Below are 72,089 nucleotides of genomic sequence, written 5' to 3'. Positions count from 1 at the left end.
ATATTTATATGTTTATCACATAGTCTGAGTTGTTAAATGAGTTTGCTTATCATTAGGTTTTTCCAACCCATATGAAAATCAAACCCTGGGTGATTTCCCCCCCCCAGTTGGACACAAAATCCAAACCAGTTTTAAATCCAACCAATGCAGATGATTTTAGGCCTATGTGATGGACTTACATTTTCAGGATTGCCACGTTTTGTATGCAATTTGTATTGGAGACTAGCCAGGTTTACTGTATTTAAATGTTTCACTGACACATACTAAACACAATTTCTGTTTACATACAGTGCATTCAGAAAGTAATCAGACCCCTTGACTTTTACCATATTTTGTTACGTTACAGCCTTATTCTAAAATTGATTAAATTGTTTTTTTCCTAATCAATCTACCCCATAATGACAAAGCAAAAACAGTTTTATAGACATTTTTGCAAATGTATAAAATAAAATAAAACTGAAATAACACATTTACATAGTATTCAGACCCTTTACTCAGTATTTTGTTGAAGCACCTTTGGCAGTGATTACAGCCTCGAGTCTTCTTGGGTATGACGCTATAAGCTTGGCACACCTGTATTTGGGGAGTTTCTCCCATTCTTCTCTGCAGATCCTCTCAAGCGCTGTAAGGTTGTATGGGGAGCGTCGCTGCATAGCTATTTTCAGGTCTCTCCAGAGATGTTAGATTGGATTCAAGTCCGGGCTCTGGCTCGGTCACTCAAGGACATTCAGATACTTGTCCCGAAGCCACTCCTGCGTTGTCTTGGCTGTGTGCTTAGGGTCGGTGTCCTGTTGGAAGGTGAACCTTTGCCCTAGTCTGAGGTCCTGAGCGCTCTGGAGCAGGTTTTCATCAAGAATCTCTCTGTACTTTGCTCCGTTCATCTTTCCCTTGATCCTGACAAGTCTCCCAGTCCCTACCGCTGAAAATCCCCACATCCCCACAGCATGATTCTGCCACCACCATGCTTCACCGTAGGGATGGTGCCAGGTTTCCTTCAGACGTGACGCTTGGCATTCAGGCCAAAGAGTTCAATCTTGGTTTCATCAGACCAGAGAATCTTGTTTCTCATGGTCTGAGAGTCCTTTAGGTGCCTTTTGGCAAACTCCAAGAGGGCTGTCATGTGCCTTTTACTGAGGAGTGGCTTCCATCTGGTCACTACCATAAAGACCTGACTGTTGGAGTGCTGCGGAGATGGTTGTCCTTCTGGAAGGTTCTCCTATCACCACAGAGAAACTCTGGAGCTCTGTCAGAGTGATCATCGGGTTCTTGGTCACCTCCCTGACCAAGGACCTTCTCCCCCGATTGCTCAGTTTGGCCAGGCGGCCAGCTCTAGGAAGAGTATTGGTGGTTCCAAACTTCTTCCATTTAAGGATGATGGACGCCACTGTGTTCTTGGGGACCTTCAATGCTGCAGACATTTTTTGGTACCCTTCCCCAGATCTGTGCCTCGACACAATCCTGTCTCGGAGCTCTACGGACAATTCCTATGACCTGACGTGCACTGTCAACTGTGGGACCTTATATAGACAGGTGTGTGCCTTTCCAAATCATGTCCAATCAATTGAATTTACCACAGGTGGACTCCAATCAAGTTGTAGAAACATCTCAAGGGTGATCAATGGAAACAGGAAGCACCTGAGCTCAATTTCCAGTCTCATAGCAAAAGGTCTGAATACCTATGTAAATAAGGTATTTGTTTTTTATTTTTAATATATTTGCACCCAAAAATGTTCACCTGTTTTTGCTTTGCCATTATGGGGTATTGTGTGTAGATTGATGAGGGAAAAAATAATTGAATCCATTTTAGAATAAGGATTTGATGTAACAAAATTTGGAAAAAGTCAAGGGGTCTGAATACTTTCCGAATGCACTGTAGCTGTGTACAGGTTCATAAAATGGGACAGCTTAAAGAAGCTTCTAGAGATACACACCTGAAAGACGCTTCAGTCTGAGAAGAAACATTTTGAAGTAAATATTAATTTTGTCATATTTATCTGGTAACTACTGGCATATAAAGGTAGTACACCACATTTTGAAATACTGACAAAAGAGAAAGAGCAAAGATCTGGTTTAGTTTACTTTATTTATTGACCCTGTAACCTGCAAAGCACAACCAATTCAATGATGCAAAAAATATTTTATGAGATAGCAACCTGATTTAACACCATAGGAATGTGTAGCGCACAACTGGCCCAGCGTCGTCCGGGTTAGGGGAGGGTTTGGCTGGACGGGGTGTCCTTGTCTCATCGCGCTCTAGCGACTGCTTGTGGCGGGCCGGGCGCCTGCAAGCTGACTTCGGTCGCCAGTTGGAAGGTGTTTCCTTCGACACATTGGTGCGGCTGGCTTCCCGGGTTAAGCGAGCAGTGTGTCAAGAAGCAGTGCGGCTTGGCAGGGTCGTGTTTCGTAGGACGCATTGGGTCTCGACCTTCGCCTCTCCTGAGTTCGTATGGGAGTTGCAGAGATGGGACAAGACTGTAACTACCAATTGAGGAGAAAAAGATAAATAAATAAGGCTTATCAGTGATTCTAGGAAACAATCTAAATTTAGCATGAAATAAAGTAATTCTTCCTCCTTCCTGACTAGCATAAGTGGATAAGAAACCACTAAAATGGGGAAGTGCTCTCCCTCTTGGGCAGTGAGACGTTGACTCATTGGATGAATAGCAGTTTATCCTCCTGAGATCAAGCAATTCATTTTTGTACTCTCTAGTTGGCCCCGTGTAGCTCAGTTGGTAGAGCATGGCGTTTGCAACGCCAGGGTTGTGGGTTCGATTTCCATGGGGGTCCTGTATGAAAAAAAATAATAAAATAAATAAATAACATGTCTCACTGACTATAAGTTGCTCTGGATAAGAGCGTCTGCTAAATGACTAAAATGTAAAATGTCTAGTGGACATCAGTTATTGCTCCGTATCTCTGAGGCCATACAAGCCACTGTATTAAGTCCTGATGTCCCTTTGAGAGGACATTCTGGGCTTTTCAGTGATATCACGTGTGGGGGTGTGACCTTGACAACTTTATCTTCTTGGTTCTATAAAAAATGGCTGCCGTCAAAATTAGCAAAGAAGTGTGTGTAATTATCATTTTTGTGAGTTTGATATTCAAATTGGTTCTTGTAAGTGAATATCTCAGGAATAGTTAAGTGAGTTGTCAGGGATGTGTAATAATGTTTTCACATTAAATAAGAGCTAAATAAGAGCTTATCAAGAAATGTCCTCTGTGGTGGACACCCGGATGCCTCAACTATGTTTTTCACCTACTGTACCCATTGACTGTAATGTTAAATGTTTTTTCACCTACTGTACCCACTGACTAATGTCATTTTTTTCATAGTTACGTCCTAATGACCACTACAGAGGACAATTTTGCACTTACAATAAAATATAAATAACAATATTTTTTCAACAACAAAAAAAATATTGGTAAGGTTTTTTTTCCACCCCAAACACTTAAGCAAAAATAAATAAAAGTCATCCCAAAACATTTTTGCCCGCATCTCAGGAAATATACAGTACGTGTTTAGGTCTTATTTCAGTTCACTGGGATCATTTAGGTCTGATTATATAAATGTACATGCAGACCAAGACACCAAGAGCAGAGCAGGTGGTAATCTGAAGGGCCAAGAATGATGAATGATGAATTATATTAAAACAGAGAGTTGATACAAGCTTCCTATTACTAATACCCAGTGAGAGTGCTGGGACATTGGAGAAAAAAAGTGTTATGCGTATACCTGAACCTCAGAAAACACAGAGGCAATGGAGGTGAATGTAGATATGAGCCCTGTTGACTTCCTATCGCTGGACTATGTTGAGCACACGTCAGATCTCCTACTACTTAGCTCTGAGGCAGTAGGGTCAATCCTGAGCAGAGGGGAAGCATGGGCTTGTCTGGGTCTCAAACCTTATCACATCCATAAGGACATTCTCTGCATAGCTTTCCTTAAAGCCAAGATGCTCCGTTGATAGGTTCTCTGGGAAAAGTGACAAGACTTACCACACAGTGGTTGTGACCTGTGGTTGGGGGTAAAGGCCTTACGGTACATATTCAGTTCTTTCAGCAGTGACGGGTGACAGGGAACAATGTACAGCCTCAAAGTACTGAGAGCCAGGCCTAAATGGCACTTGAGGGTGGTGCCATGGTCACGTCATATTATGGCCCCAAAAAGCCCATTTTATACCATATACACCCCATTCAACAAAATGGTTAGCTCCTACAGACAGTGAGTCACGGTGGCCGTGGCTTGCTATATAAAGCAGGCAGACAGGCATCGAGGCATTCAGTTACTGTTCGATTGAACGTTAGAATGGGCAAAATGAGTGACCTAAACAACTTTGAGCGTGGTATGATCATCGGAGCCAGGCGCACCAGTTCCAGTGGGATTCACCCTAATCGCAGGGGTTCCAGGATTATCTCCATCAACATAGATATCTTCTTAAGAGACTGACGGTCTGGGTTTGGTAGCGCTCCAGTCCTCCCTGTCATAATAAGCAACAGAGGACATGGAAATTGTATTATATCCCAGAGAAATATAAGTGCAGTCAATGGAAGCAACCTAATCTATGTTCCTTTAACTGTTTGCACTGAAACGGTTTGCCTTAGGAAGAAGCCCACTGTGGGCAACCCACTTAGTACCATTGACTCAAATGTAAATGTCTGACATGTCTACCTCAGACCAGCTTCTAAGAATAGCACTAAAAACAAACACCAACCCAGAAAAGGACAAGAAATGGCCCATATTATCATATGTAGACTGAGAAACAAGGTTAATGAAATTGACAACTTATTAACATCAGAAAAAAAGTATATTCTGGCCATCTCTGAAACACACTTAGATAATCCTTTAATGATGCAGTAGTAGCTATATATGGTTATAGAATATATAGGAAAGATAGAAATGCAAAATGGTGGAGGTGTTGCTATGTATGTCCAGTCATATTCCTGTTGCGCTGAGAGAGGATCTCATGTCAGATAATGTGGAAGTAAAATGGCTACAGGTTCATCTGCCTCACCTAAAGCCTATTCTCGTAGGAAGTTGCTATAGACCACTGAGTGCTAAAAGTCTGTATTTGGACTATATGTGTGAAATGTTGGATAATGTATGTGATATCAACAGAGAGGTATATTTTCTGGGTGACCTAAATATTGACTGGTTGTCATCAAGCTGCCCACTCAAACAGAAGCTCCAAGCCTCCCGAGTGGTGCAGCGGTCTAAGGCACTGCATTGCAGTGCTTGAGGCGTCAGTACAGCCCCGGGTTCGATCCCAGGCTGTGTCACAGTTGGCTGTGACCGGGAGAACCATGAGGCGGGGCACAACTGGCCCAGCATCGTCCGGGTTAGGGGAGTGTTTGGCCGGCCGAGATTTCCTTGTCGCTCTAGCAACTCCTTGTGGTGGGCCGGGCGCCTGCAAGCTGACTTCGGTTGCCAGTTGGACGGTGTTTCCTCTGACACATTGGTGCGGCTGGCTTCCCGGGTTAAGCGAGCAGTGTGTCAAGAAGCAGTGCGGCTTGGCAGGGTCGTGTTTCAGAGGACGGATGGCTCTCGACCTTCGCCTCTTCCCGAGTCCGTAGGGGGATGGGTCAAAACTGTAACTACCAATTGGATATCAGAAAAAGGGGTAATAAAAAATAAAAAATAAAAAAAGAAGCTCCAAGCTGAAACCGATGCCTGGAATCTGGTTCAGGTTATTAGTCAACCTACCTGGGTATTTACAAACAAACTACATCATCCACGTGTATTGATCACATCTTTACTAATGCTGCATAAATCTGCTCTAAAGCAGTGTCCACACCCACTGGATGTAGTAATCATAATATAATAGCCATATCTAGAAAAACCAAAGTTCCAAAGAATGGACCTAAAATTGTGTATAAACGATAATATAAGAGGTTTTGCAAAGATTCCTATGTCGAAGATATTTCTTGGTCTGATGTGTGTTATTTATGAAACTGCTTCTTCCGGTTACTGATAGGCATGCGCCCATCAAGAAACTGACTGTTAGAACTGCCAAATCCCCATGGATAGATGATGAATTGAAAAACTGTATGGCTGAGAGGAATGAGGCAAAGGGAATAGCAAATAAGTCTGACAACATAGCAGACTGGCAAACATACAGTAAATTGAGAAATCATGTAACAAAACTAAACAAAAAATAAGAAGAAACTATACTGTGGATAGTGAATGATAGTAAAAAGTTCTGGAGTACTTTAAATGAAATTCTAGGCAAAAAAGCAAATATGGCTCCATCCTTCATCGAGACAGATGGCTTGTTAATAACAAAACCCTTTGATATTGCCAACCAGTTTAATAACTTTCTTGTTGACAAGATTAGCAAATTTAGGCATGACATGCAAACAACAAATGCTGAGCCTTCATATTCATGCATAATTAACCAAATAATGAAAGACAAGCACTGTAGTTTTAAGTTCCGTAAAGTGTGTATGGAAGAAGTGGGAAAAGCCTAGAAGATGGTGTGTTCCCTCAGACATGGAGGGAGGCAAAGATAATTCCGCTACCCAAGAATAGCAGAGCACACTTTAATAGTTCAAACAGCCGACCAATCAGCCTGTTACAAGTGCTTAGCAACATTTTGGCAAAAATGGTGTTTGATCAAATACAAAGTTATTTTACAGAAAACAAATTAACAAACAGACTTTCAGCATGCTTATAGGGAAGAGCACTCAACATACTCGACACTGACACAAATTACTGATGATTGGCTGAAAGAAATTGATAGAAAGAAGATTGTGGGATCTGTTTGTTAGACTTCAGTGCAGCTTTTAATGTAATTTATCATAACCTATTGCTGAAAAAATGTAAGTGTTATGGATTTGCATCCTCTGCCTTATTATGGATTGAGAGTTTCCTATCTAATAGAACACAGAGGGTTTTCGTTAATGGAAGCCTCTCTAATACAAATTCATTTTAGTGTGGGGTACTGCAGGGCAGCCGGCTAGGGCCATTATTGTTTTTTATTTTAACTAATGACCTTCCACTGACCTTGAATAAAGCCAGTATACATGTTGGCTGCAACAGTAAAATAAATAACTGACACCCTTAACATAGAGCTCCAGTCTCTTTCAGAATGACTAAATAGCAATAGGCTGGTGCTAAATATCTCAAAAACTAAAAGCTAAACCTTATTTAGATCTATTATTGAAGAATGCGGTTATTGAGCAAGTTGAGGAGACTAAACTGCTGGGTGTAATCCTAGATAGCAAGCTGTCATGGTCAAACCATATAGACTCAATGAAAGCTAAAATAGGTCTGTCCATGATGGGGCGTTGCTCTGCCTTCTTGACAACTCAGTCGACCAGACAGGTCCGAATTTTGTCGTAACTGGACTACTGCCCAGCTGTGTGGTCATGTGCGGCAAAGAAGGACATAGGTAAATTGCAGTTGGTGGTCCAGTGTCTGTGTTCTTTTGCCCATCTTAATATTTTATTTTTATTGGCCAGTCTGAGATATGGCTTTTTCTTTGCAACTCTGCCTAGGTCAGCATCCCGGAGTCGCCTCTTCATTGTTGACGTTGAGACTGGTGTTTTGCGAGTACTATTTAATTGAGCTGCCAGTTGAGGACCTGTGAGGCGTCTGTTTCTCAAACTAGACACTAATGTATTTGTCGTCTTGCTCAGTTGTGCACCGGGGCATGCCACTCCTCTTTCTATTCTGGTTAGAGCCAATTGGTGCTGTTCTATGAGTAGTACACGGCTTGTACGAGATCTTCAGTTTCTTGGCAATTTCTCGCATGGAATAGCCTTAATTTCATGAACAAGAATAGACTGACGAGTTTCAGAAGAAAGTTATTTGTTTCTGGCCATTTTGAGCCTGTAATCGAACCCACAAAAGGAGGCCCATTTTATTGCTTCTTTAATCAGCACAACAGTTTTCAGCTGTGCTAACATAATTGCAAAAGGGTTTTCTAATTATCAATTAGCCTTTTAAAATTATAAACTTGGATTAGCAAACACAACGTGCCATTGGAACACAGGACTGATGGTTGCTGATAATGGGCCTCTGTACGCCTATGTAGATATTCCATTCAAAATCAGCCGTTTCCAGCTACAATAGCCATTTACAACATTAACAATGTCTACACTGTATTTCTGATGAATTTGATGTTATTTTAAGATATATATATACATACACATGTAAATATATACACATGTAAATATATACACACATATATATATATATATATATATATATACACACACACACACACACACACACACACACACATATATACATACACATGTATATACATATATACAGTGAGTGAAAAAAGTATTTGATCCCCTGCTGATTTTGTACGTTTGCCCACGGACAAAGAAATGATCAGTCTATAATTTTAATGGTAGGTTTATTTGAACAGTGAGAGACAGAATAACAACAAAAAATCCAGAAAAACGCATGTCAAAAATGTTATAAATTGATTTGCATTTTAATGAGGGAAATAAGTATTTGACCCCCTCTCAATCAGAAAGATTTCTGGCTCCCAGGTGTCTTTTATACAGGTAACGAGCTGAGATTAGGAGCACACTCTAATCTCAGCTTGTTACCTGTATAAAAGACACCTGTCCATACAAAAGTATCTATATCCACAGTAAAACAAGTCCTATATCGACATAACCTGAAAGGCCGCTCAGCAAGGAAGAAGCCACTGCTCCAAAACCGCCATAGAAAAGCCAGACTACAGTTTGCAACTGCACATGGGGACAAAGATCGTACTTTTTGGAGAAATGTCCTCTGGTCTGATGAAACAAAAATAGAACTGTTTGGCCATAATGACCATCGTTATGTTTGAAGGAAAAAGGGGTATGCTTGCTAGCCGAAGAACACCATCCCAATCGTGAAGCATGGGGGTGGCAGCATCATGCTGTAGGGGTGCTTTGCTGCAGGAGGGACTGGTGCACCTCACAAAATAGATGGCATCATGAGGAAGGAATATTATGTGGATATATTGAAGCAACATCTCAAGACATCAGTCAGGAAGTTAAAGCTTGGTCGCAAATCGGTCTTCCAAATGGACAATGACCCCCAGCATACTTACAAAGTTGTGGCAAAATGGCTTAAGGACAACAAAGTCAAGGTATTGGAGTGGCCATCACAAAGCCCTGACCTCAATCCTATAGAACATTTGTGGGCAGAACTGAAAAAGCGTGTGCGAGCCAGGAGGCCTACAAACCTCAATCAGTTACACCAGCTCTGTCAGGAGGAATGGGCCAAAATTCACCCAACTTATTGTGGGAAGCTTGTGGAAGACTGCCTGAAACGTTAAGTTAAACAATTTAAAGGCAATGCTACCAAATACAAATTGAGTGTATGCAAACTTCTGACCCACTGGGAAGGTGATGAAAGAAATAAAAGCTTAAATTAAAAATTATCTTTACTATTATTTTGACATTTCACATTCTTAAAATAAAGTGGTGATCCTAACTGACCTAAGACAGGGAATTATTACTAGGATTAAATGTCAGGAATTGTGAAAAACAGAGTTTAAATGTATTTGGCTAAGGTGTTTGTAAACTTCCGACTTCAACTGTATATACACATACAGTGAGGGAAAAAAGTATTTGATCCCCTGCTGATTTTGTAAGTTTGCCCACGGACAAAGAAATGATCAGTCTATAATTTTAATGGTAGGTTTATTTGAACAGTGAGAGACAGAATAACAACAAAAAATCCAGAAAAACGCATGTCAAAAATGTTATAAATTGATTTGCATTTTATTGAGGGAAATACGTAATTGACCCCCTCTCAATCAGAAAGATTTCTGGCTCCCAGGTGTCTTTTATACAGGTAACGAGCTGAGATTAGGAGCACAAAGGGAGTGCTCCTAATCTCAGTTTGTTACCTGTATAAAAACACCTGTCCACAGAAGCAATCAATCAATCCGATTCCAAACTCTCCACCATGGCCAAGACTAAAGAGCTCTCCAAGGATGTCAGGGACAAGATTGTAGACCTACACAAGGCTGGAATGGGCTACAAGACCATCGCCAAGCAGCTTGGTGAGAAGGTGACAACAGTTGGTGCGATTATTCGCAAATGGAAGAAACACAAAATAACTGTCAATCTCCCTCGGCCAGGGGCTCCATGCGAGATCTCACCTCGTGGAGTTGCAATGATCATGAGAACGGTGAGGAATCAGCCCAGAACTACACAGGAGGATCTTGTCAATGATCTCAAGGCAGGTGGGACCATAGTCACCAAGAAAATAATTGGTAACACACTATGCCTTGAAGGACTGAAATCCTGCAGCGCCCGCAAGGTCCCCCTGCTCAAGAAAGCACATATACAGGCCCGTCTGAAGTTTGCCAATGAACATCTGAATGATTCAGAGGAGAACTGGGTGAAAGTGTTGTGGTCAGATGAGACCAAAATCGAGCTCTTTGGCATCAACTCAACTCGCCGTGTTTGGAGGAGGAGGAATGCTGCCTATGACCCCAAGAACACCATCCCCCCGTCAAACATGGAGGTGGAAACATTATGCTTTGGGGGTGTTTTTCTGCTAAGGGGACAGGACAACTTCACTGCATCAAAGGGACGATGGACAGGGCCATGTACCGTCAAATCTTGGGTGAGAACCTCCTTCCCTCAGCCAGGGCATTGAAAATGGATCGTGGATGGGTATTCCAGCATGACAATGACCATAAACACACGGCCAAGGCAACAAAGGAGTGGCTCAAGAAGAAGCACATTAAGGTCCTGGAGTGGCCTAGCCAGTCTCCAGACCTTAATCCCATAGAAAATCTGTGGAGGGAGCTGAAGGTTCGAGTTGCCAAACGTCAGCCTGGAAACCTTAATGACTTGGAGAAGATCTGCAAAGAGGAGTGGGACAAAATCCCTCCTGAGATGTGTGCAAACCTGGTGGCCAACTACAAGAAACGTCTGACCTCTGTGATTGCCAACAAGGGTTTTGCCACCAAGTACTAAGTCATGTTTTGCAGAGGGGTCAAATACTTATTTCCCTCATTAAAATGCAAATCAATTTATAACATTTTTGACATGCATTTTTCTGGATTTTTTTGTTGTTATTCTGTCTCTCACTGTTCAAATAAACCTACCATTAAAATTATAGACTGATCATGTCTTTGTCAGTGGGCAAACGTACAAAATCAGGTACAAAATCAGCAGGGGATCAAATACTTTTTTCCCTCACAGTAACATCTGACAAAAATATCTCATAACACTGAAGCAGCAACCTTTGTGAAGACCAATACTTGTGTCATTCTCAAAACGTTTTACCACGACTGTAGATCTAGAATGTATTTAATCAGTTAAATCACATTGAGGATATTTAAACAGCATTTTTGGGGTATCTGTGAAGTTTGATAATATGTATGACAGTGACTGGACCAGAGAGGACACATACATCATCTCACAGAATAATGTCGCTCTTCGGAAACTAACATGGGGCAGCAGGTAGAGTAGTGGTTAAGAGCGTTGGGCCAGTAACCAAAAGGTCACTGGTTTGAATCCCCAAGCCGACTAGTTGAAAAAATCTGTCGTTCTGGAAAAGAGCGTCTGCTAAAATGTAAATGTACATACAATAATTTGCTCACACTTAATAGGTTATAGTAAGTTGCACAGACACCATGCATTTACAATATATTATTATGTAGGCCTACATGTACATAATTGCACATGTACAGCAACTATACAATAAACTAATTTGTCCAGTTTCTTTTCATTAAAACGTCCTTTTTGTTTTATGTAGCTTATCTGCAGATACAGACTACATGAATACATTAACTTCACCAAAGTAATTACAAGGTAACTAACTAAATGGCATACAGGAAGTAACACCAGTAATGCAGTGGAAAAAGTCCCTTCATGGTAGGCTGAGGCCTATAACAGAGATGTGATTGAACACATGCAGAGGACTGCTTTGGCATGTATTGGAGGTGACTCCCTCTTAGAACAGGCCTCAGGACTGCCGCTCTCAAACCAGTCCGATGTCATTCCTGCATCAGGCACAGCATACAGCTCACAGAGCACAGCGCCCTGGGCCAAACGGCTCACTGCCTATTTTTTTATTAACACCCAATGATGGGAATGCCTGCTCTCTCTCTCTCTCTCTCTCTAGCTTTACCCACAACCAGCATTCAACAGGTTGCTGATGCATCTTAAATAACTATACAGGTTAATATGTTTCCGATCCACCACTTTTACTGAGAGGGTAGCCAGAATCCTAGCCGCTGGACATAGGGGTGCTGAGGGTGCTGCATCACCCCCTGAATTTAATAATTGCGCACTGGGCCTTTACTAGTCCTGTATTAGCAGATCCATATAGACGTCTGTAGCGGCTAAATAAAATCTCTATAGCCGTCTGCGAAAAAATTGCTGCACCCCCAACCCCAAACTACTTCCCGCGGGTATGGCCGGAATGATATTACACTGACTGACAAATTGTTTCTGCAAATAGGAATCATACAGGCAATGACAATGTTAATTAAGATGGGCTATTACTCAAAGTCAAGACACCTACGTATTTACTCAAGTCATTTAGGTCTGGCACCACAACCACAACATTTAAAACCAACCGATTCCGAGAAAACACTAAGTGGTTCTAAAAGGATTGGAGGACATCTTATCCTGTTCCGTAAGGGAGGAGGATTGGGGGGGACCTGTTAATCCTGTTCCTTAAGGGAGGGGGGGGGGACATGTTACTCATGTTTCATAAGGGAGGGGGGGACATGTTACTCCTGTTTCATAAGGGGGGGGGGGACATGTTACTCCTGTTTCATAAGGGAGGGGGGGACATGTTACTCCTGTTTCATAAGGGGGGGGGGGACATGTTACTCCTGTTTCATAAGGGAGGGGGGGCATGTTACTCCTGTTACATAAGAGGGGGGGGGGGGGGGACATGTTACTCCTGTTTCATAAGGGAGGGGGGACATGTTACTCCTGTTTCATAAGGGAGGGGGGGACATGTTACTCCTGTTTCATAAGGGAGGGGGACATGTTACTCCTGCTCCATTAGAAATCATTAGCATTTTAAGGCAAAAATGTACATACATTGACACATTTCAGTTAATTACAGTGCAGTAGAAATAAGTTAATCAATGCACTGAGACAATGTTAATTGCTAACCATAACGTTTTTAGGGGAAATAGCATAACCGTTGGCTACTATGAAGTAATTTCACACAGTTTGAGTGAACACTAATCAAAAGGCTGGTTTAATTACAGAAGTTGCTTGCTTGACTCTGAAAAATCCTCTTTGCCTGTGACCACCTCTACCGGTTTTTCCTGAAGACGTGCCCAAGGCTTATCAGCTCAAGTTAGAAAAATGTAAATGTCATGAATTAAAAAGGGTTCAGCGCATTTGGAGTGGCAAAGGAACTAGGTAAAGATTATTTCTTGGGTTTGCCATCAACAGTAAAACCGCTGTCTCGGGTGAATATTTTAGGAGTTGGCCTGTCCTCGCCAATGAGTGCACGAACGTTGAGCTGATAAAACTGGGCGTGTGTATTTTCCTAGTTTTCCTTGTCTCAACACGGCATGTTCTCGTTTCAGGACGTCTGCATTTACTTTCAATTCTCAGGTGAGCCATGAGTGACTGCTCTTCAGGAACATTTGATATCTACATAGTTCAAATTTACTTGACTCTCTACTTGATACACTGTATTATGACATGTTTATTATATGGAACATTTTATGATGCCGAAATACCACAACAGGTGAGTTAGCCAATGCACATCTGGACCTGTCAGTAGTATATTCATTGCTGTATGCTTGACGATTTTCATTCTCTATGTATTCCTAGTGTGGTAATAGTAATTCCAAGTGTATCTGATTCACAGTTTCTGCCAATGGAAAATTTTTGTAGGCTACACACCTGAATAACCTGTCAATCACCTGAACATGACTGATGCAATGGTGCCTAAAAAAAATATAAAGTAGCCTAAATGTTTCAACCTAGATAGCCTCATCAGATTTGATTAATTCAACACAGGCTAAAATCCTTAATGTATGTAACTGGTATAATCACTACATTGATAATGCCACAGAATAACTTTTTGCTTTCAATAAAAGTGTAAGGTTAGGTTTGATACTGTGTAGGACTACATACAGTGGGGAGAACAAGTATTTGATACACTGCCGATTTTGCAGGTTTTCCTACTTACAAAGCATGTAGAGGTCTGTAATTTTTATCATAGGTACACTTCAACTGTGAGAGACGGAATCTAAAACAAAAATCCAGAAAATCACATTGTATGATTTTTAAAGTAATTAATTTGCTTTTATTGCATGACATAAGTATTTGATACATCAGAAAAGCAGAACTTAATATTTGGTACAGAAACCTTTGTTTGCAATTACAGAGATCATACGTTTCCTGTAGGTCTTGACCAGGTTTGCACACACTGCAGCAGGGATTTTGGCCCACTCCTCCATACAGACCTTCTCCAGATCCTTCAGGTTTCGGGGGCTGTCGCTGGGCAATACGGACTTTCAGCTCCCTCCCAAAGATTTTCTATTGGGTTCAGGTCTGGAGACTGGCTAGGCCACTCCAGGACCTTGAGATGCTTCTTACGGAGCCACTCCTTAGTTGCCCTGGCTGTGTGTTTCGGATCGTTGTCATGCTGGAAGACCCAGCCACGACCCATCTTCAATGCTCTTACTGAGGGAAGGAGGTTGTTGGCCAAGATCTCGCGATACATGGCCCCTTCCATCCTCCCCTCAATACGGTGCAGTCGTCCTGTCCCCTTTGCAGAAAAGCATCCCCAAAGAATGATTTTTCCACCTCCATGTTTCACGGTTGGGATGGTGTTCTTGGGGTTGTACTCATCCTTCTTCTTCCTCCAAACACGGCGAGTGGAGTTTAGACCAAAAAGCTCTATTTTTGTCTCATCAGACCACATGACCTTCTCCTATTCCTCCTCTGGATCATCCAGATGGTCATTGGCAAACTTCAGACGGGCCTGGACATGCGCTGGCTTGAGCAGGGGGACCTTGCGTGCGCTGCAGGATTTTAATCCATGACGCCGTAGTGTGTTACTAATGGTTTTCTTTGAGACTGTGGTCCCAGCTCTCTGCAGGTCATTGACCAGGTCCTGCCGTGTAGTTCTGGGCTGATCCCTCACCTTCCTCATGATCATTGATGCCCCACGAGGTGAGAACTTGCATGGAGCCCCAGACCGAGGGTGATTGACCGTCATCTTGAACTTCTTCCATTTACTAATAATTGCGCCAATAGTTGTTGCCTTCTCACCAAGCTGCTTGCCTATTGTCCTGTAGCCCATCCCAGCCTTGTGCAGGTCTACAATTTTAACCCTGATATCCTTACACAGCGCTCTGGTCTTGGCCATTGTGGAGAGGTTGGAGTCTGTTTGATTGAGTGTGTGGACAGGTGTCTTTTATACAGGTAACGAGTTCAAACAGGTGCAGTTAATACAGGTAATGAGTGGAGAACAGGAGGGCTTCTTAAAGAAAAACTAACAGGTCTGTGAGAGCCGGAATTCTTACTGGTTGGTAGGTGATCAAATACTTATGTCATGCAATAAAATGCAAATTAATTACTTAAAAATCATACAATGTGATTTTCTGGATTTTTGTTTTAGATTCTGTCTCTCACAGTTGAAGTGTACCTATGATCAAAATTACAGACCTCTACATGCTTTGTAAGTAGGAAAACCTGCAAAATCGGCAGTGTATCAAATACTTGTTCTCCCCACTGTATATAAAGTTGAAGTCGGAAGTTTACATACACTTAGGTTAGAGTCATTAAAACTCGTTTTTCAACCACTCCACAAATTTCTTGTTAACAAACTATAGTTTCGTTTTTGTGCGTGACAAGAAATTTTTCCTACAATTGTTTACAGACATTCTTAAAATAAAGTCGTGATCCTAACTGACATAAAACAGGGAATTTTTACTAGGATTAAATGTCAGGAATTGTGAAAAACTGAGTTTAAATGTATTTGGCTAAGTTGTATGTAAACATTTTTTCTGAGGTCTTGGCTGATTTCTTTTGATTTTCCCATGATGTCAAGCAAAGAGGCATTGAGTTTGAAGGTAGGCCTTGAAATACATCCACAGGTACACCTCCAATTGACTCAAATGATGTCAATTAGCCTATCAGAAGCTCCTAAAGCCATGACATCATTTACTGGAATTTTTCAAGCTGTTTAAAGGCACAGTCAACTTAGTGTATGTAAACGTCTGACCCACTGGAATTGTGATACAGTGAATTATAGGTGAAATAATCTGTCTGTAAACAATTGTTGGAAAAATTACTCGTGTCATGCACAAAGTAGATGTCCTAACTGACTTGGCAAAACTATAGTTTGTTAATAAGAAATTTGTGGAGTGGTTGAAAAACGAGTTTTAATGACTCCAACCTAAGTGTATGTAAACTTCCGACTTCAACTGTATATACACACACATATATATACACATATATGGTAATACTTATACAACGAACCATGATATTGCTGTATTGCAATAGTGGTAACCACAATAAGACAAAGCACTAATGATACAAATCTCCACCGAGGACTGTAACAATGTACAACAGTAGCCTACTTCTCACAGGGTCCTTTCCAAGTGTTACAAGTTGCCCACACAGCTAGAAACCTTGCCTGAGATGCGCTGATGAATTTCAGTCATTGTTTCTGGTAGTGTGTGTAGCAGGTATGTCAACAGGTGTAAATGCCTCTGGTTAAGTCGGAGACACAAGGTTTTAATTACCTGAGAAGAGTTTGCCTTATATCGGTAAGGTTTCCTAGTCACAGAAAAAGCCTTATTCTAGACTTCAAGCATGATCAAAGGAAATCCTTCACTGAAAGTGCTTCTTAGTCCAGGACTAGGCTTAATCTGTGTCTGGGAAACAAGCCCATAAGACTCATACATACGGTTACAGGCAGGGGGCAGTGGTGTGTCTCAAAGGAGAATAAAACCCTTCTATGACATAGCGTACTGTGGGCAGTCTCAGTGGTGCTGCCACATCCAAGTGAACCATGACAATGTCAGGTATGTTGGTGAACCAGCTCCACTGAAGCACTAAACACTCCTTCCTCATTCACTTCACAGGGAAGAGTTAGACAAAATGGGACATTGTACTTTCCCTGATGACGGCAACCCAGCATGACTCACTTTCATCTTCTTTTATTTATTTTGTATTCTCTCCTTTTCCAGGAGAATGCTGTTATACCTGTATACATGTTCTCTCTCTACAGGTAAGTGGGAATACACAGACCAACCCATTACCCTGACAAGAGGAAAGAAACTATAAAGAAAGATAGATAGACTGTAGCACAACACAAATTCTCAGTGTAACATTATTACACTGTAAACCCCAAGGCATTTTTAACTCAGTTCAACTTACTAGATGTATTTTAGTCAATGAAAAGTAATTATTCCTTAAAATGTTTGTGGTACTGACTCAAAACTAAATGAGAAGTCACATCAACTCAATTTGTTTAAGTTAAGATAACAAATAAACTTTTTAACCAGCATGCTCTACTGCAGGTAGATTCTTTCTAAATGTTTTTAATATCTGTGTTTTTGCATGTACATTGAGTGATTGATTAATCTTATGCTACACAAAGATAAATAACATCCAATCATTTAGTTAGATTGTTTGCACCTGTTACTGAAATGGTTGTTCAAGTTTTATATGGCTTAGGTAGTCTCTTCACACTGTTCCTAAACTTGAGTCATTATGAGTGCAAGTCGCGGGTGAATAAAAAAATCCAACTTTTGGATATCGTCACTCTGGCTGGATTCCAATAGAAATTAAACATCACTTTGCAAGCCAGAATACAGTACATTCGGAAAGTATTCAGACCCATGGACTTTTCCACATTTTGTTCTGTTACAGCCTTATTCGAAAATGGATTTAAAAAATAATACATCTACACAGAATACCCCATTATGACAAAGAAAAAACAGGTTTTTCTAAATGTTTCCACATTTATTAAAAAATAAACTGAAATATCACATTTACATAAGTATTCAGACCCTTCACTCAGTATTTTGTTGAAGCATCTTTGGCAGTGATTACAGCCTCAAGTTTTCTTGGGTGTGACGCTACAAGCTTGGCACACCTGTATTTGGCGAGTTTCTCCCATTGTTCTCTGCAGATCCTCTCAAGCTCTGTCAGGTTGGATGGGGAGCGTCGCTGCACAGCTATTTTCAGGTCTCTCCAGAGACGTTCGATTGGGTTTAAGTCTGGGCTCTGGCTGGGCCACTTAAGGACATTCAGAGACTTGTCCCGAAGCCACTCCTACGTTGTCTTATTTTATTTTATTTATTTATTTATTTCACCTTTATTTAACCAGGTAAGCCAGTTGAGAACAAGTTCTCATTTACAACTGCGACCTGGCCAAGATAAAGCAAAGCAGTGCGATAAAAACAACAACAACACAGAGTTACATATGGAATAAACAAAACGTACAGTCAATAACACAATAGAAAATCTATATACAGTGTGTGCAAATGTAGTAAGTTATGGAGGTAAGGCAATAAATAGGCCATAGTGCAAAATAATTACAATGTAGTATTAACACTGGAGTGATAGATGTGCAGAAGATGATGTGCAAATAGAGATACTGGGGTGCAAATTAGCAAAATAAATAACAATGTAAATAACAATATGGGGATGAGGTAGTTGGGTGGGCTAATTACAGATGGGCTGTGTACAGGTGCAGTGATCGGTAAGCTGCTCTGACAACTGATGCTTAAAGTTAGTGAGGGAGATAAGAGTCTCCAGCTTCAGAGATTTTTGCAGTTCGTTCCATTCATTTGCAGCAGAAAACTGGAAGGAATGGCGGCCAAAGGATGTGTTGGCTTTGGGAATTACCAGTGAGATATACCTGCTGGAACGCATACTACGGGTGGGTGTTGCTATGGTGACCAATGATCTAAGATAAGGCGGGGATTTGCCTAGAAGTGATTTATAGATGACCTGGAGCCAGTGGGTTTGGCGACAAATATGTAGTGAGGGCCAGCCAACGAGAGCGTACAGGTCACAATGGTGGGTAGTATATGAGGCTTTGGTGACAAAACGGATGGCACTGTGATAGACTACATCCAATTTGCTGAGTAGTGTTGGAAGCTATTTTGTAAATGACATCGCCGAAATCAAGGATCGGTAGGATAGTCAGTTTTACGAGGGCATGTTTATCAGCATGAGTGAAGGAGGCTTTGTTGCGAAATAAGAAGCCGATTCTAGATTTAACTTTGGATTGGAGATGCTTAATGTTTGTCTGGAAGGAGAGTTTACGGTCTTACCAGACACCTAGGTATTTGTAGTTGTCCACATATTCTAAGTCAGACCCGCCAAGAGTAGTGATTCTAGTCGGACGGGCGGGTGCAAGCAGCATTCGATTGAAGAGCATGCATTTAGTTTTACTAGCGTTTAAGAGCAGTTGGAGGCCACGGAAGGAGTGTTGTATGGCATTGAAGCTCGTTTTGAGGTTTGTTAACACAGTGTCCAATGAAGGGCCAGATATATACAAAATGGTGTCGTCTGCGTAGAGGTGGATCTGAGAGTCACCAGCAGCAAGAGCGACATCATTGATATACACAGAGAATAGAGTCGGCCCGAGATTTGAACCCTATGGCACCCCCATAGAGACTGCCAGAGGTCCAGACAACAGGCCCTCTGATTTGACACATTGAACTCTATCTGAGAAGTAGTTGGTGAACCAGGCGAGGCAGTCATTTGAGAAACCAAGGCTATTTAGTCTGCCAATAAGAATGCGGTGATTGACAGAGTCAAAAGCCTTGGCCAGGTCGATGAAGACGGCTGCACAGTACTGTCTTTTATCGATCACGGTTATTATATCGTTTAAGACCTTGAGCGTGGCTGAGGTGCACCCATGACCAGCTCGGAAACCAGATTGCATAGCGGAGAAGGTACGGTGGGATTCGAAATGGTCAGTGATCGGTTTGTTAACTTGGCTTTCAAATACTTTCGAAAGGCAGGGCAGGATGGATATAGGTCTGTAACAGTTTGGATCTAGAGTGTCACCCCCTTTGAAGAGGGGGATGACCGCGGCAGCTTTCCAATCTCTGGGGATCTCAGACGATACGAAAGAGAGGTTGAACAGGCTAGTAATAGGGTTGCAACAATTTCGGGGCTAATTTTAGAAAGAAAGGGTCCTGATTGTCTAGCCCAGCTGATTTGTAGGGGTCCAGATTTAGCAGCTCTTTCAGGACATCAGCTATCTGAATTTGAGCGGAACTTGGGGCTCTACAGTGAAATGGTATAATAAGAACTAACCCAAACAGCAATAGGCTAGGCCTATTGACATGGGAGAGAGGCATAACGCAACAGGTTATTCAAGAGGGCTAAGACAACAACTGGTAATGGCGACAAAAGTTTGGGCTGAGGCTAAACAGATAAACAGGATGGGGTACCGTGTAAAGGAACAGTCCAGCAGGCATTAGCTGTGTAGCTGATTGATCATAAGGTCCAGTGAACAGCAATAGGTGAGTCCGGGAGCAGTTCAGTGGCTGCTACGGCACAGGCGAGCAGGAGGCACGGCTGTTGATTGTGCGTGCTAGCGGGCCGGGGCTAGCAGATGGATCTTCGTGGTCGTCGCAACGGGAAGCCTGTTGAAACCACATCAGACGATTACGTCGGCAGACCAGTCGTGATGGATCAGTGGGGCTCCGTGTCGACACTAGGAGGTCCCATCCGGTTGACAGAGAGGTAGATAGCCGGGAGATGGGCCTGGCTTGAGGCTAGCTCAAGGCTAACTGGTACGTCGGGACATTGGTGATTATCCCACAACAGCCATTCGGTTGCAGTTAGCTAGTTGCGATGGTCCGGTGTTAAGGTCCAGCGATTCAGTGATTCCGGCAGAAACTCCGATATGCTCTGGGTCGATAGTACGCTGTGCAGACTGGCCGATAATTGTCCAGGCTAGAGCTGGCTGGTAGGTAGTGCAGGCCACGGACAGTGGTGAAGACTGCTAACGGTGGTTAATAGCAAGTAGCTAGTTAGCTGGCTAGTTTCAGCCGTAGGTTCTTGATAAAAATAAAGAAATAATAGAATCCGTTCCACATTGGGTGAGGCGGGTTGCAGGAAAGTATATTTAGTTAAAGGATGGAAAGTGAGAGAAATATATACGAAAAAATACAAAAAACAAAATAAAAACAGGCTATTTACACGATGACACAACAGAATACAGGACCGCACTACTACGCCATCTTGTATAAGATTGGCTGTGTGCTTAGCGTCGTTGTCCTGTTGGAAGGTGAACCTTCGTCCCAGTCTGAGGTCCTGAGCGCTCTGGAGCAGGTTTTTATCAAGGATCTCGACTAGTCTCCCAGTCCCTGCCGCTGAAAAACATCCCCACAGCATGATGCTGCCACCACCATGCTTCACCGTAGGAATGGTGCCAGGTTTCCTCCAGACGTGACGCTTGGCATTCAGACCAAAGAGTTCAATCTTGGTTTCATCAGACCAGAGAATCTTGTTTCCCCATGGTCAGAGTCCTTTTGGTGCCTTTTGGCAAACTCCAAGCGGGCTGTCATGTGCCTTTTACTGAGAAGTGGCTTCCGTCTGGCCACTCTACCATAAAGGCCTGATTGGTAGAGTGCTGCAGAGATGGTTGTCCTTCTGGAAGGTTCTCCCATCTCCATAGAGGAACTCTGGAGCTCTGTCAGAGTGACCGTCGGGTTCTTGGTCACCTACCTGACCAAGGCCCTTCTCCCCCGATTGCTCAGTTTGGCCGGGCGGCCAGCTCTAGGAAGAGTCTTGGTGGTTCCAAACTTCTTCCATTTAAGAATGATGGAGGCCACTGTATTCTTGGGGACCTTCAATGCTGCAGAAATGTTTTGGTACCCTTCCCAGATCTGTGCCTCGACACAATCCTGTCTCGGAGCTCTATGGACAATTCCTTCGACAGGGCTTGGTTTTTGCTCTGACATGCACTGTCAACCGTGGGACCTTATATAGACAGGTGTGGGCATTTCAAAATCATGCCAATCTATTGACTTTACCACAGGTGGACTCCAATCAAGTTGTAGAAACATCTCAAGGATGATCAATGGAAACAGGATGCACCTGAGCTCAATTTTGAGTCTCATAGCAAAGGCTCTGAAAATGTATGTAAATAAGGTATTTCTGTTTTTTTTTTTTTGAAATTTGCACACACACAAAAAAAAAAAAAAAAAACTTTTCGTTTTGTCATTATGGGGTATTTTGTATAGATTGATGAGAATTTTATTTTATTTAATCCATTTTAGAATAAGGCTTTAACATAAGAAATGTGGAAAAGTGAAAGGGTCTGAATACTTTCTGAATGCACTATATGTGACTTGCAGGTAAGTTTTCCAGAAATCCTGGTTGGAAGATTGCTGGAAATCCTCCAACCAGGATATTTCTTTTTTTATCTGGTAATTTGGGGAAAGTTACTAGAATATTGCTACCCTACTTGCAAGCCTGATGTGGCCTGTAAACCTTGAGTTTCAAGCCACTGTATGAGGGTAAACCTAGGCCTCATATAAGGCCTTATGAGATATGTAATGTATTGTCATAAAGTTTAATTATAATATTCACCTAGGAACTCACTTGGTGAAGGACACAGGCCTGAAAATGAATGAATTCAACAACCATGTCTCTGTCACTAACAAATACAGTCATGGGTGGTAACTCTACAATTCACTCGAAAAGGCAAGGCACACTGGGAAATTATCTTGGAGGCGTGGCTTAGTGAGAGTATTACTCAAAATGTTCAACTGATAGAACTCAAATCTGGACCCCCTACAGGGTCACAGTGACTATCGGTTAATGACTACAAAATAACTTTAAGTAGCTGTACTACAATATATTAAGTGCAACAGGTTTCCTCAAAGGTTTTGAGTAATGACAGCACATTGGGGCGTAGAGTATGGTTGACTATACACTGACATTTAATAATTGTGCTTTGATTGTCAATGGAAAGGGATACAGGACTGTTGAACAACTCTTGCAATATGATTTTCAGCCACGTGTTGTACAATATCTGCCAACTAAACCTGTAACTCGCAGAATAAATGTGTTAAGCAAATTCCTGAGTCTGAATCTTGCTTTATTCTTTCCAAGGAGAGCCAATGGCACCACATGCACCTAAACACATTTAGGCTAGTTGGACCTTTTAATGGTTTATGACTTGTTCCTTGCATCATACTTTGGTCTCCAATATTTTTGATAGAAATGTGATACAGAACCTGAAGTTAGAAAACAAATAGTGAGTGACACCAAAGAATTGGACATAAATGTTTAGTGAATAAACACATGCAAATGTCAATGTTTATGTCAACTGTTTATTCAGTTCATGATACAAAACAGTCTCAGTTACAGTAAGTGCCAACACAGTCACTAATTATTTCATTTGTAGATTGCATTCAGGCCCTGGATCGCAAAACAAAAACATTACACTTGACTTCGGTTCAGATTGCACTCAAAGCATATAGGACAATCATTATACAGAAATCACCAACATGCACTCACTATCTGATCAGATACGGTACATGTTTTAATTTGGTATTCAATATGTCCACAAGATGGTGCTATTACCACATTAAAAAGATACACATCTCAGTTCTGGGCGGTTCTACACCAATCCTCCTCAATTGTCATTACCTTAAAAGGAGCTGAGATTCCCTGTTATCTACAAGTCCCTGAAAAAAACATCCGTATGGCACAAATCCTGTCCATCCTACAACAGTGAGAACATTTTACAAATCTAGAATGTCTTTGACACGCACAGAAGAGTCTCGAAAAAGTCTTGAGGCAGATGCTACCAACTTGGACAAGGTATATCAACAACAAAAAGACCATCATAGACTATCAAAAATCTAAATACGACAGAATCATAATTAAACATTGAATTCGATCAAACTGGAAACTGAGATTACTCTTTGTGTGTGTGTAATAAACCATAATTAGGCTATAATACATGATATGAACATGGCGGTAACATGACGATTGGCAGTACAGTATGTCTACGTCCAAAATGGCACCCTATTCATGCACTACTTTTGACCAAAGCATTATTGGCCCTGGTCAAAAGTAGTGCACTATAGGGTGCAATTTGGGACGCATTCTATCTCTAAAAGTCCCTATATAGTCTCCTGTAATCCCTTTGATATAGCATGGATCCTATTAAAGTATGATGTCTGGTAATCAAAAAGTGTTTAATCTATTGCCACTATTACCATCCTCATTCAATACATTTAAAAAAAGAAGAAGACTAAACTGGCCATGGAGCAGTTAACCCTATCACCCAGCTGTCTGAAAAGTTAACCCTATCACCCAGCTGTCTGAGAAGTTAACCCTATCACCCAGCTGTCTGAGAAGTTAACCCTATCACCCAGCTGTCTGAGAAGTTAACCCTATCACCCAGCTGTCTGAAGTTAACCCTATCACCCAGCTGTCTGAGAAGTTAACCCTACCACCCAGCTGTCTGAGAAGTTAACCCTACCACCCAGCTGTCTGAGAAGTTAACCCTATCACCCAGCTGTCTGAGAAGTTAACCCTATCACCCAGCTGTCTGAAAAGTTAACCCTATCACCCAGCTGTCTGAGAAGTTAACCCTATCACCCAGCTGTCTGAAAAGTTAACCCTATCACCCAGCTGTCTGAGAAGTTAACCCTATCACCCAGCTGTCTGAGAAGTTAACCCTATCACCCAGCTGTCTGAGAAGTTAACCCTATCACCCAGCTGTCTGAGAAGTTAACCCTATCACCCAGCTGTCTGAGAAGTTAACCCTATCACCCAGCTGTCTGAGAAGTTAACCCTATCACCCAGCTGTCTGAGAAGTTAACCCTATCACCCAGCTGTCTGAGAGGTTAACCCTACCACCCAGCTGTCTGAGAGGTTAACCCTATCACCCAGCTGTCTGAGAAGTTAACCCTACCACCCAGCTGTCTGAGTCTAAAGGTCCCTTTGAGTGGAATAACATCATGTTCTCACTTTCTCTGTTGATTCTGTGGATGACGGATACTTCCCTCCACACTAATGTTTACCCTGGGAATGTTTACTCTTGTTACACACACAGGAAGTGATAACCCTCTTAGAGAGTGGTGTGTGTGTGTGAGTGTGTGTGAGAGACCGAGAGAGTGAATGCATTTAATCAGGAATGGAATGTACAGGAAATGAGATAAATGCCTTTTAAAGAGTGATGCCAAATAAAATAAGACGAAATAAAATTATATAAACTAAATAAAATGCAGAAACAGTAATTCAGATGTGACTTGCACTCTAACAGGTGACCAACGAGTCAACCGTTCAACCAATGGACACGGTTGGTTAGGAAAACACGACCTGGGTTGTATTAATTAGTGCACATTGTAGCAAAACATATCGCAATGGAAAACGTTTTACAACAAAAACAAGAGTTTCTATTGGACAAATTCAGGTTGGTCCCTCCCCATTTTGTCCCGTTCCTAGTGAACACAGCTCTTACAAGACAAGCACAATGTTATGTTTGGCACAGATCTGAAATGTACATGCATTCAATTCTTACTGGTCCACTTGTCTTAGCGCTGAGAGCATGTGCCGATGCCAGTTTGTAAGCAGATATCACTAAATCAAATACTGACGGAACATCTGATCAAATATATTAGGGGTAACATTTAAAATAGCATATTTTGTTAATCCACAAACCAACTGATTGGCGTTTGCAGTGACTTGTGCTCTTGTTGACTAACAGAGAGAGAGTGTCAGAGTTTCGCAGAGGGAACAGAATTGCAGCACACAGGAGAGTACACTTTCAGTAAGCATGCACGTAGAAACACAATCATAGCAGTATGTCCCATAATGCTCCACTTCCACCTCCAAGTCATTACTCCAAGCAGCTATATACACCAGCTCCTTAGAAAGACACAGGAACACACAGGTAAAAGTAGAGAGCTTACAGACAGCAACAAGTCAGAAGTCAACATATGATCACCATCCGCTTCCGGACTGGAAAGACGTTAAACACAAAGATCCATTATCCTGATATAATAGCGTTTTGGACCGGGCCTGTCATTTTGTTTAGCCTTGATGTGCAGCACAATACAAGGGCAGGAGAACTGGAGCCTGGGAGTACACAGAACCACGCAGCCACCATTTTGGATCCAAAGACAGGCACATCCCATAGACCGCCATTGATACAGAGACAGAGATTGCAGTTATATATCCAGCAAAGGCCTGATCCACCATGACGAGCATGATCCACAGACGGACAGAAACACCAGCAAACGACGACTACAGCAAAACAGGAACATTTCCCTCTTTAAAAAATAAATACATCTTAGAATCAACAGCATCATCCACAGTTAAGAGCCAGCAGGAGTTAGAATGTCACAAGGCATCTCCTTTGGGTTGTCTTTGTTGTCGTCGTCAGTTAAAAGAAGGAAACAAATGAGAGCGTTTGGGTTTCAGCTAGGTACATTGTTCCAAGGCTTGTGGACAATAGAAAGTCATGGGAGTTTTTTTCTTCTTCAAATACAGCAATGAAGAGTAAACTTACAAAAACAAACAAAATAAAAAAATTCACTCACTGATGGACGGCTTAGGCAGCCTGGGTCACTGTCTGTAGTAGACACCTAGAAGAGATCGGGGGAGAGAGGCTGATCTTTAAAACCTAATAACATAATCACTGGCTATAATGGTAGGAGCTCTCTAAGGAATATGGTAGGAGCTCTCTAAGAAATGAATTTGGTGTATGCCAACCACGTGGTATGCTGGATAGAAAGTTAGCTGTATGAGAAGTGTTCAATCTGCATTCTTTGGGTTTTAGATTGAGGCCTGAGTTAAGGCCCAAAAAGAGCCTGGGCATCCAGTAGCTGAATGTACCTTTGTAAGCAGCCTCAGGTCTGGCCGGAGTGCGGGAAGAATAGTGGCTCTCTGAGCAGCTGTAGATGGACTCCACATTCTCATAGTCATGTGGAGGAGGTTGAGAAGGCCTGTGAGAGGGGAGAGAGCGATGGAGGGAGAGAAAATATATTTTAAGGCCATTCTATTGTTGTCATAGGGGTGTAATAATGTTGTTAGAGAGTATCATTGTTGTAATAGTGGTGCAATAATGTTGTAAGAACGCATCATTGTTGTAATAGTGGTGTAATAATGTTGTTAGAGAGTATCATTGTTGTAATAGTGGTGCAATAATGTTGTAAGAGCATATCATTGTTGTAATAGTGGTGCAATAATGTTGTAAGAGAGTATCATTGTAATAATGTTATTGTAAGAGCGTATTATTGTTGCAACAAGGGCGTATTCATTTTGTAATAAGTGTATTCATGTTGGAAAAAGGGTATTTTAATGTTGCAACAAGGGGTGTATTCATGTTGCAATACAGGGTGTATTCATGTTGCAATACGAGGTGTATTCATGTTGCAATACGAGGTGTATTCATGTAATAAGGGTTTATTAATGTAATAAGGATATATTCATGTTGTAATAAGTGTATTAATGTAGTAACAAGGGTGTATTCCAGTAATAAAGGGTTATTTAATGTTGTAATAACGGTGTAATAATGTAATAAGCAGGGTTGGGGTCAATTCAAATCAAATCAAATCAAATCAAATTTTATTGGTCACATGCGCCGAATACAACAAGTGCAGACATTACAGTGAAATGCTTACTTACAGCCCTTAACCAACAGTGCGTTTATTTTAAACAAAAAAAAAAAAAAAAGTAAGAATAAAACAACAACAAAAAAAAGTGTTGAGAAAAACACACTTCAAACACACTTCAATTCAGAAAGTAGGCCTAAACCAAATTCCAATTCCACATTTTTGTGCACTTCCTGAATTGATTGGATTGAAATGGAATTGACCCCAACCCTTGTAATAAGTAGTGTTATGTTGTAATAAGGGTTTATTAATGTTGTAATAGTAATGTAGCTAATAAAGCGAGGCCCGTGCCTGGCAGGCTAATTGACAGAGCGAGGCCCGTGCCTGGCAGGCTAATTGACAGAGCGAGGCCCGTGCCTGGCAGGCTAATTGACAGAGCGAGGCCCGTGCCTGGCAGGCTAATTGACAGAGCGAGGCCCGTGCCTGGCAGGCTAATTGATAGAGCGAGGCCCGTGCCTGGCAGGCTAACTGATAGAGCGAGGCCCATCCTGGCAGGCTAATTGATAGAGCGAGGCCCGTTCCTGGCAGGCTAATTAATAGAGCGAGGCCCGTTCCTGGCAGGCTAATTAATATAGTGAGGCCACTACCTGGCAGGCTTTTGGTGGTTCCTGGGCTTCTGGTATTCCTCCTCTCGTAGTCTGGGACGCACTACCTCCTCTGAGCTTGGCTGGAACACACACAGACACTATCTTTGGTCTGGTCTTATCAACAAGTTGATAAAAAACTGTGCCAATAAACCTGCACTAACAGCAGGTTGCTTTGGATGAGAGCGTCTGCTGAATGACTAAAATGGAAACTGTGCTGCTCTTACTATAGCACTCCTATGTAAAACACACAGATCATATCAACACAAATGAATCCATAGGAGGGACCAACGTACCATCTTGATGACACTTGATCAAAATTCTGCACATGCAGTGGTGAAATAAGTGTTATTAATCAGTCATCTCATCCAGAATAACTAGTCACCTTGTAGTCTCCTCCCTCTGGCCTCCTTCTCTCTTCCGGCCTCATCCCCCTCTCTTCCGGCCTCATCCCCCTCTCTTCCGGCCTCATCCCCCTCTCTTCCGGCCTCATCCCCTGCTTCTGCTTCTCCTTCTCTCTGGACTTCTTGTACTCCATCTTCTCCTGCTCCATCAGCAGCCGGGCTATCTCCTGACAACACCAATACCACGTTTACTATGCAGTTCTAGTACAAACACAGACACTCCTTGTCCCAATGAATTTGAGAGTGGTTACATTTCTCCAGCTGTTTCCCAAAACAAGTGGCGGGGTGACAGTTTGTTGTTTTTCCAATCCCAGAATGCCCCTTTCAGGCACATATTGTTGCGTCATATGGCTTCTGCCATACACCGATCGGTGATATAACCACCATGTGGTGAGATTTGAAAACCCCAGGTTAACACTGACCAAAAGGCATAATTATTATTTAACAAAGGTAAACCATTTTTACACTCAATACCTGGCTTTGTTGATTTGTTAAAAGTTGAGACTTGAGTGACAGTGAGAGAAAATGAAAGAGCGAGCGTGAGAAAGCGAGTCGGTCAGTGACAACTGTTCCAGACAGAGAAGCGGCCGGCCGTCCACTCACCTCATCCTGGGCCACTTGGGCCGAACGCTTGTCCATCTTGCTTGCCTGGAACCGGAAAACAATTAAGAACCAATTGAGTCATATTTTCCCTCAGCACAGAACGTTCTGTTCCCTGGGCTCTGTCATGACATAACATAGGAAGTGACTGTTGAGACGAGCCTTTCACAGACATCTGAAGCTGCACAATATAAAGCTGAGGTCTACTGAACATAGCTTCCAACGTCGACACTGGTCAGGATATCTAAAGTCTGTTGTTGAATATTTATTTCTTGATAATTTTTTGGGGTGTGTTGTTGAATTCTTGAAGTTAAATTGATATCAAAGAACCCCTAAGATATAACACAAAACCATTCAAATACAGAACATATCTACAATGCTGCTGTAACTAAATGTGTCTTGACATAGGGGACTCCGGGGGTATGTTAACTGAACGATGGGACAGAGTTTTAGCTACCATGTTGTCCCAAGGGTTTTATGATGTTGTAATAAGAGAGTGTTATATTGTCCTAATAACTGTGTTATAAGATGTCATTCTGTCATTGACCAGTTCTCTCACCTTCACCTCCTCCTCCTGTAGTTTCCGGGCCACCTCCATGTCCAGCAGCTCCTGGTCCCGCAGGTCCAGCTTAGTGATGCCCTGGGTGGCCTCGCCCAGCCCGTACTCCCCTGCCACTACCACTGCTCCACGACCCCCTGGTCCTCCTTGCACAATACGACCTGCAGGGGCCGCCACATACAACAGAGTCAATACAGCTGTATGTAGACTAGAGCAGTGTTTCCCTGGGGACCCAAAGGAGTGCCCTTTTTTTTCTTTTTGCCCTAGCACTACACATCTGACTCAACTAATCAACTCATCATCAAGCCTTTAACTTGAAATCAGGTGTGTGCGAGCAAGGGATAGAAACTAAAAAGTGAAGCCCTTTGGGTCCCCAAGACCAGGAAACACCGGACTAGTCCCCAAGACCAGGAAACACCGGACTAGAGTGGATGAGATAACTACTGTATCCCCAACTCTGATTCCTCCAGGGCTGATTTATGGTCAGAGTTAAGGTAAGTGTGCACAAATCGATGGCAAATCCATGCCAGTACTGGATCAGTTGTGGTGAGTAGGCTAGACAGGGATAAAACTGCACAGCGACAGAAGCCCTTGAGGAATAGAATTGGAGTGCAACGGTAAGAAGGTTGCAGAAAGAAATGTACAGGAGCTGATCAATACTAAAATCATGTCTGTTCTACGCAGTACATTTCTATCTGGGCATGTTCTGTCATGTTGTGTTCCCTGATGTACGAACTCTATTATAATCACCACAGCTCCCCAGACTGAGAAATCAACCCCACACACAATTACACACCAGCAGCTGATTCAACCGTTTCACAACGGAGGCCTTTGGCACCAGGGCCTTTTATTATTAATCAGAGATTTTTATTGTGAATTACAGTGGAATTACACCATAATGATCATGGGATCTGGAAAGGAGTAAAAGCTGCTACATCAAGATGATGAAGATTATTGTTGATGAATGATTAGAGTTAGGGAGCGAAAACCCACCACCAGCAGCTCCCAGCAATGGGACAATCAAGGCCCCACACACATGGTCGGCCACAGGCCCGACGCCAGGCCGTACCTGGGTTCCTGGGAGCGGGGCGAGTATGGGAGTGCTCCTTGCCTGTGCTGGGGCCCTCCCCAGGGTCCCTGTGCCCCCTCCTCTCCCCTTTCTCTCTCCCCATCCTGGGGCTCCTCCTCACATCCTCCTCACACAGCTCAATGGGGCCAGAGGGGAGCGTCAGGCGGGCCCTGGGCCCCCCCTCATCATCCCCACTGCCAGGGGCCTCCTCCCCACCACCGTTCCAGGCCCGGCTGCGGCTACTGGGGATGGATTCGTCCTGGTCTTCATCCAGACCTCGCTCCCTGATCTTGGTTCTCTCTCTGTCTTTTTCTTTGTGTTTGGGTTTGTCTCGGCTATGCTCTCGGTCTAGCGATCGCTCCCCGTGTCTTTCCTGTCTCGGTGAGTCTCTCTCACTTTTCCTGGGTTCTCTCTGTATGTCTTTCTCCCACTCCCGGTCTCTCTCTCTATCCCAAGCCTCGTCTCTCTTCACAGGGTTGTGGGATGGCGGTGGTGGCCGGGCAGGCCTCTCCTTCCTCCTCACCACCCGTTCCCCCTCCTCCCCTCTATCCTCTCTGTGTCTCCTGGGCTCATGGCTGTCCGCAAAGAAAGTAGACTGGGACCCCTGAGGGTCTCTGCTCCTCCGGCCCTCCTTCCCTCTGCTTCTACCCTCATCGGGGTGGTGGTAGTCGGGGTACCTGTCCCCATGTTTCCCCCTGCTATTGGAGTGGTGGTGCTCAGGGTATGTGTCTCCATGCTTGCCCCTGCTACCCTCTCCCCTACTCTCTAAATGGTGCTCGGGGTATCTGGAAAGAGAGCTGGTGCTAGGCTCCGCAGAGTCTCTCTCTGAAGAGTGGGAGTTAGAACCAGGCTGCCTGGGTTTGTCATCCAGGTCCAGAGGGGCTCGGATGGCTGGGTTGAGGGGAGGGAGGGTGGGTGGATATGAAGAGATGGAAGGAAGACATGGATGGATGGAACAAGACAATAACAGATGTCAGTAAAGCTGGGTTGGTTAGTGAGTACACAGGGTTATAAGTGACAGCACCTGCATGTGAGGACAGTGAGGGTTTATCATGGACAATGTTAAATGCTGAACCATGGATATACAGTTTCAGCAAACTGAGTAGTGATGGGGGAAATAATCGATACAGTTACATAGCGCAAAAGTCATTTATTATTATACTTTTTTTTAATAGGTTAACGTTAGCTAGCGCTAGTCGGCTGTACCTGCGCCAAAACTCTGGTATTTTTCATCCTATTACTTTTTCTCCATCTTCTTTTTAAATAGTGAGCCAACATGTTTTCAGAACTTTCCATGACTGATCTAAATTAATTTTATCATGCTCTCTGGTCTCTCTGCAGCAGACATATGGTCGTGAGCAATATGTTTGCAAAATCAAATCGCAATACATATACATTCTAGTCATTTAGCTGACATTCTTATCCAGAGCAATTGGGATTAAGTGACTTGCTCATGGACACGAAATATTTTTGCACCTAGTTGGCTACTGGCCCAACACTTAACTGCTAGGCCAATTGCAGAATATAGAATCCTGAGAATTGCAATACATATCGTATCGGCACTTAAGTATCGTGATAATATCGTAAGGTCCCTGGCAATTCCCATTCCTAAAACTCAGTTTAAGTTTGATAATTAAATGGGTGCCATTTTGGCTCCAAAGGTTCGCAGACAATTGGATCCAAGTTAAAATGCAGAGTAAAATGTAATCGTCATGTGAAGTTTGGAACCAAAATGGAGGGTAGTTTTCCGATCCCTTTAGATCTATGGCTCTGGTCAAACAAAGCTACTGATTCAAGCACCTCTGACAGGGAGAAGGGATGACATGCAGGTATCCATATGACATTCAGTGACACTGAAAGTGACCTCCATGATAAAGTAATGGACAATATGGACCTAGTATGGTAATGTGTGGTAGGCAGGCCTATGTAATGGACAGCATCATGGATGTATGAGGTGTCTTATCAGAGTTCCAAACACATTTTTAGAACATTGGACCGTTGACTTTCATACTTTTCAAATTCTCAGCGCAGCTCAAGCCATTTCTCCAACTGTCAACACATTTAAAGGAATAGAGGAGCATACCAAGAGATGCGTTTGTTGGGAATTTTGGAGAGGTGAGCATTTGAGCCGCTCGTCCCCCGCGGATGGTGGTCTAGCTATGTCATAATGGGATGCTGGACTATCGCGTCCTACTGCCTGTGGACTATGATTTAGTGGTATTTAGTAAACACAAGCTCCTAGAATGTGTGGTATCGAAGAGAATCAAAATCTTCCATGTGTTGGAGGCACTAGAAACGTCATAACACTGGCTATGAGAAGAATCATCCGGTTATGGGAAGTGAAGCACAGTGTGGCTCAGTAGCATGGCGTTTGCAACGCCAGGGTTGTGGGTTCGATTTCCACGGGGGGACCAGTATGAGAATGTATGCACTCACTACTGTAAATCGCTCTGGATAAATAACACATTAACAGTTGTATATATAAAACACTGTATCTGATAAAAAATATACTTTCTATGCCTGTGATATGTGGTTGTCCCCCCTAGCTATCTTAAGATGAATGCACTAACTGTAAGTCGCTCTGGATAAGAGCGTCTCCTAAATGACTCAAATGTAAATTAACTTTTACAACCACAGTTAACCTTCCTAATATGCACTGACGAATCACAGGCCTGCATTTGAGTGAAAACAAACAATGTGTGAAGCGTGTGTGTGTGTGTGTGTGAAAGTGTGTGTGTGTGTGTGTGTGTGAAAGTGTGTGTGTGTGTGAGAAAGTGTGTGTGTGTGTGTGTGTGTGTGAAAGTGTGTGTCTGTCGTCAGCCGAATGGAATGTCAGTCATCCAGCAGTAGTTGGGAGGTTCATCTGATCAACAGAAACAACTCTGTTTTTTACTCTTTAAATAAAGGCGAGGTAGAAATCACCTAGTCCTAATGTCTTGTTAATTACATAATCATTTAAAATGCTCTGCACCCTCAACATAGTATGTTGGGCTGGTCTCTGTATTATGGTAGCTAGCCAACTACTTTGCCATCATAGTCAACTGTCAAAGTCTTATAAGCTGACTGAGTAGTTAAGTGTGGAAATGATATTCTGGGCTGCTTTTCTCTCTCAATAAAAAAACGTAGACAAATGTCTTTCCTTCCTCTCTTCACACCCCCCCCCCCGCCCCTCTTTCCAGTGGTTTATCTGCAGAGGCTGAACGCTAAACCAACCTCTGTTTCTCTCTGATTGAGAGGACTAAGACAAACATGGCAGCCAGGCAGCGCCCGTCACTTCCTGAGAAGGGTGGCCAATAACACGGCCTGAAGAAATGACTCGCCCGAGATAAGACATGGCAGAGCGTGTGTGGAGGGGCCTGCACACACTAGAGGTGGTTGATGGAGAAAAAAAATCCATATTGCGACAAAATGACTGAATTATCACGATAACGATCAATTGAACAATACATTTATAACATTAATGTGCACCACAGTTATTTTTTTTTATTACCCTTAAAACTACTACTTTAAATGTTGTAGTTCTGGATTGTCCCATCAACAAATCGCCCATATTAGAAAACATATTTAATTTCAAACGTTTTATTGTAATGAACGATATCAGCAAAGCGTCCATGAAAAGTGGTTGGTGTCGAGAATTGTGCGGTTTATCGTCCCAGCTCTAACACACACACACACACACACCCCCCATGGGAGAATGTTTGTGTAATACAAAGAGAACACTGGCTTCTAAAGCCAACCCAGCTAGACAGTATGAAATGAGAGAGCAGGGTGAGGTGGTACTGTATAAGGGGCTTTAGCTCTGGACCCATACTCATAAAGCATCTCAGAGTAGGAGTGCTGATCTAGGATCAGGTCCCCAGTGTCCATGTAATCTTATTAATCGTGCTCTAAAAAGGCAAAACGGATCCAAGATCAGCCCTCCTACTCTGAGAAGCTTTGAGGCTACGGCCCTGGGTTGGGTACGCAGCTAAAGGAAGAGGCCTTTCACTAGGAAAGAAGAGACTTGTGTGGAAAGACGACATGACGGCAGAACATTCCTGACAGCAGTGACCGTCCCTTCAGCCCTGCTCATACCGAACGCACAGAGACGGAGGGGGAAACCTGTGTGTGTGCACGCGTGCCATCCACAACTAACCTACATACTGTAACCACAGCCTGCATGCTAGCAGATGACTGGAAGTCTATGGGTAACGCTAGTTAGCATTGGCTCATTAAACTACCTCCAATTTCCTTCATACTGTACACGGACACATAAAAATGGTATCCACGAGTTCATCTGACTCATTATCAAAATCAAGAAGTATCCCTTTAATGTTCAAAAAGGTTATCTTCCTTAGACAGTCATGATCATATAGGCCTAGGCGATATCCAAAACAACTAATGACACACTGAATTCATACATTTTCAGTCATTTTCTGAAAGTCATTCTACTCAATACCACAACTCATTTTACCAATCTGGTAAAGTATTCAAATAATTTCGCTGTGTATTTCGGGTGGAATCAAGGTACTAGAATGTACCAGAGGACACCAGAGCTTGTTCTGCAATTAGTAATTTTTTGCCCACCTACGCTTTCCAATGAGACATTAAAATAACATGCAGGGGATGGGGAGACTGGAACCCACAATGGAAGAAACATGAACTGCCAAAAGGCTCCTTGAAGTTCTGACATTAGGCGAGCTTCTATCAGTTTAAAATGGAGCCTGATTGCTGCAGTTGAGTCGAAGCTGCTCTCACAGCCCTGCAAAAGCACAGTCTCAGCTCACTAAGGAGCAGAACCGCGGTATGTGTGTGTGTGTGTGAGAGAGAAGGTAGCAAGATGACAAATGACTCCTCAGTACCTACACACACACACACACACACACACACACAACTCTACCTCAAGGTCAACTATGTGCTTAAAACAGCTCTCCTAAACCCTCGTCCTAAATCAACTCTATTCTAGCACACTACTCCACACAACACTCCATCCCTGACCAAGAACAAACACTACTGTATCACATATGATGTATGATCTTTCCAATCCAATCCAATAACCCACCCACTCCACCCTTATATAGATACCCAGAGTGGCACATACCCCTCCCTCCATCAACAGAATAATATAATCCCATACCCCTCCCTCCATATAATCCCATACCCCTGGCCTCCCGAGTGGCGCAGTGGTCTAAGGCACTGCATCGCAGTGCTAGCTGTGCCACTAGAGATCCTGGTTCGTATCCAGGCTCTGTCGTAGCCACACAATTGGCCCGGCGTCGTCCAGGGTATGGGAGGGAATGGCAGGCGGGGATGTAGCTCAGTTGGTAGAGCATGGCGTTTGCAACGCCAGGGTTGTGGGTTCGATTCCCACAGGGGGCCAGTATAAAATAAAATAATGTATGCACTCACTAACTCGCTCTGTAAGTCGCTCTGGATAAGAGCGTCTGCTAAATGACGTAAATGTAATGTAAATCAACAGAATAATATAATCCTAATCTCTCACGCCAACAGGAATATAATCCTAATCTCTCACGCCAACAGGAATATAATCCTAATCTCTCACGCCAACAGGAATATAATCCTATATCCACAGACAGGGGGCGCTCTAGTACCTTTATCCTCGTAGTACTCCTCCTCAAAGTTAGCCTCCAGCTGCTTCTGTCGCTTCCTCTCCCCCTTCATCTCCTTCTCCTGCAGTTTACGAGCGATGGCCTGGAAACGTGCATGGAGACACACACACACACACACACAAATAAACAAACCCCTCCAAACTGCTGACACCACCACTTGTTATCTTTACCCTATATTTGGCTTTTTTTCCCTGTGAATAAGGAACTTAAAGGAGTAGGTTTTAAGAAGTATGAGGAGTCAGCAGTATGGCCCTGCCCATTGCCAATCAGTCCTGGATTCAAATACAATTTGTACAAATCTTACAAATACTTTCAGCATTTGCTTTAGCCTGCCTGGGCTAGTGCCAATTATGGAGGGTTTGAAGTTTTGGGATTATTCTATTGGTTCCATGGAACCAAGTAGACTCAAGCACAGATTAAAAAAGGTGCAATATCCAGAAATCACTTCACCACTTCCTGGTTGCTAAAATTAAAATAGTTGGCCTAATTTCTGTTTATGTGACAAAACAAGCAATTTATCGTCTAGAGAATGATTGTACCATCTAAACCAATGTGAAATATATTTTCAATAACCAAAAACATTGTATTTTCAGCTGGTTTACACAACCGAAAGTAAGACGCAAAAAATAAACTTATCAGGAAGCATACAAACAGCGCACTTAGAACAGATCTACCGCTTCTTAGACTTGCTTTCAATGAGAATGACAGATCTATAACACATATTTCTATGTGAATTTGGTCGGGTCGCCCAAAAAGTTACATATTTCAGCTTTAAGTATTTGAAATGATTTCAACACAACATGCAACAATTTCAAAGATTCTACTGAGTTACAGTTCATATAAGGAAATCAGTCAATTGAAATAATATCATTAGGCCCTAATTTAGGGATTTCACATGACTGGGCAAGGACGCAGCCATGGGTGGGCCTGGGAGTGCATAGGGCTTTATTACAGACATAAATACTCATCGGCAACCTGCGCGCACCCCCTCAATTCTCTGGCAACAGATCTGGTGGACATTCCTGCAGTCAGCATGCCAATTGCACGCTCCCTCAAAACTTGAGACATCTGTGGCATTGTGCTGTGTGACAAAACTGCACATTTTAGAGTGGCCTTTAATTTTCCCCAGCACAAGGTGCACCTGTGTAATGATCATGCTGTTTAAAATCAGCTTCTAGATATGCCACACTGACAAGATCATCCATCCACCTGACAGGTGTGGCATATCAAAGGAGAAATGCTCACTAACAGGAATGTGAAGACATTTGTGCACAACATTTGAGAGAAATTGGCTTTTTGTGCTCATGGACATTTTCTGGGATCTTTTATTTCAGCTCATGAAACTAACACTTTACATGTTGCGTTTGTATTTCTGTTCTATATAGTATTTGAACCCAGTGCCAATAGCCATAAAGTACATACGGCAATAATGAGGTCACCAGACATGAGGTCACCATTGGGCTAGACATTCTTTCTAACACTAAAGTAGAATAAACAAGTACAGGCTGTAACACCAATAGTGGAGTTCAATAAGCCAATCGGGTGACCCATCCGTGGTGACCCATCGATACTACAGTTTTGGTGATTGGAGGGAAGAGGAGGTATGCCCATGTTGATTGGTTGAGGAGGGAGAAGGGGGAGGGGTGTAGTGTCACTTACCGCATCCTTCTCCTCCTGCATCCGCTGCTGCTTTGCCTGTCGGACCAGTTCAACCTGAATCTCCTGGGCAATCTCATTGTCACTGCGCTCACTAGGTGTGTGTGTGTGTGTGTGTGTGTGTGTGTGTGTGTGTGTGTGTGTGTGTGTGTGTGTGTGTGTGAGACAAATAAGATGAGAAAACACCATTAGAAGAAGCGGATACACAACAAAAAACTCAACTGCCCCAAAACCTGCACCCTGCCCAAGGTTCTGCTTAACTCAAATCAGATATCTCAGAACGTGGCTTTATGAGAACAATGTTCAATCCAATGGATGAGACAAGACCTGTGCACCGGTGTTCCTGCTTCTCCTTCCATAATAATGCTTATATATTTTGTCCTAAAATGTATTTTTTTTGCATATTCCAACTCCCCGTCATTATCAACAGCAACTAGGGTAAATGTTGTTCTCCTTGACGGCTCGGGGATTCGAACCAGCGACCTTTCGGTTACTGGCCCAACGCTCTAACCGCTAGGCTACCTGCCGCCCTCTAACATCTACACAAACTCATGGGTAGTATATACAGTATGCTGTGATACAATGGTCTCTGCATTTCCAGCCAAACAACCCCGTTTCACAGCGCTGATGGCAATGACAAGGCTATCACTGAACACAAGTGCTACCGTTGACTAATCAAGTGCTTTGACCGATAGCATCTCTCTCTCTGGCCCAGGTAGGCGTTCATATCTTAGAAAGCCTCAACACATTTCAGAACTGATAATGATGATAGTCAGCCTGCCATGCTAGAAGATGTCTGAATGGCCCCGCTAGAGAACGCAGCTAGAACCTGTCTGTGTTGCAGGGGGCGTATTCATTAGGGTACACCGTTGCAAAACTTTTTTGCAAAGGAAAACAAAAACATACATTTCCTATTGGACGAGTTCAGATTGTCCATCCCGGTTTCAGTTGTCTTTCGTTTGGTCTCCATGAATACGACCCAGATTTAGCCAGTGTAATAAAGTTTTAATAGCTTTTATTATCTCAGGGTAGGAGTGTTGATCCAGGATAGGGGTATTTCAATCTTACCCTACGAGGTCGGCCGTACTGCTGTTCCACTTGATAATGAATTGCACGACTTTAAAATCAGTCCCTGAATAGAGGTGATGAATGAAAATAAAGCAGTGGAACTGGCTCCGAAGTCAAGATTTGAATTTGAGGGATCAAGGATGGTGTCTTTTAAATCATAGTGAATATGATTATATGGACAGGGGGAACCCTGATCCTAGACCTGCACTCCTACTCGAAGATGGCTCTGGTGTATTCTAAAAGGGATGGGCGGCTGAGGTGCCAGGAAGGCTATAACGGATCAGAGATTAGTCAGATGGGTCGTCTCTGGCTGCCGATCTGTCACGAATATAGCCTCAGCTCCAGTGACCTGGGTGTGTTGTTTGATTAGCCTGTTTTTTCATCAATAACTAGGGTACGGGTAGGGCTCGGGTATGACTAAAATGTTGAAGCTGAGCCATTTGCTGTGCAGTACAGTGATATCTGACTAAGATCATAACATGGTTTCAGAAGTGCTTCAACCTCATCAGATATAAAACTGGAGAGATTATTTCAAAACAATTATAATGTTCCTTGAGTTTTGTCGGAGTTGGGAAACTCCATTGGAATCGTATTAACGGCCATTGTGTACGTTGCCCATGCTACGTCAATGGGCCACGCGGTACATTCTGGGCGAAGGAGAGCTCTCCTTCAAGGAGTGAATGGGAGTAATTTGGGCGCTAGCTCAAAAACCCAACATTAGCATGAATTTCGTCAACAAGAAGTACAACATGACCAATCTTTTCAAAGATAATTAACATGCCATCTGTAATATTGTATAGCTTTGGAATCGTGACATAACGTACTTGAGAAAGATAGGCACGTTTCTTGACTCAGAGGTAAGAGAGAGCGGTAGAGAGAGAGAGCGGTAGAGAGCACAAGAGCGGTAGAGAGCGGTAGAGAGAGAGAGAACGAGAGCGGTAGAGAGAGAGAGAACGAGAGCGGTAGAGAGAGAACGAGAGCGGTAGAGAGAGAACGAGAGCGGTAGAGAGAGAGAGAACGAGAGCGGTAGAGAGAACGAGAGCGGTAGAGAGAACGAGAGTGGTAGAGAGAGCGAGCGGTAGAGAGAATGAGAGAGGTAGAGAGAGAGAACGAGAGCGGTGGAGAGAGAGAGAACGAGAGCGGTAGAGAGAGAGAACGAGAGCGGTAGAGAGAGAGAGAACGAGAGCGGTAGAGAGAGCGGTAGAGAGATAGAGAGGTAGAGAGAGAGAGAGAGCGGTAGAGAGAGAGAACGGTAGAGAGAACGAGAGCGGTAGAGAGAGAGAACGAGAGCGGTAGAGAGAGGGAAAACGAGAGCGGTAGAGTATAATAGGGCTTGGCGATATGAACAAAATAGATCACTGTATTTTTCAAATGTTTATGTTTTTGAATAATATAATTTTTAAAATGTGCTTTATGAGTAGTGTGTGACCTTAGGGTGGCAACACATACCTTCTAAGTGATTTCAATGGGTCTCTCTCCATTCTGATTGTTTTATACTGTTCAATTAAACTTCAACTCAAAATACTTTTTCAGCATTTTCATCAATTTCTGCACTCATTTCAGATCATTTTCGCACTGCCCTGTAGGGCTGCAAGATATGTGCAAACAATCTAGGCCTTATTCTTTACCTAATGTGGCAATTGCAATTTGACTTGCGATTTAGATCACTTGGGGAAACTGTTGGAATCATGGAAATAGAATGATTATTATAATTATATAGTTAGAATATATTAGTGGGCACTATGAATACTGCGTTGTTTGACATGACAACGAATGAAAATTCCAGGGAGGAGTTACAGTGCATTCAGAAAGTATTCAGACCCCCCCTCTCTTTTTCCACTTTGTTACGTTACAGCCTTATTCTAAAATGGATGAAATATATATTTTTCCTCAATTTACACACAATACCCCATAATGACAAAACGAAAACAGTTTTTTTTTTTGCAAATGTATAAAAAATAAAACAGAAATATCATATTTACATAAGTATTCAGACCCTTTGCTATGAGACTCGAAATTGAGATCAGGTGCATCCTGTTTCCATTGATCATCCTTGAGATGTTTATTCAACTTGATTGGAGTCCACCTGTGGTACATTCAATTGATTGGCATGATTTGGAAAGGCACACACCTGTCTATTTAAGGACCCACAGTTGACAGTGCATGTCAAAGCAAAAACCAAGCCATGAGGTCGAAGGAATTGTCCGTAGAGCTCCGAGACAGGATTGTGTCGAGGCACAGATCTGGGGAAGGGTACCAAAAAATGTCTGCAGCATTGAAGGTCCCCAATAACACAGTGGCCGCCATCATTCTTAAATGGAAGAAGTTTGGAACCACCAAGACTCTTCTTAGAGCTGGCCGCCCGGCCAAACTGAGCAATCGGGGTAGAAAGGCCTTGGTCAGGGAGGTGACCAAGGACCCGATGGTCACTCTGACAGAGCTCCAGAGTTCCTCTGTGGAGATGGGAGAACCTTCCAGAAGGACAACCATCTCTGCAGCACTCCCCCAATCAGGCCTTCATGGTAGAGTGGCCAGACGGAAGCCACTGCTCAGTAAAAGGCACGACAGCCCGCTTGGAGTTTGCCAAAAGGCACCAAAAGGACTCTCAGACCATGAGAAACAAGATTCGCTGGTCTGATGAAACCAAGATTGAACTCTTTCGCCTGAATACAAAGCGTCACATCTGGAGGAAACCAGGCTCCGCTCATCATCTGGCCAACACCATCCCTAACGGTAAAGCATGGCTGTGGCAGTATCATGCTGTGGGGATGTGTTTCAGCAGCAGGGACTGGGAGACAAAGTAGAGAGAGATCCTTGATGACACCAAGTCCCTTGGCTCTGTCATATCCTCACATGGTCTCTCCTATCATTGCTACGCAGACAACACACAATTAATCTTCTCCTTTCCCCCTTCTGATAACCAGGTGGCGAATCGCATCTCTGCATGTCTGGCAGACATATCAGTGTGGATGAATGATCAACACCTCAAGCTGAACCTCGGCAAGACGGAGCTGCTCTTCCTCCCGGGGAAGGATTGCCCGCTCCATGATCTCGCCATCACGGTTGACAACTCCGTTGTGTCCTCCTCCCAGAGTGCAAAGAACCTTGGCGTGACCCTGGACAACACCCTGTCGTTCTCCGCTAACATCAAAGCGGTGACCCGATCCTGTAGGTTCATGCTCTACAACATTCACAGAGTACGACCCTACCTTACACATGAAGCGGCACAGGTCCTAATCCAGGCACTTGTCATCTCCCGTCTAGATTACTGCAACTCGCTGTTGGCTGGGCTCCCTGCCTGTGCCATTAAACCCCTACAACTCATCCAGAACGCTGCAGCCCGTCTGGTGTTCAACCTTCCCAAGTTCTCACACGTCACCCCGCTCCTCCGCACACTCCACTGGCTTCCAGTTGAAGCCTGCATCTGCTACAAGACCATGGTGCTTGCCTACGGAGCTGTGAGGGGAACGGCACCTCCTTACCTTCAGGCTCTGATCAGTCCCTACACCCAAACGAGGGCATTGCGTTCATCCACCTCTGGCCTGCTGGCCCCCCTACCTCTGCGGAAGCACAGTTCCCGCTCAGCCCAGTCAAAACTGTTCGCTGCTCTGGCACCCCAATGGTGGAACAAGCTCCCTCACGACGCCAGGACAGCGGAGTCACTCACCATCTTCCGGAGACACTTGAAACCCCACCTCTTTAAGGAATACCTGGGATAGGATAAAAGTAATCCTTCTACCCTCCCCCTACCAATTTTTATATATATATATAGTAATGTGGTTGTCCCACTGGCTATCATAAGGTGAATGCACCAATTTGTAAGTCGCTCTGGATAAGAGCGTCTGCTAAATGACGTAAATGTAAAACCTGTTCTAGAGTGCTCAGAACCTCAGACTGGGGCGAAGGTTCAACATCCATCAGGACAACAACCATAAGCACACAGCCAAGACAACGCAGGAGTGGCTTCGGGACAAGTCTCTGAATGACCTTGAGTGGCCCAGCCAGAGCCCGGACTTTAACCCGATCGAACAGCTCTGAAGAGACCTGAAAATAGCTGTGCAGCGACGCTCCCCATCCAACCTGACAGAGCTTGAGAGGATCTGCAGAGAAGAAATGGGAGAAACTCCCCAAATACAGGTGTGCCAAGCTTGTAGCGTCATACCCAGAAGTCTCGAGGCTGTAATCGCTGCCAAAAGGTTCTTCAACAAAAGTACTGAGTAAAGGGTCTGAATACTTATGTAAATGTGATATTTCCTTTTTTTTTTTTTTTTACGGTTTTTGCTTTGTCATTATGGGGTATTGTGTGTAGATTGTTGAGGGGAAAAAACAATGTAATCAATTTTAGAATAAGGCTGTAACGTAATAAAATGTGGAAAAAGTCAAGGGGTCTGAATACTTTCCGAATGCACTGTATTGTGACAAGGTAGGAACCAAAGTGTTGGTCAGTGTTTCCTGATGCACAAACAACATGCTGATTTAGGCCTACACCATCACTGGTATCAGGCTGTATAGCTAGCTATGTTTGCTCTGACTCGGTACATTTATTAGCTAGCCAGCTAACTAGCGATTAGCGGCTAACACGGTTCAGTGACAACTTGCTAAGAAAAGACAAACTAGCTGTTTGCAGATGTAAGAATCACAAACTAATAGTGTTCTTATAGAACACTTCTGGATTTATATTAAGAAGCAAAGTGGAAACTGCATCGTTGTCATCAACATTATTACATGTGCTACATTGACCATGCAGACTGAACTCAATTGCCTTGTAGTCGAGCAACAACAAATGCCCTCGAGTGACAGGGGGCGGGGCTAGGTCTGTGTGGAAAACGGCATGGAGAGAGAGAGAGATATGACTCAAGTAGCAGATCAAATTATAAAAATGGACATTACACACAGCCTATCACATTTAACAAATACCATTATAGAAGGTAAAGTAAAAATCCAAACCGGGGCATGCATCAATACCGGTATATAGTAAAATACGGTAAACCGCCCAGCCATAATGTAAAAAACAGTATGTGTGTGACTTAATGTACCTTAGACACTAGAGCAGGGTTGCCCAAACCTGTTCCTGGAGAGCCACCCTCCTGTAGGTTTTCACTCCAACCCCAGCAGTTGGTTTTCGCTCCAACCCTAATCTAGCACACCTGATTATAATAATTAGCAGGTTGATAAGATGAATCGGGTTACCTACAGGACGGTAGCTCTCCAGGTACAGGGTTGGGCAGTCCTGCTCTAGAGATAGCACAGGGTACGTCAGGGAGACTCACAATTTTAACACACCAGTTATGCTGTCTCTGACTTTAAGGTTAAGGTGTGAGTTAGATTGTGAGTCTCCATGAGGTACCCTGTGCTATCTCTAGAGCCTAAAGTAGCATACTGAATGTGTGTGTGTGTGTGTGTGTGTGTGTGTACTGGGAATATTTAAGATGAATAAAGTTCATATTCAGTTAAGAGTAATTCACACAATGCTTAGCATATTTATTTGTTTTCCCTTTCTGCAACACACATGATTTCCAGTGTTCTCTTTGTGACACTGATTTGTGAAGGGGTTGATGGTCACTACACTTGATACGGAATGTTATGGGTTGTTCTCATATCATTTGATAGTGATTGACAGAGTTAATGAAGGCACAAGGACACACTGATTATTATAGCATTGATGACATTATGAACACTGTGATTCTGTAGCAGCTGGCAAAGTCACCGTCCATTGTTTTGACTTCGTACAAGCCTCTCAGGCTGATGTTTAGAGAACATTTGGTACTGTATGATTAGACTATAAAGGGGCTGTCTCCAAGAGGCCAGTGAGACATTTTCTATGCTTCTGTTCTGAAGGCGTCTCCTTAAATTCTTGTATTAAACAGGGTTCATCTTTGATTGATAATATCAACGACCGCTCTCCTTTTTGGTTCACCTGGAAATTCCCGTTACAGTGAGTGTCTGTTTATTCTCCCACATCCGACCAAATGTCTGCTGTGGTGCCATGGTCACAGTAATGTGTGGTGGAATGATGTGTATAATATTATATCTCACTCACATGTCTCGGTGCTGTCTGTAGGCCTTGGCCTTGGCCCTCCGGTCCTCCTCTTCCTGCAGCTGCTTGGCCAACGCTACGTCCTGCTGCACCAGACGGCTCTTGTGGATGTTGGACGCCAAGTGGCTCTCAACTGCGGGGACAAACACGGCAACAAACACAGCACTCAGAATCAGTACACAACCAAGGCATGAATCTCTTCTTCACGCTCTCACAGGTCATCTGGCCAAACCACAACATTTACATTTTAGTCATTTAGCAGACGCTCTTATCCAGAGCGACTTACAGTTAGTGAGTGCATGCATTTTTCATACACAACGCTGAGGAACGAAATGGACAACACCATTGACAACCCCCAGTTTATTTGTTTTGGTGTCTTTTAAACCGCAGGTCACGGACGCAAGTACTTGAGCCGAGAGTGTGTTTATTTGGCATAGTTTGGACATTTTTACAAGAGGAGTAGCATGTTTAATGTAGGAGGAAAGAAAACACAGATGCTTCGTTACAGGGCCTGACTCATTGAGCTTGGTTATGACAAACTAGCCCACGTGATAAACTCAATGACGAGCTGCCATTCCAAGGCTGGCTCCATGTGATGAAACAGACCTGGACAGGGAAGGTTCTAAATCCTCGGTGCTGACGCACTCCCGGACCAAAATAGGTGGAGGAGCATCACTCAATCCCTTGCTACTCATTCAGCTCCACTGGACTGGTTATTGATCCACTGGTAGGTTCCAAGTGAAAAGGACCAAATTACACCACAATTTACTAGAGAGGCTCCATAAAGTTCCTACTCTGAGATTGCGAGACGACAACGAGGGGAAGCAGTAAATCAGAGTGATATGAAGGAAACCAATAGGCCGACATATCGATTTTAGGACGACGCTGATCGATTGTGTAGTGGGTTTTCGGTGCCACACAAAATTGAGGGCAAACATACGACATCAGAGAACAAAATATATTGTTACGTTCAACGCTAGATTTTTTTTCCGGGGGAAAACAAATTACTATTGTCTGTCGTCTTGTATTTCTAAGAACTCAGGATAAAGGTTTTGTGTTTACTCAACCTTGGCGTGGCCTCAGAAGTCTCTGTATAGACTAATTCTTCCAGTTCTCTGTGGCTGGCATCCAAGAGGGCCAGATGGCATTGGTCAATGCCACAGAATGCATGAGACAGTGATGCTGGACAATAAAGGGAAATCATTGAGGCATAACAAGGCCCTAGTTTATAGTCTAATGTGGTGGAAGTGTTTCCACTGCATTAATTTAGCGGTGGCCCTGCTCTAGTCAAGTCTCACCCATCCCCTAGTCAAGAATAAAGCAGTGGCACAGCGCAGTTTCGAGAGGCCCCCTGCAAGTGTTTAACATGATTTTTGAATGACTACCTCATCTCTGTAGCCCACACATACAATTATCTGTAAGGTCCCTTAGTCCAGCAGTGAATGTCAACTACAAAGACCAGGGAGGTTTTCCAATGCCTTGCAAAGAAGGGCACATATTCACATATTGGAAGCTGACATTTCACCATTAGGCCAATGATGACATTGAATGTTCCTGAGTCGCCTAGTTACAGTTTTGACTTGAAAATCTATGGCAAGACTTGAAAATGGCTGCCTAGCAATGATCAACAAACTTGACAGAGCCTGAAGAATTTAAAAAATAATAATGTGCAGATTTTGTACAATCCAGGTATGCACAGCTCTTAGACACTTACCCAGAAATAAATAATTAACAAAATAAAATAATAATAATAATAATGGAAGAATGTCCTTTAAAAAGTTATCAGAGCTGACCTTTTCACAGTCGTTCTACAGAAAATGTCTCACCGGGATCATCCACCCGGACCCAAACTGATGGTGCATGGATACGGAATCCTTGGGACGTCCCTACCCTAAAACATAACCTTAAACCCTACCCTAACCATTTTACATTTCAATTTCAATGGGGTTGCCTTTTCTATGCAAATGTTGTTGATCAGTATAAGTCCCAAATGGGAGGGGAACAGATTGTTTTTCATCTGTAGCCCCATGAAATTAGCCAAACAAGCTATACTGAACAAAAATATAAACGCAACATGTAAGGTATTGGTCCCATGTTTCATGAGCTCAAATAAAAGATCCCAGAAATTGTCCATACGCACAAAAAGCTTATTTCTCTCAAATTGTGCACAAATTTGTTTACATCCCTGTTAGTGAGCATTTCTCCTTTGCCAAGATAATCCATCCACCTGACAGGTGTGGCATATCAAGAAGCTGATTAAACAGCATGATCATTACACACGTGCACCTCGTGCTGGGGACAATGAAAGGCCACTCTAAAATGTGTAGTTTTGTCACAGAACACAATGCCACAGACGTCTCAAGTTTTGAGGGAGCGTGCAATTGGCATGCTGACTGCAGGAATCTCCACCAGATCTGTTGCCAGAGAATTTCATTTTTATTTCTCTACCATAAGCGGCCTCCAACGTCATTTTAGAGAATTTGGCAGTACGTCCAACCAGCCTCACTACTGCAGACCACATGTAACCACGCCAGCCCAGGACCTCCACATCCAGCTTCTTCACCTGCGGGATCGTCTGAGACCAGCCACCCAAACAGCTTATGAAACTGAGGAGTATTTCCATCTGTAATAAAGCCCTTTTGTGGGGAAAAACTCATTCAGATTGGCTGGGCCTGGCTCCCCAGTGGGTGGGCCTATGCCCTCCTAAGCCCACCCATGGCTGTGCCCCTGCCCAGTCATGTGAAATCCACAGATTAGGGCCTAAAGAATTGATATCAACTGACTGATTTCCTTATATGAACTGTAACTCAGTAAAATCGTAAAAAATTGTTGCATGTTGTGTTTATATTTTAGTTTAGTATAAATAACTCAATGCATGCACACACTCCTACAGAATATGCATTAACCTATATTGTGAATAGGTCTAGGCTACATCTTGACTTATCAAGTTTATCAATAGAGATTTACCATTCAAATAAATGATTACCATTATGTAGATAGTAAAAAAAAAAAGTCAAATTGATTGGAAAAAAAGGTTGATTTCAGTTGGTTTCTGGTTTAGCAGGTAGAACGGTACACTGACACAATGCCAATGGCAACGCATACAGTGTAGCTGACTTGTTAGACCTTAAAATCTCCCCAGAATATCTGGCCATCTGGGGGATAATGTTTATTTGTGCAACTAAGAGGAAGGCCTTGTTATGTCTGGCCTCAGAAGCATGGGCTTTCATCTATTCTGGGTAGTGACCTTTTGACCTCAGCAGCTAAGGAATACTGGGAGGCAGCCAATTATAGTGCAACAACACACACACAGGCGGACACAAAGAAATTACATGGCAAAGATGACATTCATCTAAAAATACTCAAACTAAGCTGGCCGATACATCAAATTCATTTGATTAATTCAAAATGTAGACTACCGTTCAAAAGTTTGGGGTCACTTAGAAATGTCCTTGTTTTCGAAAGAAAAGCATTTGTTGTCCATTAAAATAACATAAAATTGATCAGAAATACAGTGTAGACATTGTTAATGTTGTAAATGGCTATTGTAGCTGGAAACGGCTGATTTTTAATGGAATATCTATATACAGTGGGGAAAAAAAGTATTTAGTCAGCCACCAATTGTGCAAGTTCTCCCACTTAAAAAGATGAGAGGCCTGTAATTTTCATCATAGCTACACGTCAACTATGACAGACAAATAGAGGAAAAAAAATCCAGAAAATCACATTGTAGGATTTTTAATGAATTTATTTGCAAATTATGGTGGAAAATAAGTATTTGGTCACCTACAAACAAGCAAGATTTCTGGCTCTCACAGACATGTAACTTCTTCTTTAAGAGGCTCCTCTGTCCTCCACTCGTTACCTGTATTAATGGCACCTGTTTGAACTTGTTATCAGTATAAAAGACCACAACCTCAAACAGTCACACTCCAAACTCCACTATGGCCAAGACCAAAGAGCTGTCAAATGACACCAGAAACAAAATTGTAGACCTGCACCAGGCTGGGAAGACTGAATCTGCAATAGGTAAGCAGCTTGGTTTGAAGAAATCAACTGTGGGAGCAATTATTAGGAAATGGAAGACATACAAGACCACTGATAATCTCCCTCGATCTGGGGCTCCACGCAAGATCTCACCCCGTGGGGTCAAAATGATCACAAGAACGGTCAGCAAAAATCCCAGAACCACACGGGGGGACCTAGTGAATGACCTGCAGAGAGCTGGGACCAAAGTAACAAAGCCTACCATCAGTAACACACTATGCCGCCAGGGACTCAAATCCTGCAGTGCCAGACGTGTCCCCCTGCTTAAGCCAGTACATGTCCAGGCCTGTCTGAAGTTTGCTAGAATGCATTTGGATGATCCAGAAGAGGATTGGGAGAATGTCATATGGTCAGATGAAACCAAAATATAACTTTTTGGTAAAAACTCAACTCGTCGTGTTTGGAGGACAAAGAATGCTGAGTTGCATCCAAAGAACACCATACCTACTGTGAAGCATGGGGGTGGAAACATCATGCTTTGGGGCTGTTTTTCTGCAAAGGGACCAGGACGACTGATCCGTGTAAAGGAAAGAATGAATGGGGCCATGTATCGTGAGATTTTGAGTGAAAACCTCCTTCCATCAGCAAGGGCATTGAAGATGAAACGTGGCTGGGTCTTTCAGCATGACAATGATCCCAAACACACCGCCCGGGCAACGAAGGAGTGGCTTCGTAAGAAGCATTTCAAGGTCCTCGAGTGGCCTAGCCAGTCTCCAGATCTCAACCCCATAGAAATTTTTGGAGGGAGTTGAAAGTCCGTGTTGCCCAGCGACAGCCCCAAAACATCACTGCTCTAGAGGAGATCTGCATGGAGGAATGGGCCAAAATACCAGCAACAGTGTGTGAAAACCTTGTGAAGACTTACAGAAAACGTTTGACCTGTGTCATTGCCAACAAAGGGTATATAAAAAAAGTATTGAGAAACTTTTGTTATTGACCAAATACTTATTTTCCACCATAATTTGCTAATAAATTCAGTAGAAATCCTACAATGTGATTTTCTGGATTTTTTTTTCTCATTTTGTCTGTCATAGTTGACGTGTACCTATGATGAAAATTACAGGCCTCTCATCTTTTTAAGTGGGAGAACTTGCACAATTGGTGTCTGACTAAATACTTTTTTCCCCCACTGTAGGCGTACAGAGACCCATTATCAGCAACCATCAGTCCTGTGTTCTAATGGCACGTTGTGTTTGCTAATCCAAGTTTATCATTTTAAAAGGCTAATTGATCATTAGAAAACCCTTTTGCAATTATGTTAGCACAGCTGAAAACTGTTGTGCTGATTAAAGAAGCAATAAAACTGGCCTTCTTGAGACTAGTTGAGTATCTGGAGCATCAGCAATTGTGGGTTCGATTACAGACTCAAAATGGCCAGAAACAAAGAACTTTCTTCTGAAACTCGTCAGTCTATTCTTGTTCTGAGAAATGAAGGCTATTCCATGCGAGAAATTGCCAGGAAACTGAAGATCTCGTACAACGCTGTGTACTACTCCCTTCACAGAACAGCACAAACTGGCTCTAACCAGAATAGAAAGAGGAGTGGGAGGCCCCGGTGCAAAACTTAGCAAGAGGACAAATACATTTGTGTCTAGCTTGGAATAGCCTTCATTTCTCAGAATAAGAATAGACTGACGAGTTTCAGAAGAAAGTTCTTTGTTTCTGGCCATTTTGAGTCTGTAATCGAACCCACAATTGCTGATGCTCCAGATACTCAACTAATCTCAAGAAGGCCAGTTTTATTGCTTCTTTAAAATCAGCACAACAGTTTTCAGCTGTGCTAACATAATTGCAAAAGGGTTTTCCTTTTAAAATGATAAACTTGGATTAGCAAACACAACGTGCCATTGGAACAAAGGACTGATGGTTGCTGATAATGGGCCTCTGTACGCCTATGTAAATATTCCATTAAAAATCTGCCGTTTCCAGCTACAATAGCCATTTACAACATTAACAATGTCCACACTGTATTTCTGATCAATTTGATGTCATTTTAAAAATGGACCAAAAAATTGAAAAGAAGGACATTTCTAAGTGACCCCAAACATTTGAACGGTAGTGTATGTTTTTGCGCAATATTCCAAATGTCTGTCCCAACGTTCTGTTATTTTTCGTTTTTATGAGAGTTTATGTCCGCTTGTTCTCATGTTGTATTTTTGGTCTGGCCTCCTTCGTGTCTCTGTGCTGTGTGCACCTTCCCATTTACACCAGAGATCTGTATATAATGATGAGATGCATGTCTCTGCCCTAACAATGGGAGTCGTTGTCCCAAAGGCGGGAAGGCAAGCGACAAGCTTAGGTCCAAAATAAGCCCATAGAAACACCTTGGCCTTATTTTGGACAGACTTTAGCTTCACTCTTGCTTTACCACTTCCTCTATGATTTACACACAACCAAGCCCTCACCCTGCCTCTCACGCCAACAAGGTTGAGCGATCACATCTTCCTCTCTGACAAGCGGTTTCAACTTGCCATTTGCATTTGAGGTTTGGTCCAACATAATCGTTCATATGGACACCAACACACATTGAGACATTATTTTACTGTAATAGAGGAGTTAACTTTTTTAACGATACCCTTTTTAGGTCTCAACTACTCAAATTGCGCACAGAGCAGACACTACTAAAACAAGTATCAATTTACATTGATTCTGGCAAATTAATGCTCAGTGAGTCATGCAAGGCATTAGCGTACCACTAGCGGCATTTTAGCCAAAGACTTATACTAGCTGTCTAGTCTGTTTTATAAATGTGCAATAAGCATAATTATCATAACACAATTATATACGGAATTGGCAACTCGTTCTCATTCTGAGAAATAAGGTAGGCCACTTGATTTCAACATCTGAACAAAGTGGACAGGCTAACATGCTTTTCAAACAATTGAAGAAAAGCAGAATGGTGTTTTCATAACAATTCAACTGTTCAACTCTGTTAGCTAGTAAATATATCCAAGTTGGCTAAACTTGAAATATAAAGATTAGCTGGCTAATCACTAGCACATGGGCTTGAGAGATTGTTGATGAGACCTGTGTTCATTTTCTATAGCCTAATGCCTGCTACAAGAAGTTAGTCATTATTAGTGATTATGCATGGATCTAGTTAAGTTTGTAACTAAAATGGGCATTTTCATTTCCAGACTTGAAAGCCAGATCAGGGATTATTGCAAGAAATAAAGCAGGTTAAAACTATTTTGACAAAACAATTAATTATGAGTGGGTCTTATGGTTTAAAGAAAACATGTATTATTATATTTTTGTTGATACGCAATATATATATATATATATATATATATATATATATTGTACGTTTGAAAAAATAAAAATAAAAATCACTATATGATTTTTAGGCCATATCGCCCAGCCCTAACTCAAACACTCAGACAATAATTCATGCAGGGATACAAACACCACAGACAATCATAGAATCAGACAATCAAATCATAGAATCTCTAACATTTCCCTGATGACATCACCAATCCCTGCTAAACTGATTGTGCTGGCCTAACATCCACCCAGACTTGACCAGTCTGACAGAGAGAGACCAGACAGGACTGGTTTGTTGTCCTACTGCAGACGGGCATTAATAACATGATCCAGACACAGTGGGCAAATGCCCAGCCCGCTAACACCCACCACAGAACGAGTGTGCCATTGTTGTGGCTGCAGCCTAGCAGCTGTGTTTTACAGCTGCTTACTGCCTGCTACCACTGACGTTGAGATTTAGGGTGTCAGACATGACCGATATTCAGGGGAGAAAACGAGAGCATTGGTGTGTGTGGAACATTTGAATAGTCTGTATTCCCGTAAAGATAGCTAAATAGGTGCTTGGAATACTTGATATTAAATAGCCATATGCTGCAAAGGAAGCTCAATGTGCTTCTTCTAGACTGGAGGAGCAGCTTGCCTAAAATAGTTAGTGTTAATCTAGATAATGAGACTTCGATGGAGGGGGTTTACTGGGCATGAAGCTGACTGTCTGCATCCAGATTGAAAGGAAAATAAAGACCTAAATTCATTGGAACAGATCCCAGCCCAAAGTACTCAGCCTTTTCCAAAATAATTCAACGTAAGGTTTGTCGTCTTTTGACCTGGGAGCGATGCTTTGGGAACAGCCAAGACCACCTGAAACCATTAGGGATGGGAGAGTAAAGCGGACTCCAGGTCATCCTCAGGTGTGGAGGTATACTTACTTTCCTGCTCCTGGAGGTTATGGGCCAGGCAGTGGTCCTCCAGCACAGCAAAGTCCCGAACAACTGTAGACAGAGACAGGAGGTTAGGATATCCTTCTGAAGGTTATCTGTCAACTGTAAAATTAAAATAGGCAATACTACTCCACACTTCGGAAGTTACAGTTGAAGTCAGAAGTTTACATACACCTTAGCCAAATACATTTAAACTCAGTTTTTCACAATTCCTGACATTTAATCCTAGTAAAAATTCCCTGTCTTAGGTCAGTTAGGATCACCACTTTATTTTAAGAATGTGAAATGTCAGAATAATAGTAGAGAGAATTATTTAATTCAGCTTTTATTTCTTTCATCACATTCCCAGTGGGTCAGAAGTTTACATAAACTCAATTAGTATTTGGTAGTATTGCCTTTAAATTGTTTAACTTGGGTCAAACGTTTTGGGTAGCCTTCCACAAGCTTCCCACAATAAGTTGGGTGAATCTTGGCCCATTCCTCCTGACAGAGCTGGTGTAACTGAGTCAGGTTTGTAGGCCTCCTTGCTTGCACACGCTTTTTCAGTTCTGCCCACACATTTTCTATAGGATTGAGGTCAAGGCTTTGTGATGGCCACTCCAATACCTTGACTTTGTTGTCCTTAAGCCATTTTGCCACAACTTTGGAAGTATGCTTGGGGTCATTGTCCATTTGGAAGACCCATTTGGCAGAATTATTACAGAAAATTATAGAAAATTATGTCATGGCTTTAGAAGCTTCTGATAGGCTAATTGACATAATTTGACTCAATACTTATGTCATGCAATAAAATGCAAATTAATTACTTAAAAATCATACAATGTGATTTTCTGGATTTTTGTTTTAGATTCCGTCTCTCACAGTTGAAGTGTACCTATGATAAGAATTACAGACCTCTACATGCTTTGTAAGTAGGAAAACCTGCAAAATCAGCAGTGTATCAAATACTTGTTCTCTCCACTGTATATATAGATACACACATTTATTTATTTTTTTGCTCCTGAACTACTTCTACTCTCAACCTCTCCGATCATTTTCATGATGTCCATCCGGTTTGCTTCTATATGCCATATCTTTCTAACTGTGCTCTTTCCCAAAAGCTCCCAACATACAACCTATATACTTATTATGTACACAGTATGCTTACATTATTAGCCATCTTTGTTATTATTTGTTGTTATTTGTTATTAGTCCCATCGTTCAACTCTATTCAATACCTCCTATCTATCTCTTAACACAATCCATATAGGATTTCTATTTGCCATATATATTTCAACCGTACTGTGATGTTTTACAAAAGTTCTGAACCTTTCTATTCTCATTGCTTCTACAGATTGTGAATTAAAAATAAACATTTTTGCTAAAAGTATTATTATATTATTGATTGATTGACTATGACTTTTCAGATCACCCAGTAATGCAATCTGCAAGGTTAGCTCCAGGTAAATATTGCAATCCTTTAGCCATTCCTGGACCTGTGTCCAAAAACAAGCTACAAACGGACAGAACCAAAACATATGATCTAATGATTCTGTCTCTACGCAGCAAAATCTGCAGAGCTGGGAAGATTGTATGCCCCATATAAATAACATTCTATTGGTAGCAAGAATTTTATATAATAATTTAAATTGAAAGATTCTAATTTTTGAATCCGGTGTCGTTTTGCGTGTCAGTTCATAAACACTATGCCATGGGATCGGTACGTCAAAGATCTCTTCCCAACTATTTTGCAATCTATATGGGACGGCTGTCAATCCTTTGGTCCTTAAGTGAAACTGATATACTTTTATTAATCACAGTTTTCCTTAACCAATTATGTTCTTTAATGCAAGGCCGACAGACAAGTTCCTTACTTTCTCCCCCTTCCACTTTCCTCTTCCACTTTTGCGGTAAGGCTGCAATTATTTGGTTGTAATTTTGGGCAGAGCAGACATTTCCATATGTTTTTGTTAGCTGCATGTGCGTCATAACTCCACCAGTCCTACCGATGATATCATTTACGAAGATTATACCTTTTTTAAACATTCTGTCAAAAAATAAAGTTTTTTTGTCAATTAGTATATTTGAATTTAACCACAATATTTGTTGCATTATTTGTTCTGTCATTTCTGGATGATTAAATTGAAATTGCAACCAACTTTCTATGGCTTGTTTTAGAAATAGTGATATTTGGGAGATTATTTCCTTTTCAAATAACTGCAAATGAGTTGTTGTAATCTGAATAAAGGGAAAAAGGCCTTTCTTGAACATTGGGTGAGACAATCTTACTAATTTGCTTGAGAACCAGTTCGGATTTAAGTATAACTTTTGTATGACTGAAGCTTTTAGTGATAGGTCTAATGCTTTAATATTTAATAATTTCTGTCCTCCGAATTCATATTCATTATATAAATATGCCCTTTTAATTTTGTCTGGCTTGCCGTTCCAAATAAAATTGAATATTTTTTTCTCATATAATAAAAAAAAAAAACTGTTCGCTAGGCGTAGGCAAGACCATAAGCAAATAGGTAAACTGGGATAATACTAAAGAGTTAATCAGGGTGATTTTTCCACAAATTGACAGGTATTTTCCTTTCCATGGTAGTAAGATCTTATCTATTTTTGCTAACTTTCTATTAAAATGTATTGAAGTGAGATCATTTATTTCATTTGGGATATGTATTCCGAGTATATCCACATCACCATCAGACCATTTTATTGGTAAACTACATGGTAATGTAAAAATTGTATTTTTTAGTGATCCAATTCGTAATATAGTACATTTATCATAATTTGGTTGTAATCCAGAGAGGTTAGAAAATGTATCTAGATCCTCTATGAGGCTGTGGAGGGATTCTAGTTATGGATTTAAAAGAAAACATGAAATCATCAGCGTACAATGACACCTTTGTTTTTAAGCCCTGTATTTCTAATCCTCTGATATTATTATTGGATCTGATTTTAATAGCCACAACAAATAGATATGCCGATAGTGGACAACCTTGTTTCACTCCTCTTGACAGTTTAAAACTTTCTGAGAAATAGCCATTATTTACTATTTTACACCTAGGGTTACTATACATGATTTTGACCCATTTTATAAGAGATTCTCCAAAATGGAAATGCTCCAGGCATTTATATATAAACCCCAGTCGAACTTTATCAAATGCCTTTTCGAAGTCTGCTATGAATAGCAGGCCTGGTTTCCCACATTTTCCATAGTGTTCTATTGTTTCCAATACTTGCCTTATATTATCTCCAATGTATCTTCCATGTACAAAACCTGTCTGATTAGAATGAATAATATCCGACAATACCTTTTTAATTCTATGCGCTATACATTTTGCTAGGATTTTTGCATCACAACACTGAAGTGTAAGGGGCCTCCAATTTTGTAAATGGACTGGATCTTTATATTTTCCACTTGTATCCTGTTTCAGTAATAATGAGATCAGACCTTCTTCTTGAGTGTCAGATAATCTACCATTTACATAGGAGTGGTTAAAACATGCTAATAACGGTCCTCTTAGTATATCAAAAAAGGTTTGGTATACCTCGATTGGTATGCCATCCAACCCTGGAGTTTTCCCAGACTTAAAGTCTTTAATTGCATCCAGAAGTTCCTCCTCTGTAATTTCACCTTCACATGAGTCTTTTGTGGCTGTTAATTTGACATTATCAATAGAAAAAAAATCTCTACAATTAGCTTCTGTTAGAGGAGATGGAGGCGACTGAAAAGAAAACATATGCTTAAAGTACTTTGTTTCTTCCTTCAAAATATCATTTGGTGAATGATGGGTGACTCCGTCAATTGTAACCAGTTTCATTAAGTTATTTTTGGTAGCATTCCTATGTTGAAGATTAAAAAAGAATTTTGTGCATTTTTCCCCATATTCCATCCAGTTTGCTATATTTTTATAATATATTACACTTGATCTTTCTTGAATAAGTTTCTCCATTTCTTTTTGTTTTTCCTCTAATTTATTCTGAGCCTCTATGTTACAGTTTTTATTGCTATCTATCTGTTCTGTTAGGCTTTCTATTTCCTTTCTTAGTATAAGCTCTTTTGACCTAAATTGCTTTTGTTTTCGAGATGAGTACTGAATTGCATGGCCTCTAAAGGCCCATTTAAAACTGTCCCATACAATAAGGGGATTTGCTTATGTTATGTTGGAGAAAGTCAGTTATAAATGCCTTTGTTCTAATTATAAATAAATTATCATCCAATAGGCTTTGATTACATTTCCAATATCCTCGCCCACGTGGAAATTCAGTAAGAGTAATGTATATGCCTATTATATGATGGTCTGACCGCATTCTGTCCCCTATCAACACTTTTTTTACTTTTGGTGCCAACGAGAATGAGATAAGAAAGAAGTCAAGACGACTAGCTTGATTCAGTCTCCGCCATGTATATCTCACTAGATCAGTATATTTAAGCCTCCATATATCTACTACTTCTAATGTATCCATGACATTCACAATTTCCTTAAGAGCATGTGGGTGATTGTTTGTGGTGTGATTTCCTTTACGGTCCATTGAGCTATTTAAAACAGTATTATAATCCCCCACCATAATAATATTGTCTTGAGTTGCTTGCAGGCTTGATAATTCATTATATATATTGTCAAATAATTGTGGATCATCATTATTTGGTCCGTAAAGGTTAATGAGCCATATCTGTTTATGGTCCAATAACATATTTAAAATAATCCATCTACCTTGCGTATCTATTTGGACAATTTGCACATTCGGAATCGAAATTACTATTAATTAATATCATCACCCCTTTTGAATTTCTTTGCCCATGGGAGAAGTATATTCCCCCCCCCCCATTCTTTTTTCCACGCTACTTCATCTCGAATTGTTGAATGAGTTTCCTGTATACAATAGATATATTTCTTCTCTTTGAGCCATGTAAATATTGTTATTCTTTTGTTATCATCAGCTAAGCCATTACAATTATAACTGGCTATACTTATTTCACCATAATGAGATACAAGTTTCAAGTCTATTTATCATTATATATATATATATATATGTTTGTAAATTTACCAATAAAAAAATACCGTAATGATTGAGTGTCCATATAGCTGTACCGTGATATTTTCATTGCTACGGAGTAACCCTTCAATTGTTCTCCACTAATTCCCCCGCTAAAGCCCCTCCCCATCCCAAGTTGAGCCGTCATCCCAGTGATCAGCATCCCACCCACGTCCCTCCGCATCCCTAAGGCCCCGAGAGGCCAGGACCCATCCATCGAAAACAGCACACAGTGCCACCCACAAAACAGAAGCAGATTAACCGCCAAAAGCATTTCCAATGCTTTCACCTCTCTATATATATATATAACTATTTTTTTTAAATTATGCATATCCTATTTTCCATCATTATCAATTAATATGCGTAATAATGTCGGCAGTTCACGCGTAGGATTCTAACATATAACCCGGATTGCCATTGTATTACATTTAATTCATTGACAAGCAATTATTATCCTAGCAAATAATTCCCGTGGTTCATCCCATACCCCCCCACAACAGATGCCAGACAAGCACATACTCACATACTCAACCCCCCTCCTCCACAATCCACCATTAAATCAGATACTCAACGGCTGTTATATCCCAGAGCCCAACTCGAGAAATAACTTGATTTACGAGTGCACATACAGTTAAAGCTGATTGAGAAAGCATGCAGATTGAGCAGAAATTGATAACAATGTGAGATTTGATTAATCTACTTAATCTATGTCAAGTCCTAGGTGATGGAGATCAGATCCACCCTCTTCACCTGAGACACAAACACTCTGATCCCCTGTTGTAACCATTTTCCCAAGCATCTCCATGCGGTCAGACCTTTGATTATTTTGTGCCACCTGGGCCACAATGATAAACCCCCTCTCTGATTGTCCGAGTGTGACCCCCTCCCCATGGGTTACTGCAGCCAGTGTTGCCAGCACTGCCACTACCTGGGTGGGCGTACCCCACCGGAATCCCCACCGGCTAGGTAAAAGGTCGTCAAGGTTCTCATTAGCAGCTTTAAGAATTTCCTTGTATATTATTCTCTCCCATCAGGGGGCTCTGGCTTTGTAGGGCCAACCCTGCCAGGCAGGCTCAGAATCTTGAGGGGGCGGTGCTGCTCAAGTAGGTCTCTGACCGCATTTATTTATCTGTTTAGGCTGCATATTCACAGCAGGTCCATAAAAGAGATGGGAACTTCTCTTTGGTGTATGGGTCGCTCAGGTGGGTGTCCAGGTTATAGGTTTAGGGATTTTTCCATCATGATAGGACAATGAAAAATTAGATTAGATGTATACTATATTTAAAAATGTATATCCCTCATCTACACAAAATTGAAAGCTCTCTCACTACCCCTGCTCATAGACCCCCGGTCGGCTTTGGGATATGCAACCATTTCCCCTCTCACTCACTTAACGCCGCACCTTTTCAAACACAAAAATGCACACCACATGGTTGACTGCGGAAGAAAAGGGCCGAGCGTGCAAACGCACCCGCATCCACATCTGCCGCAAAGGGGAAAGGACGCCAGAGAGAACACAGGACCAACCACAACAACCATCCACCAAAACAACAACCTCCCGCCAAAAAAAACATGTTCTAATTATTTGTATTTAAATATGTATTATTCTGCTTGTTATATCGTTTTATCCTTTTATAAAATACTATACTTACTATAAATGTTATTTAATATTACAATCCCTATCATTGCTAGTATCAGGTGCTCCAATATTTGACTCCTCTATTACAACTTTTAGAATAGCCATGGAGTAGTCTTTGTGTCTCTGAACATTTGGTTGTCAATATATAATTTATCCACCACTAGTGCAACACGTTTCCCTTTTAATCTGTTTTCCTTGAAGATTTGATACAGAACTTTGCGCCTTTCTACAATCTCCCTCGGGAACTGATCATTCATGCCTATTTTCGTACCAGCAAGTCTTTTCCTAGGCTTTTCACCATAGCTTTATCCTTAAAAAAAGCAAATTTGGCAACGATTGGGCGCTCATATTTCTGTCCTCTTTTTCCGAAACGATGTACACGTTCGAGTTGGATTTTATCGACAGCCTCGAGTGGGATTTGTAGCGCTGTATGCAGGAAGTCCTTCATAATATTATCGGTTATTTCTCCCTCCTTTTCCTGAATACCCGTAAGTACAAGATTTTCCCACATCGATCTAGTTTGGATGTCTAGTAAGGCTTCTCTCAGATGGTTGTTCTGCTTTTTTAGTTCCCTAACGTCCGTTTCCATTTTAGAGACTGTCACTTTTAATTCTTTGGTTTCTTTCTCCATTACCAAAGCTTTTTCGTCACTCATTTGAAGACTCGCTTTCAACTCTTTACTGACCAATTCTAATATGCCCAATTTGTCATTTATCGACTTCAACAGGTCGCTTTCCACACTTACCATACCCAGTGGTGAAAAGCATATATCATCTGTATCAGTCGATGAGTCGCGTTTCCTTTTGGGGATTGGCTCTCCACGCTTGTCTTCAGTCATATTTGGGTGTTGCGTGTTGTTGTAATATTTGTCGATATATTTCTCTAGCCTTATGATCTGTTTTGTGTTATTATCCAGATTGAATTATATTAACTGCGAATATATGAAATGCTAATATTTAGTCTTTTGAATATTATGTTTTTATCTTGAGGTGTTTTGTACCGATTTCTACTAAATACGCCATCTATGTCTATGTTGTTGCGATATTATGTCTGTGTCACAGCTATGTCTGTTGTTGCGATATGGCTGAAGTTCTTATGGAAACACAGACCAAAAGGCCTGTTGAGAAGCTGTTTTTGTTGGTGCTGTATGAACTCAGCTTGATAACCATTGTTCCATGTTACGAGACATTGTGCACACCACCTACACATGATGTTCTAATACAGCACTGATAACAACAGATACGCCCCGATCAAGGGCAGGAAATGAACTTGAACAGAGCACCAAAAGCCCAACCAACAAGGGTTTTGTAACCCTAATAACACAAGCTCCCCAATTTAACCTTGCGTACTAATCTTACACTTTGCACTGACGGTGGCTATTGGGGCTGAACTACAGCATCAATTGGAGCAATGGCAAGGCCGTTGTAACAATATCAGGCCCACAGAGGGGGAAGTCCATGACCTGCTTGGTAGTCAAAAGGACGATTGCTGCACTAACAAGCCATCGCTGTCTAATACCTGTTCAGAGAGCTATAAGACAAAGGAGAAGCTGAACCAGCCCATGTCTCAAATAGGGCCCCTAAAAGAAGAGCCTGTATTTTAAAATCGCTCTGTAAATAAAGAGAAAAGCATGAACTGAAACTGGGCTTGAGCAAGCGAACCTGTTCTTTCATGGTGAAATCAGCTAGGCTAAATAAAGATTGATGATTTTACTCTGTTGGCAGCGGCAAGTTTTTTTTTTGAACAATCAACAACAGTTTTGCTCATTTAGAATTAGGCTAGGCCACATCGTTTTCTGGACTGTGTATAGGCCTACCTAGATCAAGCCTACGCTTGCTGTGGTAAATCTACATTTTAGAAAGGTAGAAAAGCACACGGACAGTAATAAGTTATTAAGTCTAAGAACTGAAAAGGCACAACAGCATGGCCAAGTCAGAAGAGTTTGCTATAATGAGCCTTCTTAGTCAGAATAGCAAAGCTCTTTATTTGCTGTATCTGGCACATGTTGGGCCACTTCTGACACCACATTAACTTTTGCTGAGGACATGCAAACCTTTTAATTAGTTTATGGGGAAGAGGAGGGAGGCAGCAGCTTCAAAACAGGCAGCACAACACTGTTAAAAAGCATTCAGAATGCCAGACGGAGACTAAGCAGATGCGAAGTGGCAAAGTGCCAAAGCTTAAGACCAATCAGATCAAGAGAACAAGAAGAATCACATGAGCAGAAATGACAGACAGAAGAGTGGAACTCATGGAAGGAATCTGAAAGTCTGTCTGTGATGATGGACGTCTCTGGCAGTTAGCACTGTAGGTTTTCCCTTAGGTATCACTTGAACAAGAACTGAACCAACAGTCATCATGCAAGCTAGCGTTAACAGTAGTGCTGACGTGATATTCATATGATAACCAGCATTATTTGCATAATCTTCATCACTTAAGGGGATCAACCAGATTGTATAGGCTAACCCTAATCTAGGGCTGGCACAATTAGCGTATAAGCGACGGTTATGGATGAAGACAGTCATGAAAATATAATAACCGTCATAACCGTAAAAATAAATAAAAGCCGTCAGCTTTAACAAGGTGATGAAACTTTGTTGCCCCTTGCTAAAACAAGCAAACGATGAATAGAATGGGCTTGGAACCTCTAAACCTGGCTGGTAAACTCATGGGTACACTCGCAATGGCTGCCTGGTACTGTGATGCAATAATTTCCATGGTATTTTGGAATGTTCTATCAACTGATGCGGAATGTTCATTCAAATGTGTCATTTAGCAGACGCTCTTATCCAGAGCGACTTACAGTATATATATATATATTTTTTTTTCATACTGGCCCCCCGTGGGAATCGAACCCACAACCCCCCCAAATGATGCTAACTGATGTGGCTCATGCAATGGAATGTATTTTTTGTAATGTCAGTTGAGTTGACTCAATAAATCACAGCACAGATTGAAGGGTACACTTTCTGATTTTACTTCCTGACATGGGTACACTCAAAATGGATGCCAGTTCACCTATTATGCAATCATTGACTTGAATGGAGACACCCTTTTGATTCATTGTTATTTCTATGGGGTACACTTCCGGCTTTTACTTCCTGCTTTGCTCCTAGGTTGAATATGACAAAGGTTAAGACAACGGGATTTAAATATACCATAACTCTTTGCAACAATGGGACCAACTATGCTAATTAACGATGCCGGTCCCAGATTTGTAACAAAGTTGTCTTAACCTGTATATTTTCGACCTAGCTTTGCTCGTATGGGCAAAAGTTCACCCATTATGCCCTCATTGACGTGGATGGGGACGTCCTTTCTATTCGTTCTACTTCTATGGCAGCACATGCAGTCAGGAGCGGATGAAATTAGATTTTTTTTTTGCTTTTTGAACGGTTATTACGGAGACCTCAGTCATTTGGCTGGCCAATTACCGTCACCCAAAATTCCATTACCTTCACAGCCCTACCCTAATCACAAAAAGCCGGTCATAGCAAACAAACCATAATAGGCATTAGCCTACTGTACGTATGGGCCAATTGGCTACAGGGAACTAAGTTCTAGTGCATTTCTCATAAACCTGTATGCACCACAACCCATCTCAATCAGTTGACACCCAACAAGAAAATGATTATTCGAAAAGACATGCCAATGTCTTTTTGCATTTAACTCCATCAGTCCAACAAAGCAGATACACTTGTGTAGAGCCCTGTAGCCGTAGGGGCTGTTTTCATCTAGAACATGCTCAAGGTGAGCAACACCGGTAATGTTTGCTGAAGAACATTCAAAATGGCTTCTGTTTCATAGGCTGGATAAACTGTACTTAAGCCTCTTCTGTTTAACTGGAATGGAATCAATCTGGAAGTGCTATTAAGTGAATTTGCTATTACTGGCGCAAAACTGTGGTGGACATTTTAGTGGAGGATACAAAAAAAGCTGTGATTATAAATAAGTAATTAACCATGTACCTACAGTGAGGAAAAAAAGTATTTGATCCCCTGCTGATTTTGTACGTTTGCCCACTGACAAAGACATGATCAGTCTATAATTTTAATGGAAGGTTTATTTGAACAGTGAGAGACAGAATAACAACAACAAAATCCAGAAAAACGCATGTCAAAAATTTTATAAATTGATTTGCATTTTAATGAGGGAAATAAGTATTTGACCCCTCTGCAAAACATGACTTAGTACTTGGTGGCAAAACCCTTCACAGAGGTCAGACTTTTCTTGTAGTTGGCCACCAGGTTTGCACACATCTCAGGAGGGATTTTGTCCCACTCCTCTTTGCAGATCTTCTCCAAGTCATTAAAGGTTTCGAGCCTGACGTTTGGCAACTCGAAACTTCAGCTCTCTCCACAGATTTTCTATGGGATTAAGGTCTGGAGACTGGCTAGGCCACTCCAGGACCTTAATGTGCTTCTTCTTGAGCCACTCCTTTGTTGCCTTGGCTGTGTATTTTGGGTCATTGTCATGCTGGAATACCCATCCATGACCCATTTTCAATGCACTGGCTGAGGGAAGGAGGTTCTCACCCAAGATTTGACGGAACATGGCACCATCCATCGTCCCTTTGATGCGGTGAAGTTGTCCTGTCCCCTTAGCAGAAAAACACCCCCAAAGCATAATGTTTCCACCTCCATGTTTGACAGTGGGGATGGTGTTCTTGGGGTCATAGGCAGCATTCCTCCTCCTCCAAACACGGCGAGTTGAGTTGATGCCAAAGAGCTCCATTTTGGTCTCATCTGACCACAACACTTTTACCCAGTTCTCCTCTGAATCATTCAGATGTTCATTGGCAAACTTCAGACGGGCATGTATATGTGCTTTCTTGAGCAGGGGGACCTTGCGGGCGCTGCAGAATTTCAGTCCTTCAGGGCGTAGTGTGTTACCAATTGTTTTCTTGGTGACTATGGTCCCAGCTGCCTTGAGATCATTGACAAGATCCTCCGTGTAGTTCTGGGCTGATTCCTCACCGTTCTCATGATCATTGCAACTCCACGAGGTGAGATCTTGCATGGAGCCCCAGGCTGAGGGATTTGACAGTTATTTTGTGTTTCTTTCATTTGCGAATAATCGCACCAACTGTTGTCACCTTCTCACCAAGCTGCTTGGCGATGGTCTTGTAGCCCATTCCAGCCTTGTGTAGGTCTACAATATTGTCCTCGACATCCTTGGAGAGCTCTTTGGTCTTGGCCATAGTGGAGAGTTTTGAATCTGATTGATTGATTGCTTCTGTGGACAGGTGTCTTTTATACAGGTAACAAGCTGAGATTAGGAGCACTCCTTTTAAGAGTGTGCTCCAAATCTCAGCTCGTTACCTGTATAAAAGACACCTGGGAGCCAGAAATCTTTCTGATTGAGAGGGGGTCAAATACTTATTTCCCTCATTAAAATGCAAATCAATTTATAAAAACATTTACATGCGTTTTTCTGGATCTTTTTGTTGTTATTCTGTCTCTCACTGTTCAAATAAACCTACCATTAAAATTATAGACTGATCATTTCTTTGTCAGTGGGCAAACGTACAAAATCAGCAGGGGATCAAATACTTTTTTCCCCCTCACTGTATCTGTTACTGGCAGTGTGTGGCTAACGTCTAGCCTAATTTGACTACCATATCAGATGCTTATTTCGAATAATATTCAAATAGCCCTACCAATCTCGGGGACATAGGGCCATCTTTAGGCTATGTCAACTTGATTATCCCACTGACCATTTAGGCCTACATTTGACTATTTCTCCTCCCTCTCTCTCTCTGCTACTCGAAAGCATTTTAGCGAGCCTGCCACAGTTCAACCTCACACAGCAAGGCAAGCCACAATCTGTTCAGAGATGACCTCATCCATATCATACATAATTAATGACAAAAGCAGCAGTCCACAAACTGTGCAGCAGTATTTCTCAAATCACTGTGTGTGTCAGCTGCTGTAGTGCAATGTGAAGACAACCCAGAGCCTCTATGATTAATGGAAAGCCCCATAGTGAATCAAACTCCCCTGACATGTCACTGCTGGGCAGGGCAGCTCCACTGGGGTTAATAGATAATGGGCCGAATGGGGGGGTTAGATAGATGGCTGTGTCTTAGTGAGAGAGGATGAACTAGGTACCGTTCCATAAAACCCCCACCCCAGGCAGGCTCACATAAGCTTTGATTAACACTGACCTCATTTCAACCATATGCCTAATCTCTTATATCGAACAAAACCCCCAGGAGATTCAATCTAGCACTGACTTAGCCTACTGAACATTGTTATTTCTCCATTAAATGTGCCTCAATGTCTAGTCAATGTTTCATTGCATGGCCCTCTACTGTATCAGGCATGGATCAAGGACAAAGGACAAAGCAAAATGACTGTCTACCATGAAACGTGCTGAGGTTGCACGCCTAGGAATAGGCCTAGATCAGGCCTGGAATAAATAACTTTTGGACGCAACAGTGTGGGTTAACCGAGGCTAGCAATAAGTTCTTATTTTCCCTGTGAATATAAATCCTTTTGTCATTTGTAAGCAGAAAGAAATTAACAAATAGTGGGGGAACCATCTCAAACAACCATATGTATCACTTGGATGGTTCTCTGGAGACAGCCGCAGAGCAATGGAAAGGCACGTTCTCCCATCGTGCTCTCTTCCAGACCAGCATGTCAAATGTTCCATGCAGCTGTTTCCCAATCGCAGGAAGAGACAGTGCGTTCCACATCACCAATCCGAACAGATTGAAAGCATACAGAGGAACAGGATATTTGAAGGAGATATCCAAACAAAGGGATTGTTTTAAGTGTGATATGGTCCGTCTGTATTGTCCACTCATATCTCAACAGCTGTTACAGTGAGGGAAAAAAGTATTTGATCCCCTGCTGATTTTGTGCGTTTGCCCACTGACAAATAAGTGATCAGTCTATAATTTTAATGGTAGGTTTATTTGAACAGTGAGACAGAGAATAACAACAAAAATATCCAGAAAAACACATGTCAAAAATGTTATAAATTGACTTGCATTTTAAATGAGGCAAATAAGTATTTGACCCCTCTGCAAAACATGACTTAGTACTTGGTGGCAAAACCCTTGTTGGCAATCACAGAGGTCAGACGTTTCTTGTAGTTGGCCACCAGGTTTGCACACATCTCAGGAGGGATTTTGTTCCACTCCTCTTTGCAGATCTTCTCCAAGTCATTAAGGTTTCGAGCCTGACATTTGGCAACTCAAACCTTCAGCTCCCTCCACAGATTTTCTATGGGATTAAGGTCTGGAGACTGGCTAGGCCACTCCAGGACCTTAATGTGCTTCTTCTTGAGCCACTCCTTTGTTTCCTTGGCCGTGTGTTTTCGGTCATTGTCATGCTGGAATACCATCCACGACCCATTTTCAATGCACTGGCTGAGGGAAGGAGGTTCTCACCCAAGATTTGACAGTACATGGCCCCGTCCATCGTCCCTTTGATGCGGTGAAGTTGTCCTGTCCCCTTAGCAGAAAGACCCCGCCAAAGCATAATGTTTCCACCTCCATGTTTGACGGTGGGGATGGTGTTCTTGGGGTCATATGCAGCATTCCTCCTACTCCAAACACGGCGAGTTGAGTTGATGCCAAAGAGCTCCATTTTGGTCTCATCTGACCACAACACTTTTACCCAGTTCTCCTCTGAATCATTCAGGTGTTCATTGGCAAACTTCAGATGGGCATGTATATGTGCTTTCTTGAGCAGGGGGACCTTGCGGGCGCTGCAGGATTTCAGTCCTTCACGGCGTAGTGTGTTACCAATTGTTGTCTTGGTGACTATGGTCCCAGCTGCCTTGAGATAATTGACAAGATCCTCCTGTGTAGTTCTGGGCTGATTCCTCACAGTTCTCATGATCATTGCAACTCCACGAGGTGAGATCTTGCATGGAGCCCCAGGCCGAGGGAGATTGACAGTTATTTTGTGTTTCTTCCATTTGCGAATAATCGCACCAACTGTTGTCACCTTCTCACCAAGCTGCTTGGCGATGGTCTTGTAGCCCATTCCAGCCTAGTGTAGGTCTACAATATTGTCCTCGACATCCTTGGAGAGCTCTTTGGTCTTGGCCATGGTGGAGCGTTTGGAATCTGATTGATTGATTGCTTCTGTGGACAGGTGTCTTTTATACAGGTAACAAGCTGAGATTAGGAGCACTCCCTTTATGAGTGTTCTCCTAATCTCAGCTCGTTCCCTGTGTAAAAGACACCTGGGAGCCAGAAATCTTTCTGATTGAGAGGAGGTCAAATACTCATTTCCCTCATTAAAATGCATATCAATTTATAACATTTTTGACATGCGTTTTTCTGGATTTTTTGTTGTTGTTATTCTGTCTCTCACTGTTCAAATAAACCTACCATTAAAATTATAGACTGATCATGTCTTTGTCAGTGGGCAAACGTACAAAATCAGCAGGGGATCAAATACTTTTTTCCATCACTGTATGTGCTATTGTTTTGGAGAAGAATTAGGGCTGGCCAATCTCCACCACTCTTCAAATTCTGAATAACATTTTGTTGTGGCCCAAAACTAAATCACCTTTAGCTAGGCCATTTTGAGGAAACCTTTAATTGTGAGTAAAGGAAATTAGTTTGGGAATGTTTTGCACACTAACATTGCATATTTTTGTCTACATAACTAGGTGGGACAACATAGCACTGTCCAACAATCTGTATATTCATCTGTCAAGGGAACAAGGACTGTGTGCTCAGAACAGGTGGGGAGAAACGTCAAGACTGTTTCAAGGACAGCTTTTTTCCATCTACGTAACATTGCAAAAATCAGAAATTTTCTGTCCAAAAATGATGCAGAAAAATTAATCCATGCATTTGTTACTTCTAGATTAGACTACTGCAATGCTCTATTTTCCGGCTACCCGGATAAAGCACTAAATAAACTTCAGTTAGTGCTAAATACGGCTGCTAGAATCCTGACTAGAACCAAGAAATTTGATCATATTACTCCAGTGCTAGCTTCCCTACACTGGCTTCCTGTTAAGGCAAGGGCTGATTTCAAGGTTTTACTGTTAACCTATAAAGCGTTACATGGGCTTGCTCCTACCTATCTTTCCGAGTTGGTCCTGCCGTACATACCAATACGTACGCTACGGTCACAAGACGCAGGCCTCCTAATTGTCCCTAGAATTTCTAAGCAAACAGCGGGAGGCAGGGCTTTCTCCTATAGATCTCCATTTTTATGGAACAGTCTGCCTACCCATGTGAGAGACGCAGACTCGGTCTCAACCTTTAAGTCTTTACTGAAGACTTATCTCTTCAGTAGGTCATATGATTGAGTGTAGTCTGGCCCAGGAGTGTGAAGGTGAACGGAAAGGCTGGAGCAACGAACAGCCCTTGCTGTCTCTGCCGGGCCGGTTCCCCTCTCCACTGGGGTTCTCTGCCTCTAACCCTGTTGCAGGGGCTGAGTCACTGGCTTGCTGGTGCTCTTTCATGCCGTCCCTGGGAGGGGTGCGTCACTTGAGTGGGTTGAGTTACTGACGTGATCTTCCTGTCTGGGTTGGCGCCCCCCTTGGTTTGTGCTGTGGTGGAGACCTCTGTGGGCTATACTCGGCCTTGTCTCAGGATTGTAAGTTGGTGGTTGGGGATATCCCTCTAGTGGTGCGGGGGCTGTGCTTTGGCGGAGTGGGTGGGGTTATATCCTTCCTGTTTGGCCCTGTCCGGGGTTTCTTCGGATGGGGCCACAGTGTCTCCGGACCGCTCCTGTCTCAGCCTCCAGTATTTATGCTGCAGTAGTTTATGTGTCGGGGGGCTGGGGTTAGTTGGTTATACCTGGAGTACTTCTCCTGTCTTATCCAGTGTCCTGTGTGAATTTAAGTATGCTCTCTCTAATTCTCTCGTTCTCTCTTTCTCTCTGAGAACCTGAGCCCTAGGACCATACGTCAGGACTACCGGGCATGATGACACCTTGCTGTCCCCAGTCCGCCTGGCCTTGCTGCTATTCCAGTTTCAACTGTTCTGCCTGCGGCTACGAAACCCCTACCTGTCCCAGACCTGCTGTTTTCAACTCTAAATGATCGGCTATGAAAAGCCAACTGAGAGACCTGAGCCCTAGGACCATACGTCGGGACTACCGGCCGTGGTGACTCCTTGCTGTCCCCAGTCCGCCTGGCCTTGCTGCTATTCCAGTTTAAACTGTTCTGCCTGCGGTTATGGAACCCCTACCTGTCCCAGACCTGCTGTTTTAAACTCTAATGATCGGCTATGAAAAGCCAACAGATTTATTCCTGATTATTATTTGACCATGCTTGTCACTTATGAACATTTTTGAACATCTTGGCATGGTTCTGTTATAACCTCCACCCGGCACAGCCAGAAGAGGACTGGCCACCCCTCATAGCCTGGTTCCTCTCTAGGTTTCTTCCTAGGTTTTGCCTTTCTAGGGAGTTTTTCCTAGCCACCGTGCTTCTACACCTGCATTACTAGCTGTTTGGGGTTTTAGGCTGGGTTTCTGTACAGCACTTCGAGATATTAGCTGATGTAAGAAGGGCTATATAAAATAAAATTGATTGAAATTGATTCTCTTTAGATGTCCAGACGGCATTCCTGGAGAGATTGAGGGACAGCATCTGGCTCAACCACTTGACATGCAAACCACCAGAATGCCCTTGAATACAATAACTAGTTAGCCAGGGGAAAGCAGACTGTTTGCAGTAAAAGTCGACACTCCATTGCCACCTCTACAGACCAGAGACAGCTAGCTACGTTAGCTGCCAGACAGTTAAAAACTCGCACAATCACTCCAAATTCCAGAATCACGTGTGAATGCATTTGTCCCCAGTTAGCTAACCAGCAAAAACATGAAAGCCAGATAGCTAACGTTACACTGGGTCACTGTTAAGTAAATTGGCTAGCTTGCTATTTGACAAAACAAACATATATGAAGCATATAGGATGCAGGCACTTGACACCTAAAATGTGAAAAAGAACCACTTGTCAGACAGGTGTAAACAAGCAAGGCTAGCTCTAGCTACAGTTTATCTAGCTGGCTGCTAAGTAGCTACCTAGCAAACCTTACCTTCTTTTACTCCAGGCAGTTTGTTCTGATCGATGCTAAATTCAGCCATGTTGTCAGCGAGGTGTCAAAGCCGTTCACGTTGAATTACGATTTCCCGAAGGTTACAGTACCGGAATCTGATTTATAGTTTTTTGTCATAAACCCAATTGATGATTCCAGTACTGGTACGGGTGTCCCTTTGATTAGTTTCGGTAGTTAACTAGCCGCCTCGAAACCTCGCTTCGCCAGTCCGATTCTTGTGGGCATCTCTTTCACAGACCCTCCCACTATTTCTTCCTCCTCCTCCTTTGCAGCTGTGGATTTCATTAGCTAGCTTTTTGGCTAGTTTGCTGGCTAGCTTCAAGGCCAGCTACGGGATGCAGGGCGGGTCATATCATTCACTGCTGAATATGTGAGGAATGAAAGACGATAGAGGAGATTAGGCTATTTATCTATGTAAAAACTAAACAGAAAGTGAAAGTGTAACATCAACATAAAAACATGTCCTGATTTGCACACGACATAGTTGTAATCACTTGGGTTTTTACCTAACAATACCTAATTAGTAATGAATAAGATAGTTGTTGACAATTTTGAGAACCATCTCCAGTCCCAGCAAATTGCATTTCAATCAGTTTTCAAAATGAATTGTTTGATTTAAATCTTCACTGGGGAGGACACGGACACACACGCACGGTTTCTGATAGCATATGTCACAATATTCCATTCTGCATGGATGTCACAGTTGCTTCCCCTGTTAAATGCAGGACCAAATTACACAAGCATAATAATTATCAAAGCCCTGGCTGTCTAAAAGTTACACTGTGTGAGAATGATTGTGACAGATGAGGCCAATTAAGTGTTTTAGTTTATTGGCAGTTCAATCAATTATGCTATTACCAGATAACCATAATGCACCACCATAGCATAAAGCTAATGGTCTTTGAGTGTTCCTTGTTTTTTATTTTATTTTATGAACCTTTATTTTGACAGAGAGGTCTCTTTTACAGAAGAGCCCTTA

General features: G+C 42.3%; 1 protein-coding gene across 3 annotated transcripts; it reads right to left on the bottom strand.

Moving 5' to 3' along the window:
* Window positions 1-23,250: 23,250 nt before the first annotated feature.
* Window positions 23,251-71,427, bottom strand: LOC121576547 (zinc finger CCCH domain-containing protein 13). 3 transcript variants are annotated; one of them, XM_045223482.1, is made up of 13 exons: window positions 71,090-71,427; window positions 53,393-53,455; window positions 45,159-45,288; window positions 38,054-38,144; window positions 36,377-36,476; window positions 30,786-31,676; window positions 29,717-29,877; window positions 29,161-29,205; window positions 28,539-28,724; window positions 28,157-28,236; window positions 26,791-26,900; window positions 26,496-26,540; window positions 23,251-26,320 (listed from the first exon to the last, which is right to left on the bottom strand). In XM_045223482.1, exons 1-12 carry the CDS (start codon window positions 71,136-71,138, stop codon window positions 26,521-26,523), a joined length of 1,926 nt encoding a protein of 641 aa, XP_045079417.1. In that variant the 5' UTR covers window positions 71,139-71,427; the 3' UTR covers window positions 23,251-26,320; window positions 26,496-26,520. The 3 variants fall into 3 exon arrangements, with proteins under 3 accessions (XP_045079417.1, XP_045079418.1, XP_045079416.1); XM_045223483.1 differs by having other exon boundaries at window positions 23,251-25,821; XM_045223481.1 differs by having other exon boundaries at window positions 23,251-26,540.
* Between the last annotated feature and the right edge of the window lie 662 nt (window positions 71,428-72,089).

The sequence above is a fragment of the Coregonus clupeaformis genome, chromosome 11 (genome assembly GCF_020615455.1).
Source record: "Coregonus clupeaformis isolate EN_2021a chromosome 11, ASM2061545v1, whole genome shotgun sequence".
NCBI classification, from domain to species: Eukaryota; Metazoa; Chordata; class Actinopteri; order Salmoniformes; family Salmonidae; genus Coregonus; species Coregonus clupeaformis.
This window is presented reverse-complemented; position numbering and strand designations above follow the sequence as displayed.

Bases quoted from the DNA above. Each gene is read 5' to 3' on its own strand.
- LOC121576547 (XM_045223481.1), bottom strand. From the start codon at position 71,138: ATGGCTGAATTTAGCATCGATCAGAACAAACTGCCTGGAGTAAAAGAA. The intron at 36,477-38,053 runs GTAAGTGACACT...GCACGTTTCCAG, and splicing joins TGCAGGAGGAGAAGGATGCG to GCCATCGCTCGTAAACTGCA. The intron at 28,237-28,538 runs GTGACTAGTTAT...TGTGTGTTCCAG, and splicing joins CAGAGGGAGGAGACTACAAG to CCAAGCTCAGAGGAGGTAGT.